General features: G+C 44.2%; 1 protein-coding gene across 1 annotated transcript; it reads left to right on the top strand.

The window, feature by feature from the left end:
• Positions 1 to 22,106: 22,106 nt before the first annotated feature.
• Positions 22,107 to 57,744, top strand: RAD21L1 (RAD21 cohesin complex component like 1). Its single transcript, XM_082272881.1, has 12 exons — positions 22,107 to 22,282; positions 22,379 to 22,508; positions 34,589 to 34,688; positions 41,022 to 41,119; positions 44,622 to 44,786; positions 45,915 to 46,031; positions 47,633 to 47,779; positions 52,508 to 52,737; positions 54,685 to 54,808; positions 55,009 to 55,136; positions 56,258 to 56,335; positions 57,479 to 57,744. The coding sequence occupies exons 1-12, from the start codon at positions 22,139 to 22,141 to the stop codon at positions 57,665 to 57,667; spliced, it is 1,650 nt and encodes a 549-aa protein (XP_082129007.1). The 5' UTR covers positions 22,107 to 22,138; the 3' UTR covers positions 57,668 to 57,744.
• Positions 57,745 to 58,210: the final 466 nt, after the last annotated feature.

Below are 58,210 nucleotides of genomic sequence, written 5' to 3'. Positions count from 1 at the left end.
TTTCTAAGTCAGAGCGACTTGTGTCGCTCCTATTAGAACCGGTCCTGTACTACTCAATGGACCGCGACTTGTCAGGCTGACAAGTCGCCTGACAAGTCGCGCTAGTCTGAATGGGCTCTTAATCAAACTTATTCTATTCGAATTTTGGAGGGTGGGTATATTCTTTCTATTTTATTCTATGCTTTTGTTTTTGTTTTCATTTTATTCTTTTCTTTTCTATTAGACCCCGTTCACACTGGGGCGACCTGTCAGGTTGCCGTAGATCGCCTGCCATAGAGAAGCTGTGGACCCGTTCTGATAGGAGCGACACAAGTCGCACCGCGACCCGTGAGGTCGCCCCGGCAAGTAGCGTCGCCCCAGTGTGAACGGGGTCTTGTATTCAATTATTTTTTTTATTTGAGTTTCTCTCTTTCAATATCTCTTTTATTGTGATTTTCCAAAAACATAATAATACACAAATTACTTTATTTGAGTTTCAGAAAATGGTTATATTGGTATATTTATTCCATTCTATTGTTTTTTTTTCTATTCTTTTCTATTATTTTATTGTTTTTTTTTCTATTCTTTTCTATTATTTTATTGGGTTTTTTTTCTATTCTTTTCTATTATTTTATTGTTTTTTTTGTATTCTTTTCTATTATTGTTTTTTTTTCTATTCTTTTCTATTATTTTATTGTTTTTTTTCTATTCTTTTCTATTATTGTTTTTTTTTTTCTATTCTTTTCTATTATTTTATTGTGTTTTTTTTTCTATTCTATTCTTTTCTATTATTTTATTTTTTATTCAATTTTTTTCCCTTTTTGAAATTCAAATTAGATTCAAAAACTATTCCAATTCGAATTTCGCTTGAAATTTTGTTTAGTTATTTCGGATGTGTTTTAAATCAGTTAAACTTTTGGTGATTCTGATGCATCAGAATTTCCAAATAACGAAAAATTTGTCCAAATTGCAGTTCAGGAACGAAGCAAACCGCGCATGTCTAGCTCACACCAGCGCGTTGCATTTGCCCGGTGTTGAAGAAAAATATGCTGTTAACTAGGGATCGACCAATATCGTTCTTTCATTACCGATATTTTGACCATCGCGTATCGGTATTGCCCAATATTTTTGAACATTTAAACAATTTTATTTTTATCACTTGACAGGTACTCTTGTGGAGGGATCTGGAGGTCTAAAAGACCCCAAACCCCTCCTCTGCACTTAAAAGCATTAAAAACGCCAAGTTTGGCTGTTTTGAATGCTGTCATTTTTTTAATGTGGCGCCGAGTACCCGGAAGTGATGTCATGACATCTCTTCCGGGTTTTTACATGGAGACCCGATCAGAGCCGAATGCGGCTTTGATCGGGTCTTCTCTTTGGCGGCCGTGCAGGTAGGTTGCCCGGGTCTCCTGGTGGGACGGGAGACCCGGGCGAGCCGCGGAAGGCGGCGGGAGGGGGGACGTCCCCTCCCGTTCCTTGTAATGACAGCCGAGCAGCTTCTCAGCCGGATCGGTTGTCATTACAAGACAGCCGACCATCTATGGACGCCGGTACCGGGGTGATGCCTCTAGCTGCAGGCATCACTCCCGTACAGCACTTTCCTGAAATATCGGCAATATCTGTAACCTCCGGGGCCGATTCTGATATATTGGGGAAAGTGCATATCTGCCCCCGATATATCGGATTTGCCGATAATCCATCAATCCCTACTGTGAAATGTGCAAAATTGAAAAAATCAGCGCAACTGATAAGAATAAATAAAATGTAAGTCAGCAGCTATACCAAAACTTTCTCACTAGAAAAGTAATATGACGTGTATATAATGCAGGGGTACAGCGCTAAAGTGAATACGTGCAAAATAAAGTGCGAGAATAATCAAAAAGTGACAATGTGCTTATTACAATATCCGTAATAAATAATACCAAAACTCTCAATAATAAAAATATAATCACTTATAAGTATCTCACAATATCATAGGTGCATATGTGACAGAAAGTACAAAATAAAGTGCATGAGACGTGCTCAAAGAAGGTCCATAAATGTCCACTGGTGCAAACTCAGTATATAAAGTGCTTGATAGACGTCTCCATCCACTATGTGCTCGTGACACCACCTCCAATAGCCACAAGGTGGCCTCTCACCTTAAAATTGAGTAAAGAAAGCAATGTTTCCTTAGTAGAGGTGGGTCCGATAAACTGGAAGACAATCGCAGGACTGCCAGTCATAGTCAATCACAGGGATCACCGGCAGACCTGTGATTGTCTTCCAGTTTATCGGACCCACCTCTACCAAGGAAACATTGCTTTCTTTACTAAATTTTAAGGTGAGAGGCCACCTTGTGGCTATTGGTGGTGGTGTCGCGAGCACATAGTGGATGGAGACGTCTATCAAGCACTTTATATACTGAGTTTGCACCAGTGGACATTTATGGACCTTCTTTGAGCACGTCTCATGCACTTTATTTTGTACTTTCTGTCACATATGCACCTATGATATTGAGATACTTATATGTGATTATATTTTTAATTGAATATTATTGACAGTTTTGGTATTATTTATTACGGGTATTGTAATAAGCACATTGTCACTTTTTGATTATTCTGATCCCTACCGTGAACTACTGTTTAGCACAGCACAAGCGTGTTCAAATACGCCTAAAGGCAATGCCCTGCAAGGCATTAAAAAAAAAAAAAAAAAAAAAAAAAGCAATGCAAACCCTAGCATTACAACACAAAAAGTGCAACGGGCATGCATTAACAGATGCATTGTGGTGTGAATGAGCCCTAAAAATGTTCTTGTCCTGAGAGAATATAAGGTGCTGCCATGCCTGACCACCTCCTGAGCATGCCAGATGCCTGGCTGCGCCTGGTGAGGTTTAGACCTAATAATGCTGCACCTTTCTATTAACTTGAATGGGTTGTTTTCGGCAACCATACTGACTGTTAAATGTGACATGCTGTTGAACCTGTTGCCGCCTGCATAACACAGGTGTGTGGCAGCCAAAGGGTAGGTTTTAATGCCCACACAGCGCACATACAGTATGTGTCACTGGGCGGCCAATGTTTTTGTGTTAAAAGCACCTTCACTACACGCTCCCAACTCAGAGACTGATCTGTCAAGGCCAGTTCTTGGTCTGGACTGACGATTTGTAGCCAGTGAAACCATCTCCTGATCGTGTGACCACTGTGACAGCCAATTACAGTGGTAAAATGATCACCAATCCTTCCCTGGGTGTTCAGATGCCGGGGTGGGTGGGAAGGGGTAAAGGTTTACAGCAGCATGCCCTTGTGTAGGTGGGCAATCGGGGGGTGGTAAAACTGGGGCTCCTCCGCCTCCTTGGGTCACCTTCCGCATCCAAAAACACGCTAAAGAAGCTCATGAGCCGAGTGTGTTTTGTGTTGAGCATTTTTTGTGCAGAAGAGGTAAAACATGCGACTAGTACCAGTGTTTAACCACTTCTGGACCGGAAGGATTTGCTCCCTTAAGAACCAGGCCATTTTTTGCAATTTGGCACTGCGTTACTTTAACGGACAATTGCGCAGTCGTGCGACGCTGTACCCAAATAAAATTGATGTCCTTTTTTTTTTCCCCCACAAATGGAGCTTTCTATTGATAGTATTTAATCACCTGTGCGATTTTTATTTTTTGCGCTATAAACAAAAAAAAGCGACAATTCTGGGGGAAAAAAAAAATTCACATTCTGCTGTATAACATTCCCAAAAAAATTAAAAATCACATTTTTTCATCCTTTTAGGCCAATTTGTATTCTGCTTCTGCTTTTTGGTAAAAAAAAAATCCCAATAGGCGTATTTTGATCGGTTTGCACCAAAGTTATCGCTTCTACAAACTAGGGGAAAGATTTATGTAATTATATATATTTTTACTAGTAATGGTGGTGATCTGCGATTTTTAGCGGGACTGCGACATTGCGGCAGACAGATCGGACCCCTAACTGACATTTTTTACACTTTTGGGGGGACCGGTGACATTACTACAGTAATCAGTGCTAAAAATATGCATTGCTACTGTAAAAATGACACTGGCAAGGAAGGGGTTAACCTAGGGGTAATCAAAGGGTTAAATGTGAACCTAGGGGAGTGTTTTCTAACTGTATGGGGGAGGGAATTGTGCAATGAACATAGAGACCTGTGATCCTATTATAAGAGGATCACAGGCGCTCTGTGATCATTCCAGAGAGAACAACGGTCTGATGTGTTTACAACAGCTGACTGTCGTTCTCTCTCAGCGGGAAGCGATCGCGGGTGCCCGACGCTAATTGGTGCCACTGGTGCCGTGGATTGGCATCCCCGCTGCCTAGGAGCGCTCCCAGGATTCTGCCCACGATCTTGAATCCATTGCAAGTCCCGGGACACCCCAAATGTGGCATGATTTTGCAGCGCGATGAATCACTGTAAAATCGTGCAAACAGAATCGCAGGAGAAGAACTTCTTTTGGACGTCAGGTGTCCCACAATTCAGTTTGTGTGATTTTACAGCGATTTGTCACACGACAATTGCGGCAAAATCGCACTGTGTTTGGGGTGCCATTGCAAGTCACGGGAATTTCACGGGCGTCCCACGATTTACAATGATTCAGGATCGCCGCGATTCTGCCCGGAATCTAGAATGCCAGTATGTGAGCCGAGCTTTAAGGCAGGAGAGATGTGCATTTTTTTTTTTTTGTTTACAATTTTCTGAAGTTCCACAACATTTATTATAGTATTGTTTATCATTTCCTGTGTTTGATCTTTGTATGTAAACATGACCTAGCACCTCATCACATCCTCTCACTTCACATCTGTCATTCAACAGCCAGGTAGACTACATGGGGAACTAGTTTCTCCATTCCCCATCAGACTCTACTACAAACTCCAATCCAAACCATGTGCCTGTCATTGTAACGGGCACAGTGGCCAAGGAGGGAGGGACCACTGAGGAAGGCGTGTCCAGTATGGGCCCAGCTCCAACAGGTACATGAATCAGACACACAGCACTGACCATTTCACTGGAGCTCCCTGGTGGCCTTCCAAAGGGTGTCTGTGAGACCCTTTATGATCTCTCTCCCATCTTCTCCTTTATGCTGGGTATAATTCTCAGTATCTGCTCTCATTCTGTATGTATGGACTCTGCACAGTACCACTTCTCTTCTCTTGTATGCTGGGTGTAATTCTCAGTATCTGTTTTTATTCTGTATGTATGGACTACACATTACCACTTCTCTCCTCCTGTATGCTGGGTGTAATTCTCAGTATCTGTTCTTATTCTGTATCTATGGACTCTGCACAGTACCACTTCTCTTCTCTTGTATGCTGGGTGTAATTCTCAGTATCTCTTCTCATTCTGTATCTATGGTCTCTGCACAGTACCACTTCTCTTCTCCTGTATGCTGGGTGTAATTCTAAGTGTCTGTTCTTATTCTGTATGTATGGACTACACATTACCACTTCTCTTCTCCTGTATGCTGGATATAATTCTCAGTATCTGTTCTCATTCTGTATGTATGGACTCTGCACAGTACCACTTCTCTTGTCCTGTATGCTGGGTGTAATTCTCAGTATCTGTCTTTATTCTGTATGTATGGACTGTGCACAGTACCACTTCTCTTCTCCTTTATGCTGGATATAATTCTCAGTATCTGTTCTTATTCTGTATGTATGGACTCTGCACAGTACCACTTCTCTTCTCCTGTATGCTGGGTGTCATTCTCAGCATCTGTTATGTCATCGGGGACAATGCATGGTACCACTTCTCTCGTGTGTCTCTCTCTTTCTTTCTTTTTTTTACTGCTTGTGTATAACCCTTTACCAGATGCCAACTGACCCACGTACATTTACTGTGGCAGGGTGGCACCTCTGTGCAGAATAAAGTACCTGTACGTTATTCTGCACTTTTGGGTCTGGGGCGCCGCCGTTGACCCTCTCCTTCTGTGATTGGACACAGCAGGAGCCAATCAGCACCTGCCGATCGTTCAGGAGACAGGCAGAATGGTAATCTGCCTATGTAAACAAGGCAGATTGCTGTTCTGTGATAAGGGAATGCTGTGATCCTGTGTTTCTGCTAAGCAGGAACACGGATCTCTGCCTCCCTACAGTAAAAACACCTACCACACAGATAGAAAGCACTCCCTAGGCACACAGTTAACCCCCCTGATGTTAACTCCTTCCCTGCCAGTGTCATTATCACAGTGACCGGGCATATTATTTAGCACTGATCACTGGATTAGTGTCACTGGTCCCCAAAAAGTGTCCAAAATTTCAATTAGGTGTCCAATTTGTCTGCCACAATATCGCAGTTCCGCTATAAGTCGCTGATCGCTGCCATTACTAGTAAAAAAAAAAAAAATTATACAATATGTGCAGCCTTAATTATTAATATTACTCATGATTTAAATGATGTAAAATATATACACACTGTACAAGCTAAATCAGGTTAATTAGGAAACTCTTATGAAAAGTGTTGTGCGAAATTAGTGTCATAGATATCACAATTGGGTATCAGTGATAACGGTTACCTCCACATACATTTTGAATACGCCAGTGTTAGTAATAATACGTTTGTAACAAAACAAAAAATTGTCCTCAAAATGTGATACTGAATAACACCACAAATCAAAATGAGTGAGCCATATCAACACATAAAGTGTAGAAAATTGTGCAGTCCATGAAATTAGAAAGTCCAAATAAGTGTGTGAAACATCAGCCTCCAAATCTTGATCCCAATGGATACAGGATAAATCCGAGACCCATGGCCAAAAATCACCGCCATGAAGAATTTCACCACCACCAACAAAAGGGGGGGGGGGGGCAGTTACCGGAATGAGTGGACCCAATTGGCATATGCCTAATGGATCTAGAAGAGCAATGGTGTATAAACACCTAATGGATTGGGGGGGGGGGGGTGTTATCTCTCCACCACTTGCCACACAACTCTCCTTGATCGATCAAAGGGAAGCTTGACCACCTTCAACTGAACGACTCAGTAGGGTGTCACCGGCATCACAGTTAAGCCTGGATCCTTTCTTCTCTTGTAATGCTCAATAGATATAACATCTAAAGAGGGAAAAGAAGAAACCTCCTCATACTGTGGTTTTATACGATAAGAGGGGTTTATTAAGACCCCGTTCACACTGGGGCGACCTGGTCGCCTGACAGGTCCCCGTAGGTCGCCTGCCATAGAGTAGCTGTGGACCCGTTCTAATAGGAGCGACACAAGTCGCTCCGACTTAGAAAAAGGGTCCGGAGCTTTTTTGGGGCAACCTGGAGCGACCTGCATTGACTTCAATGATATGAAGTCCGTGCCGGCCGCTCCGAGGTCGCGGTGCGAGCTGCGCACCGCGACCTGTGAGGTTGCCCCGGCAAGAAGCGTTGCCCCAGTGTGAACGGGGTCTTAAGGTTAAGAACACTTCCATATCCGTAGATAAAAAGAGCTTTCAATTATTGGTAAACAGCATGAGTACGCAATGGCATGAACAAGACGCGACCTGATGCGTTTTGTCTACTTAGTCATCATCTGGGGTGTGAGGCGGGTACAGTCATTGCATTTAACCACTTCTGGACCGGAATAAATCGAAATGAGTGTATTTTGATTGGTTTGCGCAAAAGTTATCGCGTCTACAAACGAGGGGAAAGATTTATGTCTTTTTTTTTTTTTTTACTAGTAATGGCGGCAATCTGCGATTATTAGTGGGACTGCGACATTGCGGCGGACAGATCGGACCCCTAACTGACATTTTTTACACTTCTGGGGGAACCAGTGACATTACTACAGTAATCAGTGCTAAAAAATATGCACTGTTACTGTAATAAGGACATTGGCAGGGAAGGGGATAACCTAGGGGTGATTAAAGTAAGTATGAGCCTAGGGGAGTGTTTACTAAATGTATGGGGGCAGGGACTTGTAAAATGATCATAGAGTGGAAAAAATACAAAAATTGCAGCGCTAAACCAAAATATAAACATGTGACCATGTGTGAATAAATAAACATACATATATATATATCAAATAAATCATATATATAACCAAACGTGACTAATATTGACGATATGTGTTGCCACATATAATAACTGAAAAAAGTTCATTAAGAAAGTCCCAGGTGGTGGTATAAACTAAATGTGCATCCAAATTCAAAGGTAATAGTGAACCGTGCCAAGGGACCCCACACCAAGGATCAAAAGATTGCGCTCCCCGGAGGGTATGGACCCAAAATACTTTATAGTATATGGGCCATACGGGCTGATATTGCTGTATACTTCCACGATAAGGTTGGAACACCGGATGATCAGGAAGGTAGCCAAAGTGTCACAAATGGAAGCCGTGGATCTCTCACAGTCATACATGGAGGAAGCCAGACAAAACCAACATAGTATAAAACTTTAATAGTATATAAAAGCCAAAGAAACACTTACAAGCATCCAATGGACATATAGGTATTTGATACAGAAACTGATGGCATGAATAAAGTTACTGACGCGTTTCCTCTAAGCAGACATAATCATGTCAGGAACGTTATTCATGTTTTGGTAAAAAAAAATCGCAATAAGCGTATTTTGATTGGTTTGCGCAAAAGTTATTGTGTTTACTAACTACAGGAAAGATTTATGTCATTTTTATTGTTTGTTTTTTTTTTTTTTTTTTTAATAGTAATGGGGCAATCTGTGATTTTTTTTTTTTTTTTTTTTTTTTTGCGGGACTGTGACATTGCGGCGGACAGATCGGACCCCTACCTGACATTTTTTACACTTTTGGGGGTACCAGTGACATTACTACAGTAATCAGTGCTAAAAATATGCACTGTTACTGTAATAATGCCATTGGCAGGGAAGGGGTTAACCCTGTGGGTGATCAAGGGGTTAAATGTAAGCCTAGGGGAGTGATTCTAACTGTGGGGGTTGGGCTTTTGAAATGATTATAGAGACATGCGATCCTATATAGCAGGATCACATAGTCTCTGTGATCATGTCAGGGAGAATGGCGGACAGCTGTGTTTTACATCAGCCATCCATCCTTCTCTGTCAGCGGGGAGAGATCACCGGTGTCAAGCGGCCATCGGAGCCGCCTGGCACCAGCACTGGCTTCCCCACTGACGATCGGGGGCGGGAGTGCACTTGCCCCCTAGTGGCCTTCCAGGCAGATGACGCCTATTTAAAGTGATTTTGCCTGGGAGAGCCACACTGCCGACGTAAAAAGGCAGGGCAGCGTCGGCAAGTGGTTAATAGCAGAAAGTAGAAAATGTTTTTTCTGCTTATAGCGCAACCAAAAACTCAGAGGTGATCAAATACCACCAAAAGAAAACTCCATTTGTGGGGGGGGGGGGAGACATACATTTTAAAAGGGTACAATGTTGCACGACCGCGCAATTGTCAGTTAAAGTAATGCAGTGCCGTATTGCAAAAAATGGACTCGTCATGAAGGGGGGTAAATCTTCCAGAGATTAAGTGGTTTAACAACTGACACAGTTTTTACTGCAGTGTTTGCCTTTGCTTTGTTGTCACCCTATAAACTGTTCTACCAACTTGACATCTTTGTACAAGCATGAATATCCTCCGTTTGCTTGTTCAGGGTCAGTGATTCAGAAAGTATTGGATTCGGGGACACCCAAGCAATGTTATTTTATGAAGACAGGCTACAGCTTAAAGGCAAACACATTGATGTCATAAGAAAGCAAAGTTCCCAGGATGCTTTAGTGCTGTGAAAGAGCCTTGAAGGGGCGCCAGTTTGACAGTCCTGAGAGGATAACTGAATGGAAGATAGAATGGATTGTGATTTGGGAGCGTTAAAGAAAGCTCTTAGAACGCAGTCCCAGGTGTAAGACTATCAACGTCTGTAATGTTTCAGAGCCTTAATGGCTTCCCACTGTTCCCTCTGAAGGAAGGGGATCATATATAGAAGAATTAATTGGTTAGTCAATCTAATTTGGACAAAAAATACTTTTACATGTTTAGGGGAATTGCTCAGTGATAAATGATTGGCTGCCCAGTCGCAGTGGATGCGCACTGTTTGCATGCAGGCTGCCCAGTTTAGCAGTGGCCGTGTGTATAATGAATATGCTGAAAAACAGAATATTCAAATGACTCAGTAGGAGGAAATTCTGCCAGATGGAGCACAGCTTGAAGCATATTTAAAAAAGTATTGCTTGCATATTTCTCGTATGAAGGTCAGTGCAACGATTCTAGTCACAGGGCCATAGCAGGGCCCACGGCTTTCCATCCAACACATCACAAACAAGCTGATATAAAAGAAGCTATAAAAGGGAGTATACATTGTATGAATGGGGTACAAAATAGGGCCAGACCGAAGATATACAGAAGAAGAAGCCACCTTTTGGCTTCACCACGAAGGACAAGACCTGTAATTTATACTGCTGAAGTAACCAAAGAAAACATATACAATGAGGCTGGCCTAACTTTTCATATGCACCACATCCAAAACAACAGAAAACACTAGAATCTTTTTTTTTTGTTAAGTTCTACAGTGATCAACACAAAAATCTTTCATAGTCCCATTGGTTTTATTAATACATATTCATATCAAAGCGGAGCTTCACCCCAAATATATCGTGTTGCCCCTAACTGCTCCCTATCTCACAACTGGGCACTGTTATTATTTTTTAACTAATGTCATGTAATTGTGCTGCAAAGCCATGCTCCTGACGTCATCATGTCTTAAAACGCATTGGGCGGAGTCGGGCATGACATCATCACGTGCATGGGTCTTTGATTGAATTGGGCTGCAGCTACAAATGATATATGCTGGCTTCTTGATGTTTTTAATGTGAATGCACTACTTATTATTGACATAAAGCCGCACTTCTTGCCTAGGTGCAAGCGCAAATGGCTGCCAGGGAAGTCCCAAAATTTTACCTATCTTTGCTCATGCATGAAAAATAACCTGCACATGTGCTGAAGGGCTGTGCCAGGACCTGATGGCCAGACGAACCCTTTGTTGCATCTGCACATTAGCCATAATGGCGGCGTCAAAGGGGGGATGTAGCCAGTACAGAGTGGGGCTGAAGCACCGCTTTAAGGAGGTTATATCCATATGACCAATAAAATGTTACATTCTGTTTTTGTGCTGCAACCTAAATTCAAAACAAAAGATATGTTATCAGCACACCAAGGATCTCCAGAAAAAAAAAAGGATCCAACGACTAAGCTGGATGCATTCATGTGATTGCATTCGTCCAAAAAAATGTTGGACCTTTTTTTTTTCAGCTCCTTGGTGTGCTGATGATATCTTTTTGTTTCGTGTGTTTCTGGTCGCTACAGCACCCTCTTACCCGACAGCCATTTTCAGGAACTTGTCAGATGGCAATATTTCTCTGGCCCAACCCAAGACCAGGTTACATGAACTCAAACAGACGAGTTCCCCTAAAGCCCACCATACATCTTAGTTCTCCTAAATCATATTCATTTCAACGTATGGAAATGGGCAGCACTCTGGTGGGTTTTACACACTGATGAATTAAGTACTTAAAGACGTAGCTTACAACCAACAGGATGCCTGTGTTTCATCTACCATGTGGTTGCAGTAGCGCAGTATAAGGTCTTAACATGGTTTCAGCTGGCAAGATCTTCTTATAATTATATAATGGGAAATGGCTGGTTCCTCCAAGAAATTCCCATATTATGGTGATGTAACTTATATGGTTGGTAACTCTAACATCTTTATCGTTGCTGCAGAGCTTATGTTAATTCACATTAGCGTGTGTCTATAGTTGCATGATTTTCAGTATGACTTTTGGTGTGATTTTTGATCAAACTTTACATTCCATAGATCAAAGTTGCATCAAAAGCCGCAGAAAAGTAGTGCAGGCACCTAAGTCACACTAATTTGAACGGGTGCCATTAAAAAGAATGGGGTGCTACTTGTCCAATTTTGCATGACAAATCGCTCAAGCGTGAAGGGAGCATCCAGACTTCCCCTGCCACCATGGATCCAGGGTGTCTGCATGCTCCTTGGTATTAAAGGAAAGTGTCACAATGTTGAAATAAGATTATGATAAATACGATTTAGGACAATTAAAATGTATGGTAGACTTTAGGGGCATTCTTATGCATACGTTCATGTAACCTGGTTTTTGGTTGGATAATGTTTTATTGACTATGTAACATTTTATTGATTGGTCAGGTGGATGTGACCTCCCTAAAACAGAATGAAACTGTCACAATATGACAGACCTACCTGTCAGAGCCCTCCAGCTCCCACACGCTGGTCTTTGGTGCTTCCATCTTTGTACCGTCTTCCTTACAGGTTCTGTCAGTTTTTCCGCTTGAATGGCCGGGTCGTGATATTGTCAGTCTTGTGCATGTGCACAGGAGATGCATCATCATGGCACAGAGCGGCAGCCATAAATGTACAATGAGTTGCACATGCATGGCTCAATGTATACTACAGCTGAGTGGCAGGGGGAAGCATTCATGACAGAAGAGACCGATGTCTGCAATTTTTTTAAATTGAGAGTTTTAAACCACTTGAATAGAAGATTGCATCAATAAAACCAATGATTTTATGAAAGAGATCTGTGGTCATCATTGTAGCACCTGCATAGTCACATTAAAAAGTTCCTCATGCATTTTTTTTTTTTTTATCCTGCTGAAGTAGCTCATGGAGTGGGGGTTCACTTTGGCCTTTTCCCCTAGGGCAGGGGTGTCCAACTCCCATTTCATCGTGGGCAGCATCAGCAGTATGGTTGCCCTCAAATGGCAATGTTGACAATGGCCAGTTGTATCTGGGTTGTGCAATGTACAGAGTGCAGGGGCATGCTATGTACAGAGTGTGGTTACGGTGGTGCTGTATGCATAGAGTGGGTGCACTATGTACAGAGTGCAGAGCTCAGGTGGGCGCTATTTACAGAATGCAGGGTTCGGGAGTATGTTATGTACTACAGTAAGTGCAGAGGTGTGCTGTGTACAGAGTGCAGGGTTCTGGAGTATGTTACGTACTAAGTGCAGAGCTCAGAGGTGCGCTGTGTACAGAGTGCAGGGTTCAGGAGTGTGTTGCGTACAGAGTTCACAGCTCAGGGGATGTGCAATGTACGGTGTACAGAGCTCAGGGGTGCGCCATGTACAGAGTGCGGAGCTCAGGGGTGCGCCATGTACAGAGTGCGGAGCTCAGGGGTGCGCCATGTACAGAGTACGCAGATCAGGGGTGCGCCATGTACAGAGTGCGGAGATCAGGGGTGCGCCATGTACAGAGTGCGGAGCTCAGGGGTGCGCCATGTACAGAGTGCGGAGCTCAGGGGTGCGCCATGTACAGAGTGCGGAGCTCAGGGGTGCGCCATGTACAGAGTGCGCAGATCAGGGGTGCGCCATGTACAGAGTGCGGAGCTCAGGGGTGCGCCATGTACAGAGTGCGGAGCTCAGGGGTGCGCCATGTACAGAGTGCGGAGCTCAGGGGTGCGCCATGTACAGAGTGCGGAGCTCAGGGGTGCGCCATGTACAGAGTGCGCAGATCAGGGGTGCGCCATGTACAGAGTGCGGAGCTCAGGGGTGCGCCATGTACAGAGTGCGAGGTTCAGGGGGATGCTGTGTACAGAGTGCAACCCCAGCTCCCCCCAAAGCTTCTTAACATCTCCACACCTACCTTGCCGACTCTTAATACCTTCCTGTGTAGGTTGCTTTGCCTTGCCTTGCAAGGATATTATTCTCTCTCTCTCAGATTCTGAAGATCTGTCCCCGTCATGCCCCACCATGAGTGCATGCAGGCATCAGTTAATTCCAGGAGCCACTGAGAGCAAAAGCTTCTGTGTTTACAAGTGACAGTCGGGAGGAGGAGCAGAGGGTGAGAGTCAGAGGTGGTGGAATGGAGTTCTGCCACATTCCGGCTGCAGAACTGGGTGAGAGGGCCACATGACCAGGCCTGGAGGGCAACATTTGACCCTCAGGCCTTGCGTTTGACATATGTCCCCCAGGGTGTTAAAGAGCCTTGTCCTGGTACTGGTACAAACAATAAATGTACATAATTTTATTGACAAATTTAGGGCCCCATCACTTATTGCCAATAATATTGCACATACTCTTCACTAAAGTTACGGCTTGTATGTTGTCTGTATCCTAATGGGGTTGCTACCCAAAAAGGAAAATGTGCGCTTACTTCTATTGAATACATCTATTCTAATACATCTATTGAAATCTACAGAAGAACACCCAGTTCTGGGGTTTGTTGGCCTCCAGAGGGTATCCTTTGATGTGTGCTGGCATAGAGTTTATCATAGAGAATCTCATTAATGGAAATGGTGTCAGCCTAAAAATCAAGATGCAGTAGCGTACTAACTAAATAGTTATCTGATAAAGATGTATGCATTTAAAGTAGAACTAAAACCTAAGACCTCATTCACATAGTCCAATCGGCCGTGGCGTGGCAAATATCTCATGATAAACTGTGGCTGGGGGCCCAGGTGTGCGTGAACAAAGTGCAAAGTAATGACAAGCTGACAGTAGCTGTCCACTGATGTAATTGTGCAAGGAGAGATTACCTGCAGTTAGGGACAGATGGTCATCGCTGGACACAAGCTACGTGCTTCTATTGGTGATCATCTGTCCCTAAACACAGATAATTGCTCCCTGGGCTCTGTTTTTTTCAGGCTGGGCTCTCGTTTTTTAGAAGATACTTGCCATACTACCAGCAATTCAGCCATGTGAATGAGGCCTAACTGGTTAGCTAAAGCACCACCACAGATAACATAAACAGCTGTCTTATTTTATTTAAAGTGGTTGTAAACCTCAGACATGAAATATGAACAAAGCATATCCCTCTATAGCAGCCTTTCTCAACCTTTCCAACACAGAGGAACCCTTCAAATAAATTTCTTGTCTCGGGGAACCCCTGCTAAATATGAAAAATCTACAACTTATGACACATTAGTGTGACAGTCAGTGGAAAGAATGCTCCTTACTCTTGTCATCATTGGGAAGAATTACCCCCCTTACAGAGAGCTAAAAGGAACAATGGTGTCATTGGGAACTTATCTGAGAGGCAGAAATTGCCCATTGCTCAAGGAACCCCCAGCAACCTCAGGAGGAACCCTGGTTAAGAAACCCTGTTCTATAGTGTGTACTTGTCTCATTCCAGAGCACTAAGTGTAATTTCTGTCTGCTGTCTGCATGAGTCACTTCTGAAAGTTTTTCTGACACCAAGATAAAAAAGGTGACCAGTGAGGGACCTCCAGCACACAGCCTGTGATTGACAGCCTCAGCTCTGTTCCTGTGCGGAGGGGAGTGTGTCCATTCCCTCCAATCAGCTCTCAGAGTTCTCCTCACTGAGCTCTGCAGAGTGTAACTTCAGCTCCTTGCCCCCTGCTTTCTGATGCTCAGACAAGCTGTTTAAATTCTTAACTTTGAAGGGCTGTAGAGATAAGAGGGCTGCAGATAAACTGGTACAACTTATTTAGTAGGATTTGTTTCATCTGTGTATCACCTGAGGACAGTCACTTCACTTGGTATATGTAAGGGTTTACAACCACTTTAAAATAAAGTTTTCACCATTTTTTTTTTTACTGTTGCTGATTTCCTTCAGCATTTTTCAGCCACTTCTTGTCTACTTGCATTCACTCCAGCATTGGCTGTACATCATTGCTCTGTGAACCATGCCTGCACACTAAACATTGCTTGTAGTGTGGGAATATTATGGTGCCTCAGGCCAAAGGGGTGGGACTTTACGGGCAAGTGATAATGTACATCGGTTTATATAAAACGGATACATTTATTTACATTGAGTATACATAAATCAAAAAAACACATATATTGTGTTGATAGGTGCTTGGGTTAAAGGCCCAAAGGTGAAAAGGGTAGAAAGGAGATTCAAATGAATCTGTGACAGGTGTGAGTATGGTAATATTAATATGGATGTTATCTCTGTTTTTCCTGCAGATGGTTTAGGAAAACAAGTTCACAGAGGTCATCCAATTCACTGACGCGTTTCGGCTGTTTTAACGCCTTTTTCAAAGATTTTGTCACCCAGTCTGTAATTGTAACAATAACAGATCAGTTATTGAATATATATACAGTGTTGGGTCATAGAAAGTGACAGTAGTACCTTTAACCACTTGCCAACTGCCTAACGCAGATCTACGTCGGCAGTCAGCCCCTCACAGGCAAAGCGACGTAGGTCTACGTCGCTAGCCTGTGAGGGTCTAGGGAGCGAGCGCGCGCCCCCGCGCGGTCACGCACCACCCCACGCGTGTGACCGGCGGACCCGATGTCCGCCGGTCACTCGGCGTTTGGCGGGGGAGAGGGAGAAAGTCAGGCGGCTTGTGTAAACAAGCTGCCTGTCATTCTCCCCGGTGTATGAAGGATGATCATACGGTTCTACTATGTAGAACCGTCAATCACTCTTCATACATCTGAAGCCACAGCCAATCACAGTAGAAAGCACGCCCCTAGGGACACACACAGCCCCTCCCTCTCAAATAAAGTTAACCCCTTCACTACCAGTGTATTTTTACAGTAACAGTGCATATATATAGCACTGATTACTGTAGAAATGTCACTGGTAACCCCAAAAGTGTCAAAAATGTCAGTCAAGGGTCCGATCTGTCCGCCGCAATGTCGCAGTACTGCAAAAAAAATCGCAGATCGCCGCCATTACGCGTTAAAAAAAAAAACAACAAAAATGACAAAAATCTTTCCCTTTGTTAGTAAACGCGCAAACCAATCAAAATACGCTTTTTGCGATTTTTTTTTTTTTTTTTTTTTTTTTTTTTTTTTTACCAAACATAGGTAGCATAAAACAAATTGGCCGAAAATGTTAAAAAATTTTGATTTTTACATTTTTTTGGGGGGGAATGTCATATAAAAAAAATGTGAAAAATATTGCTATTTTTGCAAAATTGACGCTCTTTTTTTGTTTATAGCGCATGATCAAAAAATCGCACAGGTGATCAAATACCACCAAAAGAAAGCTCTGTTTGTGGGAAAAAAAGGACGCCAAATTCGTTTAGGTACAGCGTCGCACGACAGCGCAATTGTCCGTTAAAGTCACGCAGTGCCGAATCGCAAAATACCCCCTGGTCAGGAAGGGGGTAAAATCTTCCGGGGCTTAAGTGGTTAAATATACATACATAAGTTTGCCTTTTTTCATGTAAGCTTCCCTGTGTCCTTATAGAATCGCAGCAGGAACCAAGGTGAGTGTGGCCTGGAATGGTATATATACAGGAGTTATGTATGGTGGAAAGGAATGGAAGTGGTCAGAAGTCTTTTTTATATGAAGTATAAATGAGAGTTGAACTTACAACTGGTGCTGCAAAAATTGCAGTCACATAACGGCTCCAGGGTAGTGGGAGATTCTTCGATTGCTTCCCCCTGCACTGGATACTCTGTATAGGTACAAAGATCATATGATTGTTGTTGGTGATTCAGTGATTTAATTGCTTGGTTAAATGAGCATATTTTATTTTTTATTTGGTTCCTGCTGCCATTCTATAAGGACACATGGAAGCTTACATGAAAAAAAGCAAACTTATGTATGTATATTTAAGGTACTACTGTCACTTTCTATGACCCAACACTGTATATATATTCAATAACTGATCTGTTATTGTTACAATTACAGACTGGGTGACAAAATCTTTGAAAAAGGCGTTAAAACAGCGTCAGAAATTTGGATGACCTCTGTGAACTTGTTTTCCTAAACCATCTGCAGGAAAAACGGAGCTAACAAAACGGAGCTAACATCCATATTAATGTTACCAAACTCACACCTGTCACAGATTCATTTGAATCTCCTTACTATCCACACTATATATATATATATATATATATATATATATATATATATAGTCTTTGTTGCTTGGATATTTAAAGTCTTACTAAACCCACAACAGTAAAATCAGTGTGTATATGCAGTAAAGGATGCTTGTTATACTCACTGTGGAACCTAAGGGGTTAATCTTCCGCATTGTGTAATAAGGCTGTTCGTTCCTGTCTTCTCTGATCCTCTCCTCCTTCGACTGTCCCCAATCCAGATGTTGCAGAACTACATATCCCATCATGCCTCTGCCTGTGGGAGTCATGCTTGTAACTGTCAGACTTGAAATGCCTCATGGGACTTGTAGTTCTGCAACAGCTGGAGCTGTTGCAGCTGTGGGTGAGAGTCACTATGCGCATGCCCAGTTTGGTGTGTATTGCTGGAGATTTTTTTAGGGAGGGTGCATGTGGTCAGCATAGGACCAATCAGTACTGTCCAGACAGAGGGTCAGGGCTCCTGCATCCTCATAGGACAGTTAGAGGAGAATGAAGACTCCTCCTACAAGCTTTAACCAGACACTGATCGAAGTCACAGGACTGCTATACTGTATACTCCCGATGAGAAAAGATATTTAGTAGTTTATATTTACTAAAATAATTGAGATGACCAGATCTAGTTATTGCAGGCTCCTGGGTTTAGTAACCCTTGAATTATGGGTATCTAAAGCTATATCTCAGATAATGAGTCTTTTGTGGCTATAGTTATTTAAAGCTTTAGTACAAAATTTTAAATCATATATTTCCAAATAGTTTTTTTTTTTAATTTGTAACCTACTCCTATTAATTTAAACTCTGAACTCCTATTAATCTGAATAATCTTGACGTTTGTAACGTCATCCCCACACATTTACTTCCCTGATTTCTGTGACATGTATTTACTATGCCCTGTGAGAAGGGAATGCTGTGTCACACATTTCATAGAGCCTGCCTTCTGAACCACAGAGGTTCTGGGAGAAGTTTCAGGAGGCGGAGTCAGTACAGGTATCGAAACTTGTAGGGAGCAAGGTACTATGGGACAAGGAAGCCAATCAGACAGACAGACATAACAAACAACAGGAAAAATATATTTTTCACATAAGCTTATATTTGGACTTTTTTGTATTGGTATTACAATGCTGATGTTATAAAATTAAAGTGTACTGTATGCTGTGATCTAAGCTTTTCTTTTGTTATCCTTTCCTGCTCCAATCCACTTCGTTTCGGGCCCCCCGCCAGTGCTCCTGGCTCCGCCCCCTGGAGCAGTGGCTCCAGAGAAAGCTGCTTGCCCAGGGGGCCCTGCTGCATGCTCACTCCCGAGCCACTGCTCTATGCGTCCATAAGAAACATAGAGCTGCGGTCCAGCCCTGCCTCCCTGCTCTCTCCTCCTTGGCTTACTGGCTGTGATTGACAGCAGTGGGAGCCAATAGGCTTCTGCTGCTGTCCCAGCCAATGAAGAGGGAGAGTCCCGGGACAGCCGAAGCTACTGTGAACATTGCTGGATTAGAGGGAGTTCAGTTAAGGATTGGGGGGGGGGGGGGCTGCACACAGAAGGTTTTTACCTTTGTGCATAGAATGTATGAAGGTAAAAAAACCTTCAGCTTCTAGAGCCACTTTAACCACTTGCCGACTGCCGCACGACTATTTACGTCGGCAGTCAGCCACTCACAGGCAAAGTGACGTAGATCTACGTCGCTAGCCTGTGAGGGTCTAGGGAGCGAGCGCGCGCCCCCCGCTCCCGCGTGGTCACGGATCCCCCCGCGCGTGTGACATCGGGTCCGCCGGTCACTCGGCGATCATCGCTGCAGAGGGAGAAAGTCAGGCGGCTGATGTAAACAAAGCCGCCTGTCATTCTCCCCTGTGTAGAAACAGTGATCAGACGGTTCTACTATGTAGGACCGTTGATCATTGTTCCTACAGCTCAAGCCACAGCCAATCACAGTTAGAATCACGCCCCTAGGGACACACACAGCCCCTCCCTCTCAAAAAAAGTTAACCCCTTCACTGCCAGTGTCATTTTACAGTAACAGTGCATATGTATAGCACTGATTACTGTAGAAATGTCACTGGTAACCCCAAAAGTGTCAAAAATGTCAGTCAAGGGTCCGATCTGTCCGCTGCAATGTCGCAGTACCGCAAAAAAAATTGCAGATCGCCGCCATTACGCGTTAAAAAAAAAAAACAACAAAAATGACAAAAATCTTTCCCTTTGTTAGTAAACGCGATAACTTTTGCGCAAACCAATCAAAATACGCTTTTTGCGATTTTTTTTACAAAACATATGTAGCAGAAAACAAATTGGCCGAAAATGTTAAAAGATTTTGATTTTTACATTTTTTTTGGGGGGGGAATTTCATATAAAAAAATGTGAAAAATATTGTTATTTTTGCAAAATTGACGCTCTCTTTTTGTGTTTATAGCGCATGATCAAAAAATCGCACAGGTGATCAAATACCACCAAAAGAAATCTCTGTTTGTGGGAAAAAAAAGGACGCCAAATTCGTTTAGGTACAGCGTCGCACGACCGCGCAATTGTCCGTTAAAGTCACGCAGTGCCGAATCGCAAAATAGGCCCTGGTCAGGAAGGGGGGTAAAATCTTCCGGGGCTTAAGTGGTTAAAGCTCTTCATAGATTCTGAACTGAACATTGGTTCTTCTTCCTATAAAGTTTTCAGCATTTTTCTCAAGTCTAGTTTTTCACTGAAAGATAATCCTGGAATACTGAGGGGTTGATTGACGTAGGCTCAATTCACACTTGTGCAACTTGTCGCAGCCCATTCTTTTGAATGGCACCAATTTAAAGTAGCAGGGACTTTGAAAAGGCGCCTGCACTACTTTGATATGACTTTTGATGCAACTTTGATCCAGAGAATGTTGATTTTGATCAAAGTCGCAATCCAAAGTCACACTGGAAATCGTGCCACTTTGGAGTCACACAAGTGTGTAGACTGATGACATTTCCCCTGCCAGGTAGCTTGGTTTACATATTGTGGAGTACTGTATGTGTATTTTGTCCATAGTTCATTCTTTCAGGACAGAGAGTTTTTTTGTGTTTAGGAAAAAAAAAACTGGCTACAAAATGATATACCACCTAGTATGGTCCTCTAATCTGGCAAACAGTCTGCTATGAGTGTGGGCCGTGCAAGAGCTGAAGGGCTGCCAGTAATGATGCCATTAATCATTTTGATCCTTTGTAAGTTGCATCTTCTGCTTGACCAGGGTTGGACTGACAACTTATGGGGCCCCCGGGCAATCAGAGATCATGGGGCCCCCTGTGTCCACACTCAAGCCACACAAAGCCGCCCCTACAAATTGCAGCTCAGCCACATAGAGTGGGCATTTAAATATCTACCACAGCATAGCCTGCATGGAAGTTCCTGGCTTCTTTCTGTAGTGTGTAGCCTCTCATGGGGCACCCTACTGACCCTGGGCCCTCGGGCAGTGCCCTAATCCCCAAATGGTCAGTCCGCCCCTGTGCTTGACTATACCATGGCTGGTACTGTATTTGTTTTAGCTGCACTTGTATCTTTATGGGTTTCTGCTCTTGACACTAATACCCTTTGATTTGTCCTTCATCTAAATGAGACCCTGTCTTCTCCAATATGACCGCTAGAGCCCGCAATAGTGGACGCTACCATTCCATGATGTAATTTATCTTTCTCACTTTAGTGTCCAGTTCTAGTTAGTAGGTTGAGCAAATTCTCGCACAAGAATATTCTCACTTTTGTGTTGGCTATAATAAAAGATTGCATACATCCACAGGAAAACTTAGGACAAGGAAAAAATAACCAGTACAAGGGCATGTTCTGTTCATTTAGGATTTCTAGGCTTTAAAGTGAGAACTCTAGATGTCCGATGATGTACTGATCACCTTTATTGAATTTAGCTGTTCTGCACTCACACTGTGCTCTAAGGAATTGTTCCCCAACACATGTACGTCATCACTTCTGCCAACCAGACCACATTGATCCTCCATGCCCATTGATCTATGGAGAGTTCTGCGTTTATGCATGGTTTGTGTTTACACTGTAGAATACCATACTGGACAATAAGTAAACCATGCCCTGGGCCATCTCTTCCAAGCGGTCGCTGGCACAGTACACCTAATGGTTCAGAATACTCGCACTACAAAAATAACCGTGATGTGTGCTTGACATCATTCTATAATCTGTAAGGTGTCACTAGAGGTGGATGGACCCCTATTGCAAAATAGGGAGCATTGTCTATGGTAGGCTAGTTATTATTCTTTACACGCCAGCTAAACACAGACCCCACACCACGAGCAGCTGCAATAGGTACTACTTCTCATAGCAGGTTCTAGTTATTACCTATAACAGTCACTCACTATAAATAAAGTATTGTTAGTAAACAAAAGAAAATTTCCAATGAATAACAATCAGTATCATGTATTGCAGCTTTTAGATGTCTGTGAGTTTTTTAAAAAATGTTTTACACACATGTTCTTCTGGACAAGCATGGGATCCTGGCCAAGATCTGGATAGCAGCTCACTGGCATAAGAAATTGACCAAGAGTAATATATTTGAATGCAACCTTGAAACGGCCATCAAAAATATCCTGTCTGCAAAGGTATGTTCCCAGATAGTTTCTTTGGTTTTCGGTGTTGATATAGCTGTGAAGTGAGCTGGGAAGAGACTGTCAATGCCTTAAATATTTGTCTTGTAGATGGGGATGTCCTTGAGAATATCAGGACATTTACTTCTTGGAGTAGTGCGAGTATTCAACCGAAAGGCAAAATATCTGCTGGCCGACTGCAATGAATCTCTGCTCAAAATGAAGCTAGCCTTCCGTCCAGGTATCTAGAAGTCTCTAGTGATAAAATGGGGTAGTTGTAAAGAATGTGATTTTATGTGAAACAGGTAAAGACTAACAACACCTTACAGGTCTGCAAGTCACTTGCAAGTTGAATAATGTGTTGCCTAAAGCGCAACAAAAAAAACTTGGGCCCCTGCAGGTAATGTCCTATTGTGGTAGCATGCATCAGCATCACATACTAGCACATTATGACAGACTTGCCTTAAAACTAAGCCCTCCAGGGGAGCGCTGTCAGGGCTGTGGTAGAGCTGTCTCAAAGGACGGTATGGCGTTGATTGAAAGTGCATTGCGCGTGCGCTGGTGACATCACTGACTGTTACTAAAGTATATTTCTCTTTGGTACATTGAGAGACACAGCTCCTGATCTTCTTAACCATTGGGTTATACTGCCCCCTTGCAGGAGTAGGACACTAGGCAGAAAACAAAGTCTGGCTATGCCTATGGGTAGTCACAGGGGTTATACTCCCTCTCTCTGCTTTAGGTACTCAGTTTTTTTTTTTTCTGCCTAGTCAGGAGTAAGGACCTAGTTCCTTGCTGGGATCTCAGGTACTGGTAAATTTGTTCTTTTTTAGATAGAATGTTTCTCCTGTTTTTTTTTCCTGTGAGAACTACAATCAGCTGCCGGACTGGGCGATGGGCTGGGTAATCTAGGTCCAGTGGTCACCCCAGTCTGGCCAGCGAGTGCGCGCAGACCTCAGCTCCATGCTGGGTCGGCCGCAGCATAGCCCTTACTGGACGGGGGCTGGCCTGCGAGTTAAACTCCTCGCAAGGTCGCATACGTTCCTCCTGGCCGACAGCCCCCCATTTCGATGGCGAGGAGGTTCTGCCTTGAGCAGTGCCTGCCTGGTTCCTGGTATTGAGTTTTTTGTGGTGCACGTGGGCCCCTCCTTGGGATGGTCAGACCTCTGGGCTCCCTTCCTTCCCGTCAGGCACCCCCCTTCATGTGTCCCCCCATCCTGCCCCCCCCTCCACTTATGCTGGGGCTGTATAGGTCTGGTCCACATCCTGGGGCAGGGCCCTATGCTAGCGATGGGTGCGGGGGGGGGCACCGGCAACCGGACGATCGGCTGTGTGGTGGGGGGGTTGTACCTGGTGGGGGCTCCTGCCAGGGCCCCCTGTCCTTGAGGCCTAGGGATCCCTCCTGGGTCCCTGGGAGCCTAATGGTGCCGCCATTTTCTTGTAGCCTATCTGCTCAATGCACAGCAGCCGTGTGTGTGTGTGTGTGTAGTCTGGTGGCCATTATGCGATGGTTTGCCATTGAAAATAGAGGCGGCCATGACAGTGGAGCCCTCTGGGCAGCAATTTCAGCGTTGGGAGCCCCTCCTCATCCCCTGGTGCTGACTCCTGGATTCTTTATTTCCTAAACGCCGCTCATGCAGTGCAGATTCCCCTGGTGGCTGGGGTGCCTTGTTTCTGCAGGGTGTTGAGTCTGGTGGGGTCCTCTCCCTCTCTGCTGCGTATTGACTGGTGCTCTGTGACTGGCAACCGGGTGGTACTGCCAGAGCGGTAGGGATTGTCCCTCAGCAGTGTTTTACACTTTTGTGGGGTCCCCCTGGTGACTTATGGAGTCTTTGGAGCACATCTCCCCACCTGACTCCCTCTCTGGTGGTCTCCATCCATTGATGCACAGACGGCAGTCCTGGAGTCCCTTGTGTCCCGGGTGGAGGTGGCTTTTGGGCGGCGGGCTGGCATAAAAACACCCCCCCAACTTCCCCTGCCTCATCAGTCTCCTCAGATCCTGAATCTGATTTTGGCCGCTGCTGCTGGGTCTGCGACTATGCGCCCTGAATCCTCAGATAGTGAGGATGATTCCTCCGCTTCTGCAACCGCGCACGAAGAGGCGCTGGTGGACGCACTGATTGTTTTTGTGCTTGGGACTTAAAGTTGGAGGACGCAGCTGCGATGGAGGCGCAGGTTCCCTTTGGCACTCACAAGCCATCCAGAGCGGCAAAGGAGTTCTCTTTTCCCTCCTATTTTGACAGAATTGTCACTGAAGAGTGGGGACGACCAAAGCGTGCCCTTTGGGTCCCTAAGCGAGTTGCTAGACAATACCCCTGTGAGGAGTCCCTTCTTAAGGAGTGGACTTTTCCATTGGTGGTGGACCCTCCGGTTTCCAGATTTAAAAAAGGCAACCATGATTCCGGTTGAAGGGTCCCCGGGCCTTTTAAGGACCCAGCTGACAGGAAGACTGAGGCTGTGGCCCGCAATATGTACACCCTAGCTGGTTCGGCACTGAGGCCGATATTCACCATTGCCCTGGTGTCGCAGACTCTGACCGAATGGGCTAGGCTTTTACACCGTAACCTGGAGGGGAAGTAGCTCCCCCCTGCCTTTGCTGAGCTGGCGAACCGGCTGCTCCAAGGGCTGCAGTTTATCTGTGATGCCTCTTTGGATGCGGCTCCCTTAGTGGCTCAACTCTCTGTTTCAGCAGTGGTCTTTCAGCACGTCTTTTGGCACAAATGCTGGTCTGTGGACCAGATTTCTAAAATGGCCTTGACTGATCTTTCCTTTTAAGGAGATCGCCTGTTTGGTACTACCCTGGAGGACATCATTAAAGGTTCCATAAGGGGGAAGAGTACTTTTCTTCCACAGGCTATTAAGGGCAAGGACCCTCGTCGTAGTCGTGGGCCCTCTTTCTCGGCTCCTAAGAAGTTATTTCATCCTTCAGGGTCGACTGACAAGGGATCGGAGCCCTTCAAGGCATCCTCTGGAGGATCCAAGTGACCTTGGTCTGGCAAGTCAATTGCGGGCTTCTCTAGACCCGCGGTCAAGGCCCCTTCAGCAGGAAGGTGCGCTCTCACCCGTATCTGAGGTGGGGGGACATCTTTGCTGCTTCCCAGACCCGTGAACTCCCCTGGTACAAGTCAGGTGGGTCCACGAGGACATTCGGTCCGGCTACAAGATCGAGTTTAGTTCTTACCCTCCGGTAAGGTTCTTCCTTCTGGCGTGTGAATGTCCCCGGTCTGCTTGCAGGCTTTTTTTGGGAGGTGCAAGACCTTTTTTACTTTTACAGGTGATAGTCCCGGTTCCAACTTCGGAACATTTTCAGGAGTTTTACTAAAACCTGTTTACAGACCCCAAGAAGGAAGGCAAGGTGCGTCCAATTCTGGACCTTAACCGGTTGCCGACCGCTGCACGACTATATACTGCGGCGGTCAGCCCCGGCCAGGCAGAGTGACGTATCGGTACGTCACTCGCCTGTCACTGACTTGCGAGCCTATCGCGGGCGGGCGCGCGCCCGCCGAGGCGCGCGCCCGCCGCGGCTCGTTCACAGGCAAGTCAGTGCGTGTGACCGGCGGACTCGATGTCCGCCAGTCACACTGCGATCGCTCCTGTGAAGGGAGAAAGACAGAGCAGCTTGTGTAAACTGATTACTGCAGTAATGTCACTGGTAACCCCAAAAGTGTCAAAAATGTCAGTCAAGGGTCCGATCTGTCCGCCGCAATGTCGCAGTACCGAAAAAAAATCGCAGATCGCCGCCATTACGCGTTAAAAAAAAAACACCAAAAATGACAAAAATCTTTCTCTTTGTTAGTAAACGCGATAACTTTTGCGCAAACCAATCAAAATACGCTTTTTGCGATTTTTTTTTTTACCAAACATAGGTAGCATAAAACAAATTGGCCGAAAAATGTTAAAAAATTTTGATTTTTACTTTTTTTTTTGGGGAATTTCATATAAAAAAATGTGAAAAATATTGTTATTTTTGCAAAATTTACGCTCTTTTTTTGTTTATAGCGCGTGATCAAAAAATCGCACAGGTGATCAAATACCACCAAAAGAAAGCTCTGTTTGTGGGAAAAAAAGGACGTCAAATTCGTTTAGGTACAGCGTCGCACGACCGCGCAATTGTCCGTTAAAGTCACGCAGTAAAAAATCGCAAAAAGACCCCTGGTCCTTTAGCAGCCAAATCCTCCGGGGCTTAAGTGGTTAAGGCGCTGAACTGCTTTGTGTGGTGGTGGCTTCCCTGCATCAGAGAGGAGCATTATCAGTTTGCGGCGGTACCTTTTTTGGTCTTGCCTCTGCTCCTCTGACTTGCATGCGGGTGCTGGGCCTGATGGTGTCTACCTTCGGGGCGGTTCCATTTGCACAGTTCATCCCTGCATGGATTCTGGCCTAATGGGACAAGAATCCGCAGTCTCTGGACAATCAGACCCAGCTCAGCTGGGGAACAAAAGAATCCCTGATATAGTGGATTCGTTCTTTGGCGCTTCGGCTGGGCAAATCCTTCCTCCCCTTAGCAGTGGACAGTGGTCACCACGGATGCTAGCCTGTCCAGTTGTGGAGGCTTCCTCGGAAAATATTCTGCTCAGGGGATCTGGACACTGGAAGAGTCCAGACGACTGACCAATGGAACTCTAAGCGATCAGACTGTGCCTGGAACATTGGATGGATCGTCTTCAAAGATGTCCCCTGCGTATTCAATCAGACAATACCATGGCCGTAGCTTATGTCCATCACCAGGGGGGGCACAAGAAGTGTCCTGGTGGCTCTGGAGGCAGCCGGCATTCTAAGGTGGGCAAAACAGTTAGTTCCAGCCCTCTCCACCGTACACATTCCTGGGGTGGAAAACCGGCAGACCGATTACCTCAGTTGGCAGGCGTTGGTCCAAGGGCAGTGGTCCCTTCATCCATGGGTGTTTTCATCAGTTGTCTCCGGTGGGGCATCCCCGAGGTGGATCTGTTGGCTTCCCGGCTCAACAGAAAGGTGCAGAGGTTTGTCATGGGTATCTCTGGTGGATGCCACAGATGCGCTGGTGGCCCCATGGGGTCAGTATCATCTGATTTACGCCTTCCCTCCTCTCAAGCTTCTGCCAAGACTTCTACGCAGGATAGAGGCAGAAGGGATTTCTAATTCATCTTAGTGGCCGGACTGGCCTCGCCAGGATTGATACGTCGCTCTGGTGTGGCTGGTCGTCGGGGAGTTAGGCACTTGACACCTCCAGTGCGGTCTCTATTGCCCCCTTAGGACCTCGATTTGGTGCTCTCAGTCCTCCAGAGGCCTCTTTTTGAGAATCTTCAGGAGATTCTCCTGCTTACGCTGTCCCTGAAAGTGGCCTTCACCTCTGCGTGCAGGGAGTCAGAATTGGCGGCGTTATCCTGTCGTTCACATTTACTGTTGGTTCACAGTCCCCTGTCCGCCGTTCCTTCCTTAGGTTGGCTTTGATTTTCATTTGCATGAAGACATTGTTTTGCCTTCACTGTGTCCCAGGTCAACACATCCGAGGGAAATTGCTTTGCATGCCTTGGATGTGGACTTGGCAATTAGGGTGTATTTGGCAGCTACGGAGTCTTTTAGGAAGTCAGACTCACTATTTGTGCTCACGGATGGACCTCGAAAAGGGTTGACTGTTTCCTCTGCGACCATTTCCAGATGGATCAGACAGAGGGTGGTTTAGGTTTATTCTATCCAGGGTCAGGTTCCCCCTTTCCCTGTCAAGGCGCATTCTACTCGGGCGCTTAGTGCCTCCTGGGCTTTTGTCATCAGGCAGGCGTCAGTGACGCCGGTTTGCAAGTCAGCCTCCTGGTTGTCGGTGCACACTTTCACAGAGTTTTATAAAGTGAATGTGTAGGCATCAGCAGATGCTTCCTTTGGTTGCAAGGTTTTTGCAGGCTGCTTTTTAGAGGATCTGATCCTCTTTGAGGGTGTATTGTTTTTTTTCAGATGAGCTCCAGTTGTTTTGGTTAAGCTCCTGTTTATTACCTGATTGTCTATAGTTGGCCTTGGGAATTTCCTTTTTGCTGTTCCCACCCCTCATGTTTAACACTGCTTTGGGACATCCCAATGGTTAAGAAGATCAGGAGCTGTGTCCGTCAATGAACGAAAGAGAAAATGGGATTTTTGACTTGCCGGAAAATCTGGTAAGTCAAATTAATCTTTCGTTCATTGACGGACACAGCTCCATATCTTCCTTGACTCTGGGGGTTATGCTGCTCTCCACAGGAGTATATACTTCCCACTTCCTGCTATAGGACTTCAGTTTTTTCTGCCTATTCAGGAGTAAGGACCTGGTTCCTTGCTGAGATCTGCGGTCCTGGCATTTTTTCCTTTTTTAAATGGAATTTTTTTCTTCTTTTATTGTTTTCTGTTCCTGTAAGAACTACAATCAGCTACTTGACTGGGCGACACATTGGATATCCTAGATCCTTATGGTTTTCCCAGTCCGGACAGCGAGTGCGACCCAACTAATAGCTTTGCACTAGGTTGGCTGCGACATAGCCCCACTAGACAGGGGCTGGCTGGCAAGTCATACACCTTGTAAGGACGCATAGCCCTTGTTGCTATAATGGTCACAGCCAGAGTGGCAGCGTACCTCTGGCCCACAGCACCCCCATTCCAAAATGGCGTAATGGACTGTCAGGAGTGGTGCCTGCTCAGTTTCCCAGGTGGGGTGAGTAGTGCCCCCCTCTCCTAGGGAAATGTTGGGGTGGACACGGGCCCTTCCCTGGGTTGGTAGGCCCCTTTTGTGCCTTTCCTTCCCTCGTGGTTCCCCCCCCCCCCCAGCGCGGTTTCCCTGTACTGGTCGTCCTCACCTACTCCTCCTTCCCCCCTTAGTGCCCCCTCGGGGTGCACAGGCTGTTGTGGGTGTGGGCTGTCCTGGTGATGAGCTGGAGGGAGGCGGAAGAGCGATGCTGGCGACTTTTTTTTAGGGTCCTGCAGTGAGTGGCTGCGCGGGGGTCCCTGTGAGGGCCCCCCTGGTGGACTACAAGTACCTGTATGGGTCCAGGGTGCCGCGCTGGGTAGCACTGCCATTTTCTTGTGGATGGCTGTATTCAGCATCGGCGGCCATGTTTATGTAGTCCCACAGCCATGTTTTTGGAGTTTCCCAATGAAAGTCAATACGGTGGCCTTTTTCTTGAAGCCTGTGGATGTCGCCGGTGATGCAGAGGTTGGCCTCTAGTGGCAGTAACTGCGCTTACTCTTCCTTTTCTGATCGCAGCATGGTATGCAGCTTGGAGCTCTGTATCCAGCTCTGAATAGGTGGTGGTGAGTCCCTGCAGTTATAAAGCTCCCTCTTCTGCTATAGCAGCGCCGCTAGTGCGCTGGGTCTTGTAGTCCCACAGCAGCAGCGGTGTGAGGGTTTTCTTTTTGCATTTTCGATTCAGCCTCCGATTTAACCATGGAGTCCCTGGAGCAGATATCGCCGCCTGACCCACTCTCAGAAGCTGTGGGGCCCTCTGGGTCTCAATCTGCCCTAGCAGCCATGACGGCGATTCTACAGTCACTTGTATCAAAGGTTGATATGGCTTTTCAAAAGAGGTCTAGCAAGAAGCGCCCACCGCCCTCACCTGTATCCTCTGCCTCCTTGGAGTCTGGGGTAGATTTGGCCGTCGCGGACACGAGTCAACTCACTGGGTCTGCGTCCACGCACAATGAGTGCTCTTGACAGTAAGGATGGTTCCTCTTCCACTTTGGGCGCGCATGAAAAGGCTCTTGTGGAGGCACTGATTGTATCAGTGCGGAAAACTTTAAAATTGGAGGACACAGCTGCTGCTGCATATGCTGCGCCGATGCAATTTGGCACCCGTAGGCCATCCAAGGGGACTAAGGTGTTCCCCTTTCCTGAGTCACTAGTCAGTGGGGATCCCGGAAACGCATGGTTGGAATACCGAAGCGTTTCACCAGGAGATATCCTTTTGAAGAGTCTCTTTTGAAGAAGCTGACAGGGACGTCTTCGCTTTTTTCCAAACCCGTGCACCTTGCTCATTCTAGACAAATTGAGTCCACGAGTTGATCCGGTCCGGTTTCAAGATGGAGTTTCTGTCCCTACCTCCGGCAAGGTTCTTTCCTTCCATCTTGCGCCTGTCCCCAGATCGGCTGCAGGGCCTTTATGGGCCGGTGCAGGATCTACTGTCACAGGGAGTAATTGTCCTGGTTCCAGAGTTGGAAAGTTTTCAGGGATTTTATTCAAATCTGTTTACTGTTCCCAGGAAGGAAGGCAAGGTCCATCCAATTTTGGATCTCAAGGCCCTGAATCACTTTGTGCGTGTTCAGAAATTTCAAATGGAGTCCATTCCCACAGTGGTGGCATCCCTTCATCAAGGGGATTTTCTGGCCTCTCTCAATATCAAGGACGCTTTCCTTCATATCCCAATATATGTAGGGGATCAGCGTTTTTTTTTTCGTTTTGTCGTGGGAGAGGAACATTATCAATTTGTGGTGTTACCTTTCGGTCTCACCGCAGCTCCTTGAGTGTTCACAAAAGTGTGTTAGCCTTGATCAGGCAGAGGGGGATCGTGTTACTGGGGTACCTGGACAATCTCCTTCTGCGAGCAGTCTCCGTCTGTCTTAAAAGACGATCTGGACATCACTGTGCGAACTCTGCAAGAGTTTGGCTGGGCGTTGAATTTTCAGAAATCAGCTTTGACTCCGTCCAACCGTTGGTCATCTCTCAGGACGTGCATGCAAGTGCTGGGCTTGATGGTCTCCACCTTCGAGGCGGTTCTGTTTGCTCAGTTTCATACCAGGCCTCTGCAAAAGGAGATTGCCAAATGGTACAAGAATCCTCTATCTCTCAACAATCTGATCCTGTTGAGCCGGGGTTCCCTGGCGCTTCAACAAGAGAAGTCCTTTCTTCCCCTGTACGACAGTGGTTACCACGGACACCAGCCTGTCCGGGTGGGGAGCTGTCGACTCTTGAGCACGGATTCGGCTCAAAGACTTTTTGGACTCGAGAGGAGTCCAGTTTCAGGCGATCAGGCATTGCTTGTCCCTCCCTTACTCTATCCAATATGAAGAAAAAAAAAAACAGTTTTGCCTATAGTTCTACTTTAGGTTCCAAGTCACACCAGTCAGAGCTATCACAGGACTGAGGGCTCTCCTCAATGTAACAGGGTTGGGCCAGTTGCCAAGCACCAGTGCTGTCACATGCTTCTCAATACACTACCTGGTAATTTCTTCACTCCCTGCTATTATTGGCCTTTCAGGAACAAACACGCAAATATCAGCTGCTTGTTCTTAGTAATGTTGCAAGAATAAGGATGATATTCCTAAAGCTTACATCCTTTAAAAACAAGTTGACAGTGACCACTTCCATAATCCTTTCCCCCTTTGAGACATCCCCATCAGAATCTGCAGAGTAATCTAATAAAGCTTGTGCCATGCTCCTCTGATGGGATGTCCTGCTGCAAAAAACAAACACCTTTTCTATGGGCTTGTTAGAGTCCATAAAAAACAAAAGACTCAGAAGATGGAATCATTGCTGACTAAGAGTAGCCAACAGGTAATTCAACCCACTGGTGCCCAACTAAAAACTGTAATATCAGTTTATGAAGGAATTTGCTTTTATTTATTTATTACAGGTACTTCTATAGCACCGTCAGTTTATGCTGCACTTTACATATACATTCACTACATATACATTCACATCAGTCCCTCATGGAGCTTACAATCTAAGGACCCTAACTCACAATTATACATGCACATAGTAGGGCCAATTTAGATAGGAGCCAACTAACCTACAAGCATGTCTTTGCAGTGTGGGAGGAAATTGGAATACCCAGAGGAAAGCCACACACAGGCACAGGGAGAACATGCAAGGTGCAGGCTTTGGTTTGGATTTGAACTGATGACCCTAGTGCTGCTAGCTGGAAGTTCTAACCACTTAGCTACTGTGTTATCCTTTACAGATAGGTATCCATATTTAAAGAGCACATCATATCTCTGGTAATGTTCTAAGTGGAGACATGTTTACTACACCCAACTCTTTTCCTTATGGCCAGGGCGTCATGTTTGTGCATTCTGGCCCCATGAAAATGTTCACCCCCCCCCCCAGCATTCAACAATGGTTTGCACAGAATCAATTACATGTACATTAAACTGATGGAAGACGCCACAAGTTCCATAAAGGGACCTGACTCAAAATGTCATACAACATGATTTTACTGGATAGAGTAATTCTCCACAGACGAATATAAGAACCTTCTTTAACAACCATAAACTTAGGAGCCTCCCGTGCCAGCTTTGTTTTCTGGATCACTACTCCTGACCCTCCCTCTACCCACCCCATACCGCTTTTTTTTTTTTTCTTTTCAACCGCCACTAGCCCCACACTTCATTCTCCCCTCATCTCCAATAATCACTACTGAAGAAAACGCATCAGCTCCCTCCAAAACCATAGTCGCCAATTGCCCATGCTGTTGGTTCCCACCCTCCTAAAACTTTTTTTTATACTAAGATAAATAGCAATATGCAAGACCTGATATCAAAGTTTTGTACATTTTAGTTTTTGGCTTCTAGTATGTTCCTTCTTCAATAGCTTTGCAAAGATAGGCTCCTGAACCACAGCTACCGCCTTTCCTGCCATGTGACAACCTCCTCCATTTACAAAAGCTTTATTGCCTGTGACAGACAGCCCTTGTCAGTTGTCAATGGGGTGTATCTGCCACTAAGAATTTTGAGATTCATAAGGTAAGTGGGTGGCAGTGAGAGGTCTGTAGCAGGGCACAAGGGGTTAAGCACCGGCTACACCTTGCTCCCCATCTGGGGTATAATTTATCTTACCTGGGTTAACCTGTGTGGGTGCTGAGAAAGGAGGCAAGCAGGCTGTGAGGGAACATGTCTGCAGGACTGGAGAAGACCCAGTGAGGTAATTTACTAGCCAGGAGGCTTTATTTGTTTGTTCTTGGACTGTTTCCTACCCCTGCGCGAAAATCCTTTGATTTACTGTACATGCTGACCAATGAACACAAGCAGGTAGCCCTTTAACCTTACATGGGGCTTGGATTACCTCTCTGAGAACTCTCCACTTGAAGCTGACCCCCACATGCCATAAACAGAGCCAACTGTCAAATATTACACAACATACAAAATATTATTATACAGTATTTATATAGCGCCCTTTACAACATGAGGGTAGATCGTACAATACCAATGCAATTTATTACAGTAGGAATCAGAGAACCCTGCTCCTTTTTGAGCTTACAATCTAAAGTTAGAGAATTGCTCTCGCAACATAATCAATGTTAATAATGCAATAGGGATAGCAAACAGTCTCAGAGGACCTAAAGATTAGACATGGGCTCAGGCATGTTCGGAATCCTAGTCCCAATCCACCTGCCTGATCCCACCAGGAAGTTGCACACCGCTAATTACAGGCAGTGGGACATTTCCCAGGCTGTGCAGCTGCGGACCATGTCTCCCTGCCTGTGATTAGCAGTGTCAGCTTCCTAGTGGGATCGGGCAGGTGAGTTGGGACTAAGATCCCGAACACGCCTGAGCCCATCTCTACCCAAGGTCTCAGAAAACAAAAACAACAGTCCACCTACCAATAAATTGACTGTGAGATCATAATAAGGTACCAATAGAGGTAGTTGGCAATTCAGCTTTAAAGAATAGATCACCCTGTAACCGTCATGTCCAAAGATTGGCCTCTAAACTTAGGAGGAGAAGGAGGAAAAAAAAAGGGTAGGAAGTAAAAAAGACGAGACCAGAAAGAGAAAGCCACGAAGGTGAGAAAAAAAAGGTCTCGGGTTGATGTACCAAGATATCTCAAATTGCTAAAAGAAATTTGGTAAAACAAGTTGGATGTGTGGAAGAAATCCAAGGCTGCCAAACTCATTATCTTGGGTGCCTAACAAAATGGCTGCCAATTTCTCGTTGACCATAATTTCATTCATATGGTGTTTTACTGCTTCAAAACTAAGAATTAGGGATTTCCAGTCCTCGCTATGGTCAATTTGGTCATCATAAAAAGATGTGTCGCCAATTGTCATTCTGGTCTAAGCAACTCCTCGTAAGGTTTAAGGTTTTGATGCAGTCCGGTGGGGTTTAAATTCAACAGTTCATGTGCAAATTAGACTCCGAAATCGCACCTGAACCGGACTGAAAAACGCACAGGGCCCTTTTAAAATTTGCATTGCAACCGCCCCGCATATATATGAACCTGCTCCATTGAAAGCCGGTCTGTTTTGCATGGTATGCAAATCAGATGCGGTTCGAAACGTTGCAGTTCTACTGTGTACTAAATGAAGAACAAAACAAACAAAAAAAAGTAATATTGATAAAGGTGCATTTGGCTGGTATCGTGTTGTGTCTAATCTATGTCTGCTTTGTTTCTAGAAATTTTAGATCTCTCCGATGGCAATCAGGAAGCAAAGTATGATGCCATCACTTTTCATGAAGCGTTTTATGATTTTGATGATCAGCTGCCTGATTTAAAGTAAGTTTCAGAAGTTTTTCTTTCTTTCTTTTTTCACTGTCACAGACCTACTCGTAGGGGTGGATTTATTAAAGGCATATAGATTGTGCACTCTGCGTCTTAGGAAGAGCTTAGGAAATAAGGTAAAGCTTTACTTTGCAGAGAATACCCAAACACATGCAAGGAAAAAACCCAGCATTTTTCTATCACATAATTGGATTTAATTAAAAAAAAAATTTTGGGGGGTGTGGCTTGGACATGAGCGGGTGAAGACGCATCTTGGGAGAGCTCCTGCCCGCCTCCCTATATCCCCATCTTCTATTGACCGACTTTTCTAAAAAGAGGAAAACGAAGGGCTCGACTGCCTCTACCCACTCCTTTAAACCAGCGGGGGAAATCCTCCGTTTCTTTCTAAACCCGGGGACTCAACCTCTCACTACCAAGATGGCCGCGCCACGTGGAGCGCTGCAGGGGACCATGATCTCTACTGACCACCCTGGCTCCCCTGCTTCGTCTACCTGCTCGGAAGCTCTGTCAGATGTTCCTGCAGACCTTCAGCCTGATGGTCGCTTGGCTCCCTTTCATCCTCTGACAATCAGGGCAGACACAGAGATCCGCTCTCCTCTCCTGGCACTACCCACCAAAGCGGACATTGAATTGTTGGCTGACAGGATTGAGGAGACTCCTAGAAGGGACTGGCAGGCCCTGCGGGAAGAAGTACAGGCGGTATCTACCTGCCTGTCCGCGGGAGAAGCCGGGTGAGGTCTTTAGAGACAGCACAAGTATCCCAATCGGAGGTTACCCTGGCCATACAATTACAAATTGAGGACAGGAGCCGCCGTAATAACTCCCGGAGGCTGCTGAGGCGGAGGACTTAGCGGAGGCCGCATCAGCGATCTTTCATCTACTGCCAAACTTAGACATTCCAGACAAACCAGAGTTTGATCGCATCCATAGGGCCTTAGGCCCCAAGTCCTTGGACCCTGCCAGGCCTAGGGACGTGATATGCCGTCAGCACCACTACAGGCTGAAAGAGCGGATTCTGCGTAAGGCCTGGGAGGTCGGAGCAGTGGACTACATGGGAGCTGCTGTGAAGGTTCTACCAGATGTCTCCAAGGCAACCCTCATGCGGAGGGCCCTGCTCCGGCCGCTCCTCAACCTGGCCCCCGCCAGAAGGGGTGCACCTACAAGTGGGGGTACCCCTTCTCGGCCGCCTTCCGGAGGGACCGTCAGGGATTTACTCTGCGGTCGCCGCAAGACCTGCCTGCCTTTTTTACTTTCCTGGAAGAGGAACCCATCTCTGTACCGGACTGGCTTGCCGCCCATCCGGACCTGGGGGCTGGCATGGCTCGTCCGCGGCCTTACTGAGGTCTACCCCAGAGGCGCGGCAGGACCCATAGGAGATCACACACCCCGGGACCGGTGGTGGCACGGGAGATCTGAGCACGATGCTTCTGGACTTGGCTGATCCCTTTCTCCCCCCTGTGCTAGGCCCGCACACCTCCCCTGAATCCACCCTTGCCGGATGCTACTGTTGAGGTACCTTTTTTATTTTCTCCCTCTTCGCTACATGCCCGGAGCCCATGCAACCCTGCCCATCTACCGGACATACTGCTGGCTGTCTTCCTGCTCTGCCCAAGCACCTGCGAGTGATGGACGCTACTGCTGCTGGACTGGGCCCTCGCCCCCCCAAGCCTGTCATTAGGGGGGTCCTGATCAAGCACGGGGCTAGATTGAAAAGGGAATTGGGTATTAAACGTAAAAACATCTCAGACCTGTTGATGTATAGAGCGAAAGCATCCCTTCAACGATGCAAACGGGTCTTTTTTGAATCAGGCGATAAGTGCGGTAGGGACTCTGGCGAGGGCGGTGCGGGACCTGCGTTTGGCAACGAATTTTCCACATATCATGTCCCCAAGGGGGCACAAGCTCTCCCTGCCCAAACAGAAAGTACAAGCTTTTGGAGACTTTGGATTTACCGATATTGCCGATATTTTCATTGCGCATGTTGCGCGCACACGTTCTGTCTTCTACACCGCCTCCCACGCCCGAGCGCCCCATACGCGACGTCATTTCACCGCGCACTGCACACATTCTCTGCCTTAAGATCGCCTCCCACGCCTCGGACAGCGCAGCCAGTTGCAGTCCGGTCACGGTGCTCACAGAACCAGCCATCCACCCACAGGCCCTGGCCTTAGCCACCCACCACAGGGTGCCAGCCGCCAGCCATCCGACCCACAACAGAACAGGGTGCCAGGCCAGCATCCAACCACCCACTCCACAACAGGGTTCCAGCGAGCAAACCAGCCACCCAGATGACACCAAGCCAGCCACCCACCACAGTGTTCCAGCAAGCCAGCCACCCACTCCATTGTTCCAGCAAGCCAGCCACCCACTCCATTGTTCCAGCAAGCCAGCCACCCACCACAGTGTTCCAGCAAGCCAGCCACCCACCACAGTGTTCCAGCAAGCCAGCCACCCACAACAGGGTGACACCAAGCCAGCCACCCACCACAGTGATCCTGCAAGCCAGCCACCCACAACAGGGTGACACCAAGCCAGCCACCTACTCCAGTGTTTCTGCAAGCCAGCCACCCACAACAGGGTGACACCAAGCCAGCCACCCACCACAGTATTACAGCAAGCCAGCCACCCACCACAGTGTTCCAGCAAGCCAGCCACCCACCACAGTGTTCCAGCAAGCCAGCCACCCACCACAGTGTTCCAGCAAGCAAGCCACCCACCACAGGGTGACACCAAGCCAGCCACCCACTCCAGTGTTCCTGCAAGCCAGCCACTCACAATAGTGTTCAAGCAAGCCAGCCACCCACAACAGGGTGCCAGCCAGCCAGCCACCCAAACTGCCAGGCGTCAACCACCAACCCACAAGGGTGCCAGCAACTCAGCAAGCCACCCACACTGCTAGGCGTCAGCCACCGACCCACAACAGGGTGACAGCAGCCAGCCACCCCACAACAGGGTGCCAGCAAGCAAGCCACCCACACTGCCAGGCGTAAGCCACCAACCCACAACAAGGTGCCAGCAAGCAACCCACACTGCCTGGCGTGAGCCACCAACCCACAACAGGGTGCCAGCAAGCAACCCACACTGCCAGGCGTCAGCCACCAACCAATAACAGGGTGCCAGCAAGCAACCCACACTGCCAGGCATCAGCCACCAACCCACAACCGGGTGCCAGCAAGGAACCCCCACTGCCAGGCGTCAGTCACTAACCCACAACAGGGTGCCAGCAAGCCATCCACACTGCCAGGTGTCAGCCACCAACCCACGAACAGGCACCAGCAACTTCAGCAAGCCATTTTTGTAATCTTTTTTTTTTGTGTCTTTTCAAATTGAAATGGAGATGGATGAGGAGAGAAAAAGTAAAAGTGTGGTCTGGGACTATTTCTCATCTCAACCTTCTCCAAGAAAAGCAGCAGTGTGCGACGTATGTACAAACAACATAAGCATGGGATTAGTAACTGCAAAAAACAAAAATATGTCAAATCTTTGGGCCCATCTAAGAGTTCATCATATTGAGTTATATCATGCAGCACAGAAAAAAACAAAATGAATATCATACCTCCTCCACTATCCCAGGCAACAATAACCGATATGTTTCTGAAAAAAAAAACAGGTGTCACTGTCTAGATTCAGATGGAAGATCCCAACTGCTGGACAGAGTAATCCCAGAGATGATGGTCACTGACAACCAGCCATTTTACAATTTTGTCTGACTCAGGATTTAAGCGGTTGATGTCCATACTTGAGCCAAGCTACACACTGAAGAGTGAAGTATTATCGAACGGAAATGCTTGGAAAGCTTCCCCAAAAGGTCTTTGATAAAGTAAAGGCTATGCTGCAACCAGAGAATGCTGGCAACGCACTCTCATTCACGAATGACCTGGTCAGGACAAACAGAGTCAGAGTCACTAATGATTCTTACATGCCACTTCATTGACAGCAGATGGACAAAAAGGCAATTGGTGTTGAATTCAAAAGTGATGCAAGGATCCCACACTGGGGAGTACAGAAGAGAAATGTTTCTAGGCATGCTTGAAGACTGGGGAATCAATAAAGACCGAGTGATGCTTGTGCTACTTCGAGACAGTGGAGCAAACATGCGGAAAGGAATGAGGCTTGCTGATATGTCAGACCTCAGTGTCATGTCACACGACACCCTCCATTTTTCAAATGATGGTCTGTCAAGCCAAAGAGCTTTGATTGATATATGTTCTGAGAAAAAAAAATACGTCAACGTTAACATAAGAGAATCTTCTTCATCGTGGTTGAATTGATCAGGACATTTTCAGTGTTTTTATTGGGGCCTCGTGGAGGATTCAATTTCTTCTGAATCTGGAATAATGAGCCTGGATGATGAACTTCATCTTTATTTGAAGGAACTAGTAATTGACAGAAGAAGTCATCCTCTTCAGTGGTGGAAAGAAAATAAGGCACGCTACTAAAGACTTTCTTCCCATGCTAGAAGATACCTCTCTCTCTCTGCTCCTCTGTCTTCCTCTCCTCCTGAGCATGTTTATGAAGTGGCAGTATTATATGAACAAAACAGAAGACCTTTAACAGGTGACCATGGAGATGCTGAAATGTTTTGCTTTCTGAAGTATAATCTTATTCTACTTGCCTGGGAGTATTGAAAAGAGTAGTGTCCACTCCAATCCACTGTCTAGCTTTTGTCTAGCCTTTTTCTAGCAGTTTTGCACTGACTGCAGTAGTTGCAGTGAGTGCCCTACTGCAGAGGTAGTCCACTGTCTCCAATCCACTGTCTAGCTGTTGCCTAGCTTTTTTTCTTGCAGTTTTGCACTGACTGTTGTAGTTGCAGTGAGTGCCCTACTGCAGAGGTAGTCCACACTGACTCCAGTCCAATCCACTGTCTAGCTGTTGCCTAGCTTTTTTTTCTAGCAGTTTTGCACTGACTGCAGTAGTTGCAGTGAGTACCCTACTGCAGAGATAGTCCACTGAGTCACTCCAGTCTAATCCACTGTGTGTGTAGTTGTTGTCTAGCTTTTTTTCTAGCACTTTTGCATTGACTGCACTGCAGTAGTGATTTAAAATTATTGCAGTGAGTGAGTGCATTACTGCAGTAGTTTATTATGCATTAATGCACAATCAGATGATGTGAAACTGATGTCCCTGCAATTGCACTTTTCCTTTGTTTTCATGCAGTTAATGTGTGAAGAACGAGCCCTTAATGTTAAAAGTGTTATTAAATAAAGACTAACATGTTCAGTAACAGATTTGTGTCGAATTTGTGTTTATTTTTTAAAAATTTAAATGTGTGAAAATATCGGCCCATACCGATATGCGATCGCCAAAATATCGGTATCGGCAACGAAAAACCGATATCGGTCGATCACTAGCCTAGAGACCCTTCCTACAGTACGACATTGGAGGTGTCCCAGACACATAAAAGGTAAGCTTGATGCATTTCGTGGGAATACCGCTTCCTCAGGACCTCTTTGACTTTTCTTGTATCTCACACATATGACACAAAGCACCATTAAAAACCATAATTATACAGAATATTATTAGTAATTATAAACCGCATAATTTAACATATTTATAATCAAAAAGGTGTGAGTTCAAATGGTAAGAGAGCAGTAAGTCAAGTATGTAATAAAACAAAGAAGATTCTTTAACATGAATATATCTATCATGCAACACGTGATGGGGGCAATGCTGTTTTCTCAGGTGTAAGGTCCTTTTTTTTTTTTCTTCTTTTCTTGAAGTTTGGAGCTTTGTGTTACAATATACACATAGTGGTTAAAGAATCTTTGTTCTGTACTGTATTTTTAGAAGGTGTTAAAAAAAACAGCCAGCACAATCCTGATATGACGATTATTTCAACAAGCTTTGAAAGGTTTGTTGCATAAATATCAGCAAGTACATTCACATATTGGTACAGATATTAGTCGGTACACCAAACATTTCAGTTTAAGATAAGTATTTTGCATTAAAAATCTCAACATAGCAGCAAAAAAAAAAAATTAATATTAAGTTATTACAGCTGTATGTTGTATGTATAAGCGATCTCTCCGCAATGGCCTCTAAGCTATACAATAGCAACCTAGAAATCGAAGGGTTCATGCATACCGGGTGCTCGCTAAACGCCTTTCTGCTGGCATAGTGTATAGATTGAAAACCATGTTTTCCATTACAAATGGAGAAAAAAAATCTAGCGGTAATGTTAAATTTTATCAGCTTCTTTCCACATGTGACAACAAATTGTTTAATAACATAGCCAGTGACCATTGAGTATGATATTTCCCTCAGATAGTAGCCTGGGTTGTTTATGATTTCAGTTCTGTATGTATTTGTGTTTTGTGTACCTTGCAGTACCATTGATGTTGTTGATCATTTCACATTGAACCAAAGCCGAGCAGAGGACATCACGATGAAGGAGGATATTAGCAATCAAAATATTCAACGTTTTGGTATGGAGTCTATTATGTTCTAAATAACATACATGTCTGTTTGGTAACCCCTGCATTAGATGAATACACGCAGGCAGTATTAGAAAAATGATTGGGAAAAATTGAAAGGCAGTGCTGCTTCAGTAATAGACAAAATGACCCAATGAGTTACTAATCTGTATATATAACAGTACGTTTTTTTTTTTTTTTTTTTTTTTAAATGAATATAAAGGTATATGAACCAACATGAGCTAGATGGCTGGGGGTAGTAAGCTTTGTGTACCAGTATGATGTAGGGAAATCTACTTAGATCAGGGGTCTCCAAATTATGGCCTTCCAATTCTTCAGGAACTACAATTCCTATCATGCCTAGTCATGTCTGTGAATGTCAGCATTTTACAATGCCTCATGGGACGTGTAGTTCGGCAACAGCTGGAGGGCCGTAGTTTGGAGATCCCTGACTTAGACTATCAAGAAGTTGTATTGAAAGCTGAATTTCAGGCAAGCATGTAAAGCCATACATGCATCCATAGGTACATATTTGATGGTTTACCTTCCAAAGGCTTGGTATTTCTGTCTATTCAGTACGGATATTTACAGAGCCCTATCACACAGCCAGCTTGGTGACCTGACTTTTCTATGCTGCAGTTATGCAATATGGCCTAGTCACTTTTCTGCCATCAGCCTGTGATTGGACAGTGAAACAGCGGCAGATTGCTCTCTTCTCCTATTGTTGTTGTTCAGTCGTTTAGTCGTGTACAACTCTTCGTGATCTCATGAACCATAGCTTGCCAGGCTTTTCTGCCCTCCACTGCCCCCCTGAGCTTACTTAACTTCATGTTCATTGTTTAGATGATGCTATCTATCAGGGTTGATTTTCTTCAGGATTGACTGGTTTAATCTTCTTGCTGTCCAAGGGACTTTCAAGGGTCTTCTCCAACACCATAGTTCAAAAGCATAGATTCTTCGACATTCAGCCTTCTTTATGGTCCAACTTTCACAGCCATAGGTTATTACTGGGAATACTATAGCTTTGACTATACGGCACTTTGTCAGTAGGGTGATGTCTCTGCTTTTTAGAAAGTTGTCTAGGTTTGCTATTGCTTTTCTCCCAAGAAGCGTCTCCTAATATCTAGGCTACAGTCACCGTCTGCTGTGATTTTGGAGTCTAGAAAGATGAAATCGGTCACTGGTTCCATTTCTTCTCCTTCTCCTCCTTCTATTTGCTAAAAAGTGATGGGACCGGTTGCCATGATCTTAGTTTCTTCTTAATGTTCAATTTCAGGACATCTTTTGCACACTCCTTTTTCACCTTCATTAAGAGACTCTTTAGTTCTTCACTTTCTGCCATTAGTGTGGTATCGTCTGCATATTTCAGGTTGTTAATATTTCTCCCTGCAATCTTAATTCCGGCTTGTGATTCATCGATCCTGGCATTTCGCATGGTGTACTCTGCATAGCGGTTAAATAAGTATATTTGCACGCAGACACCTAATTGGTTCCTAGTACTGCCCCACCCTCTTTCTGTCTGAATTCTGTTGTGCAGGAAACTACAAAAGGCTGAAACAAAATCAAATTCTAAGGAACGTGGTTGTATTTAAAAATTCATTATATTAGGCATACACAATTGTATGGTCTTGGTGTACTTGGTGTATGGGCGTTCCGCATGTCCGTATATCATCCTATTTTTTTGCGGATGATATACGGATATAATGTATGTCAATGGCATTGCGGATGTCAGCGGATTACTATTCGCTGACATCCGATTTTCATCCTTTCAGTTCTGTTTCGTTTTTTGGAACGGAACAGAACTCTGTTTTTGTTCCGTTTTAAAAAAACAGAAAGGAAGCAAAATCCGCAATGCCCATAGACATACATTATGTCCGTATATCATCTGCAAACGGATGGGATGATATGCGGACATACGGAGCGGATGACACAAGTGTCATCCGCTCCGTGAAAAAAAAAAAGTGCCGGAGCAGATAGCAATGCGGTCCGCTCCGTGTGAAAGAGCCCTTAGTGTGTTTTTTATTCTTTTTTTACAACTGCCTGGAGTTTCACTTTAACACTGTGACTGCCAAGGAGATCATGCAACCTTTTTTCACTGTTGCCAGGCTCCTAAAAAACTGGGACCAGAAAAGTTGTGTCAAAATGAAGAGCGGAGGACGATAAGGAAACCTGTGCAATGAAAAAAACAAACAAAATAAAATGTATTTCCTGGCACACTTACCAGCTAGCCAGCAAGAAAATTTAGTTAAAATTCAGTTAAAAAAACGTTTTTTTGATATGCAAAGTTTGAAAATATAAGTAAAAGCTTCAAGCCACGTCCACATCTGGTGATTTGGGATTGCAGGCAAAATCACAGTGATTCTGCCCACAATTCCAAATCACACTGCAATAGTGGCAAAATGCACCATGCATATTTGGGTGCCATTCTTTTGGGTAACAAGCTTCACACAATGCAGTTTCCCACGATTGCCGCACAATTTATCGTTGCAAAACCGCACCAGTTTTGAGGTGTCAATAAAAATGTATGGCACCCAAACACACGTGGTGCATTTTGCCACCATTGCAGTGCCTGCGATCCCAAGTTGCCAGATGTGCCTAGTCAAGGCACGTAAATTAAGAACAGGTATGTCTGAGGGCTTATGTTTGTATGTCTGTATGTCTTATGTTTATCGATTGATTTTATCATTTTGGATTTTTTGGATCATGTTGGATTATTAAATCTAGTCCACACTTTCACATACACTGCACAATTTGGCACCATATCTCCACTTCCCTTGAGCAGGTAGCGCCATATACCAGCATTGGTTTCTATATGTCTGAGGGCAGCTCATTCCCCCCTAAAGGTGCAGGGACACACAGAAGCCCAACAGAGCACAATGGCAGCTGAAGGCATCCAATGTCTCCCTGCTCCAGTTTGAGCAAGACACACAAAAATGGCGTCTGCCCCAATTTATAACTAGGTTTTAGAGCAGGGTGCACATCAAAAGGTTTTGCATGGAGAAAACAAAACAAAAAAATATTTCTCAGTATTTATCCTTTGCTATAAAGGCTCCAACATGGAGGCAGGCATAGACTTTTTTTTTTAGCTGACTAGCTTGTAAGTGTGCTGAAAAATACATTTTGTTTTGTTTGCTTTATGCAAAGTCATTCCATGTGCACTTTACTTTAAAAGCTAGCTATAAATTGAGGCAGTTGCCATTTTTGTTTAACCTGTTTAGTGAGGTAGCAGGCTGTGGTCAGTTGAGGAGTGGATTGGGGACTTTATACCTGATCTGCTTGGCCTCAGTGCAGGGTAGACATCAGGGGTCTAATACACCCCTGATTCTCCCTAAAGAATGCCAGTCGTGCTCCTCTTTTACCACACGCTATTGCAATGCATAGTTGTTGATGGGCTCTAAATATGATCCATAATTTGTTATATCAGTTTGCTTCTCATTACAGTGAGAATTTGGCCACAGTATATAATTCCAGATGTTTTTTTTCCATATGTCATTCTATACTTTCTATTCAACAGGAAATGTAGATCCCCTGAGACAGGACATTACTATGGATAGTAGTTTTGAAGTAAGCACCAACAGCGTTGTTCCAGAGAGCAGTGTTGTGAGTGTAAATGATGATGGCAAAGGATTTTTTAACCAAGAATTCTTTGGAGATGAAGACACAGCTGCCAGTTTTTTCGGTATGTTAGATCCTTGAATGGGCCTAGCTGTGTGGTTTCATTGATATATGTATAATATACAGCACATCACTTTCCTGTATAATTAGAATCAAAAGATGACTCAGACATTGCTCCAGCCAATCTCCTGACACTTGGAAGGCCTGTTATATGGATTTATTACACTGTTCAATGTGGCATCACTTAGGAACGCCTGGAAGATCCATAAATACCTGAAAAGTTAGGCCCGGAGTACAAAAGAAAAAGTTTAGATAGAGGGCCGGCATTACAGGGGTTAAAGGGGTTTGGGTCCAGGAAGGGGGTTGGTAGTTTTTAAAGAAAAGTGTTGGGGGATTTAACAGGCTGACCATCAAGTTTGGAGCAGAAGTTGTCTCAAGGGGGTGGCCAGCAGGAGGGTCTCTGGAGGTCCTCAGTCAATAGGGACCTGACTCGGTGGAAACTTCCCGCCCTCCCTCCCCTTTCTTATTCTCTTATTGGTGATTCAATTGTCATTTGTGTGGTCATTTTGGGACTTAGTGTGGTTGGGTCATGGCAGCTGGCAGGGTACAAGGTACTTACAGGTCAATAGGGGGCACAAAATGTGCAGTGTAAGGACCCCAGTATTTGTTATTGTGCACCTTTGCTTGGTTGTTGTCAGTAGTTGTGCTGCTGGAGGCCTACTGTTAAGTGACACAGGTACTAGCCTAATTGAGGCCTATTAGAACCTTAGGGACTCCATTCATTCTATGTTATTGTTGACGTTCCTTAAACAATTTTGTTGATAAAGGTCTGCTTTGGCCATAAAACTCCAAGTTGTTGTCTTATTAGGTTAATGAGGGGGGTAAAATGGGTAGAGTGATAGTCCAGCATGTAGGAGACAAGAAATCTTTATTACCCTAGTCATGTATGAAGCAATACTAAGGCCTCAGAATACTGGTGTAGAAAACACACAGCAACAACACACATTGCAATACTGAAATGTATGGCAGCTCTACAGCAACACAAACATGAAAAACTATGAACCTATGAACTATTGTATGTTAGATCTTTCTGTAGTTTCATCTGCTAAAAGGAATTGTTCTTTAACAAAAAAAATGAAACCATGGCTATTGTTTGTATGTGACTCATTAGTGTTCGTTTTCTATTCCTTAGCTGAAAGTCATTTGTTTTCAGAATACAATGACCTATATATAAATGTGAGTAAAGAGGTGACTATGCCACCCAGCTCGCCTGACCAAGAGCAGCAGTTTGAGAGTGATTTTTCTGCACGTATGTATATTCTACTGTTTGTTAAAGAGGTTATCCAATTTCAAATGTATCAAATGTAAATCTTGCCCTTGAAGCCTCTTATTTATTGGCTGTTTTAACCCCTTGGAGCCAGTGCCTCCCAGCCCTTTTACAGGGTTTAGGATGCCGGGAGGCAGGGCGGCATTATGATCATGATCAACTGTCACGGTGGTTACATGGTTGGAATGCTCCCGATCGCAAGGAACGATTGTGAGCCTTCTGTTAGTCGCTAGTAACAGCGGCACAGCTGTATTCCACCAATTCATGCAAATATGCGGCTGCTCGGCGCCAAGGCCAACCCGACGAGAGGCCGCATATTTGCATGGGGCCAGCGCCATATGGGTTCAAGTGTAGCTAGACGCAACACTGTGTACAGCAAGTGTTTTTTATTGTGTATGGTTGTGTTTCTCTTGGGTATTGTACATCGCTTTATACTATGTAAATACCTGTTGTGTATAGTACTAGAATAAAGCTAGTGCTGATCTGCTATATGAATAAGTAGCATGCCTGAATTTTGGGAGACGGCCACAGTTAAAGGCCTTAGGCTTTGATGCAAATCCAAACAAAAACCTTTGATGCAAATCAATTCAAGTAACATTGGATGACCTTGCCAGTAATCACAGGCCTTCTCACTAATAACCTTTTAGGCTGTGGAAGGTCAGTCATTAGCAGAGCGAGTGGGTCTATATGATCAATACATATCAACAATTCAATAGATTCTGTGAAACTTGCTAAACCATGTGCTGCAGCCATGCAGTATTTTTAACCATGGTTGTAGATTATTTAGTTCTAGCAACTTCTGGTTTTGAACCTTTTACGTATATCATTCACAGTGAAGCACATGGTGGCTGCTAGATTTCTGAAAATATCTCAGTCAAAAGATTTGACCCTGTTCTACATAGAAAAGTAAAAAAATTGCGCATTGACCATAGTTATTACTGAACAATTAAGCCGTTGGTAATGGTGCTTAAGCCCCGTACACACGTACCGATCGTCGGCCGACAGATCGGCCGTCTTTTGTCCAGGGCTGTCGGTGTCTGTTGAAAAGTGCAAAAGACTGCACAAGAATTTTGTCTGCCGACTACAGCCGACTGCAGAAGTGATGTCATGTAATGGTTAACTTTCCCTGTGTTTTTTTCTTTTCTGAGCATGCCCAGTCTTGCAAATCTGCGGTCTGTCGGCCGAATTCTGTACTGACTGGCGAACAATCGGCCGCTCTGGTGTCGGCATACAAAAATTGTAATGCTTGCATGACAGATTCTTTTCGGCCGAATGTGCGCTGTCGGCTGTCGTAGACATCATACTAACCTAAGCCTACAATCGGCAGATCGGTCGTCGGCCGAAGCTTTTCGGCCGACGATCGGTACGTGTGTACGGGCCTTTAGATGACCCACATTAGGACTGGAAGATACTGTATTTATTTCCCCCCCTGTTCTTGGAGTTTTTATGGCTGTTCAATGGCCAGCTATGTAAAAATATTCTGTATTGTCTGTTAGAACAACTTTTTTGGTGACTGATTGGTTACTTCCTCTGATTGGACATCCCGTGTCTATTTCTGGTAATGTGCATTGTTTTGTCCACAGCTGATTTAGGTGACACAGACCCAGAAATGCCAACAGCTGATTTTAGTAACACAGACCTGGAAATGCCAATGGAACGTCCTGAAGCTGAAACTAGCAGCCCACTTCAGTCTGAAGTTAGCTTTGTACTGGAACCAGTGGACATTACAGGTACTTAAAATATGGTTCTAAAAAGTAGGCTATGTTAAATAGTATAGTACATAGATTACCAAAAATGATATGGACAACCCTTCAAATAATTAAAGTTCAGGTGTTTAGACCAGTGTTTCTCAACTCCGGTCCTCAGGGCACACTAACAGGCCAGATTTTAAGTATTACCTTGGGGAGATGCAAACTAGAAAACTGCCATCACTGAGCAGCAAATGGTATCACCTGTGATGTATTTCAGTTTTCTTGCAAACCTGGCCTGTTAGTGTGCCCTGAGGACCGGAGTTGAGAAACACTGGTTTAGACAATAGCATGACTGTGCCCCTGTGCACAAAACCAACTCCATAAAGACATTGATGAGTTTGGTGCAGATGTGGTCTGAACAGAGCCCTGATTTCTGCTGAACATCTTTGTGATGAATTGTAAGGCCAATTTTAAGACAGGCTGTGGTTAGGTGCAGCCGGGGGTGACGGTAGAGTCCAGATGCAAAAACAGTAATATTTTGTAACAAAAACTCAGCAATATAACGTATTTGGGAGCACTCACAAGATGTAACAGCAATGTGACCGAGGCTAATAGTCTCAGGTAAGCTGACTGCATCTGTCTCAAGGAGCAGTCTATACCCAAATGGGGACGTTTTCAAGAAAGGATGGCGTGTCCCTGCACTTTCCCTTTAGGACTCAGAAGCCAGGGTCCTAGATAGGCTCTGCCTGACCCAAGATGGCCACCAAAATCACATGAAATGCAAACATTTAATCGCATGCCTTCTCTCTGTGACTGAGGGAACCATAGACTTCCTCCTCCATCTGCATTGCCGCTGTGGATGAGCGTCGCTTGCAGAGGAGAAAATAGACTGCACCTGCCTACAAGGTCTTCTTACACAACATCAGTACCTGACCTCACAAATGCTTGTTGGTTTCAGTGGGAAAAAATTCCCACAAGCACACTCCAAAGTCTTGTGGAAAGCCTTGTTAGAAGAGCAGAACTCTCTCACTGACCAAAAAGAAAGGGGTTGCCCTTTCCACTGACCACCAATGTAGAAGGCATTTCTCCACTGACCCCCATTACTGTGGTTCTTTTCTACTCATTATTATCCATTAACAGTATCTCACAAAAGTAAATACACCGCTCACATTTCTGTAAATATTTTATTCTATCTTTTCATGTGACAACACTGAAAAAATATCACTTTGCTACAATATATAGTAGTGAGTGTACAGCTTGTATAAAAGTGTAAATTTGCTGTCCCCTCAAAATAACTCCACACACAGCCATTAATGTCTAAACTGCTGGCAACAAAAGCGAGTACATCTCTAAGTGAAAATGTCCAAATTGGGCCCAATTAGCCATTTTCCCTCCCCGGTGTCATGTGACTCGTTAGTGTTACAAGGTCTCAGGTGTGAATAATGAGCAGGTGTGTTAAATTTGGTGTTATCGCTCTCACTCTCTCATACTGGTCACTGGAAGGTCAACATGGTACCTCATGGCAAATAACTATGAGGATCTAAAAAATAAGAATTGTTGCTGTACATAAAGATGGCCTAGGCTATAAGAAGAGTGCCAAGACCCTGAAACTGAGCTGCAGCACGGTGGTCAAGACCATACAGCGGTTTAACAGGACAGGTTCCATTTAGAACAGGCCTCGCCATGGTCAACCAAAGAAGTTGAGTGCACGTGCTCAGTGTCATATCCAGAGGTTGTCTTTGGGAAATAGATGTATGAGTGCTGCCAGCATTGCTGCAGAGGTTGAAGGGGTGGGGGGTCAGCCTGTCAGTGCTCAGACCATACACCGCACACTGCATCAAATTGGTCTGCATGGCTGCCATCCCAGAAGGAAGCCTCTTCTAAAGATGATGCACAAGAAAGCCTGCAAACAGTTTGCTGAAGACAAGCAGACTAAGGACATGGATTACTGGAACTATGTCCTGTGGTCTGATGAGACCAAGATAAATGTATTTGGTTCAGATGGTGTCAAACGTGTGTGGCGGCAACCAGGTGAGGAGTACAAAGACAAGTGTGTCTTGCCTACAGTCAAGCATGGTGGTGGAAGTGTTCATGGGGCATCCTCAAATGGAAGGTGGAGGAGCGCAAGGTCTCTAACATCCATCAGCTTCGTGATGTCGTCATGGAGGAGTGGAAGAGGTCTCCAGTGGCAACCTGTGAAGCTCTGGTGAACTCCATGCCCAAGAGGGTTAAGGCAGTGCTGGGAAATAATGGTGGCCACAAAAAATATTGACAATTTGGGCCCAATTTGGACATTGTCACTTAGGGGTGTACTCACTTTTGTTGCCAGCGGTTTAGACATTAATGGCTTTGTGTTGAGCTGTTGTGAGGGGACAGCAAATTTACACTGTTATACAAGCTGTACACTCACTACTTTACATTGTGTCAAAGTGTCATTTCTTCAGTGTTGTCACATGAAAAGATATAATAAAATATTTACAAATATGTGAGGGGTGTACTCACTCTTGTGAAATACTGTATGTTTTTTTTTTTGCAATTTTTACATCTTTATTTAAGGTATCATAAATTATTCTCACGTCTTGTTTTTCACAAAAATGTATTAATATAGACATTCAGGTCAAACAATATACACAGAATATATCCTCTCCCTTTCTTCTCAGATAAACATTATAGTATCATTTCTGTTTCTCAGTCCGGGGATAATGAATACCTGTCACCTTCACCCACATTTTCCATTTACCTCCTATAAACTCACAAAACAAACAAACAGAAAAGAAGAAAAAAAAAACCCCACCCCAATGGCACTGTCTATCCACTTAACCACTTGCCGACCGCCGCACGACTATCTACGTCGGCGGTCAGCCCCTCACAGGCAAACTAACGTAGGGCTACGTTGCTTGCTTGTGAGGGTCTAGGGAGCGAGCGCGCGCCCCCGGAGGCGCGCTCCCGCTCCCGCGTGGTCACGGACCCCCCCGCGCGTGTGACCAGCGGACCCGATGTCCGCCGGCCACTCGGCGATCGGCGGGGGAGAGGGAGAATGTCAGGCAGCTTGTGTAAACAAGCTGCCTGTCATTCTCCTCGCTGCAAAGACACTGATCACATGGATCTACTATGTAGATCCGTTGATCAGTGTCCTTACAGCTGAAGCCACAGCCAATCACAGTAGAAAGCACGCCCCTAGGGACACACACAGCCCCTCCCTCCCAAATAAAGTTAACCCCTTCACTACCAGTGTATTTTTACAGTAACAGTGCATATGTATAGCACTGATTACTGTAGAAATGTCACTGGTAACCCCAAAAGTGTCAAAAATGTCAGTCAAGGGTCCGATCTGTCCGCCGCAATGTCGCAGTACCGCAAAAAAAATCGCAGATCGCCGCCATTACGCGTTAAAAAAAAAACAACAAAAATGACAAAAATCTTTCCCTTTGTTAGTAAACGCGATAACTTTTGCGCAAACCAATCAAAATACGCTTTTTGCGATTTTTTTTTTTACCAAACATAGGTAGCATAAAACAAATTGGCCGAAAATGTTAAAAAATTTTGATTTTTACATTTTTTTTGGGGGGAATTTCATATAAAAAAATGTGAAAAATATTGTTATTTTTGCAAAATTGACGCTCTTTTTTTGTTTATAGCGCGTGATCAAAAAATCGCACAGGTGATCAAATACCACCAAAAGAAAGCTCTGTTTGTGGGAAAAAAAGGACGCCAAATTCGTTTAGGTACAGCGTCGCACGACCGCGCAATTGTCCGTTAAAGTCACGCAGTGCCGAATCGCAAAATACCCCCTGGTCGGAATGGGGGTAAAATCTTCCGGGGCTTAAGTGGTTAAAGCTCTTATCCCATAAGATTCCTTCCCTCTTCCGAGAGAATAAACATGTTCCTTCCTTCCCAGGTTTGATTATATCTCTCTCTACACTGCCTTGCTGTTAGTATCAGATCTTCCATCTTATTTATTTCTTCTACCTTATTTATCCAGTCTTTTACTTTTGAGAAATACTGTATGTTTTAATTTTGTGATTGGTACTAAAAATTAATGTAACATATAAAGCAGAAGGTGTTAAACTCACAAACCTACATTCCCTTATCAAATAATCTAGCTATGTCACATACTTTATTATTGTGTGTATGTATGTGTGTGTATATGTATGTATGTATGTGTGTATATATATATATATATATATATATATATATGTATGTATGTATGTATGTGTGTGTGTGTATATGTATATATATAATATATATATATATATATAATATGCACCAAGAAAAACCCAGGACCCGCTGCACCAGTGTAGGGTCTGACAATGGGTCCAAGGATTTCATTCCGATACCTAATGGCAGTCAGGGTGCCATTGTCTAGCTTGTACAGGTCTGTGTGTCTATCCATGGATATGCCTCCCAGACCATCTATGAAGGCTATGGGAAAGGAAGTGAAGGTAAATATCCCCAATGGGAGGAGGATGGCAAAAATAAACCTTACAGGGGTTATAACCCTCCCTTACAGGGGTTATAACCCTTGCCTTCAGTTCTACTTTACTTACACTTACACTGGTAACTGAGAAAAGCAGGGGGCTATGGTCACCAGGGATATGCCAACCTGTTGAGGTTGCTTTACTAAGGAACAGGATTGAAAAGCAAGAGAATTAATGCATTAAGGCCCCTGTAAAACACATCAAATATTATTTTAATAAAATGTGACATTACAATAAGACAACTAACATTCTAGTTGAATGGTTTCTAAAGATTTATTCCTATTTTCAGAAATTGAAAAGAGAAAGAGAACAAGAAAAAAAAGAAGGCTTACGGTGGATGATTTAAAGCAGATTTCGAGCAACTTCTTCCGTCAGCAACTAGAAGACACTTCAGATACCCTGACCACCTCAGATATTGCTCCCACCACACGCTGCATGATGGAGTGGAAGAAAACTGGAAGGGTTCCGTGGCTGCTGTCCGAGCCAGCTCAGCCAATAATCAGTGCTGACCTTCAATTGGTAAGCAGTCTGTAAATTTTATAATCCCCCAACTGTGACTTCAGAGATCTCTTAAAGAACTTTTTCATTTTAGATTTCTTTAATAATATACAATACTGCAATCGTATATGATTTAGTCATTTGTACAGCTTTATAAATATTTTCACTCAAAAAAATAAAACTAAACATTATAGATTTAGTCTATCTTACCAGTTGATTTTGCAGTGGAGTAGAATAATTATCCAGTATGTCTAATGGTCCAGTCATCTCAATCTTCAGTGTTTATTACATTGCTATTCTGCTATTCGCTGGCCAAAGTGAGACTACCATAACCCTGTAATAAGAAGGTTTATACTTACACCTGGGTAAATCATCCTTGTCTTCATGACCCCTGGGTGCTCACACTCCCCCGCGGGACACATTGGTTCATTTTGTCAACCCCTACATTTCTAAAGGACACAGCAGTGTTGTAGTGGTCGGTGAGAGGGACCGCATAATCCAGTGGAGGGGACATTATTCGACTTACCCATAAGGAGCTGAGATCAGTGGCTATCATGAAGATAGTGAAAATGTAACCCATCAGGCATGCAGGTATAAACATTCTTCTTTTACAGAAATATTCTAGTATCACTTCGGACAGCTGGCGACAGGGTCTGTTGAAAGCTAATTTCTGGGCACACAGCGATACACAACTGAAATATAATGTTAACTTGCAAAAGATTTGAAATTTTGTTCAATCAGCCTTGTGATTTTGGGTGTTTCTGATAGACAACCTAGCCAAGTCAGCAATTAATAAATAAAGCCTAATTGAGCAACCACCCTTCCTATTACTGGGCAATGATGGAGCAACAGCACACTGATGAGGGCATGTGTATGTTTCACCTCACTGTGTAAAACAAAAGTGTCCTGATGGTTTTGCACAAAGCAAAACAGCCCCAATCCTCCTCTTCTAGGGGTCCCCCGCTGATGCTCCTGGCTCCCCCCCTTTCAATTGCCCCATAGCAAGCTGCTCGCTATGGGGGCACTCGTGCGGGCTCGCTCTCGAGCGAGGCTATATGTGTCCATTGAGCATTCAGCCCCGCTCTCTCATCACAGCATTTGATTTACAGCAACAGGAACCAGTGGCTTCCGCTGCTGCATCCATGTCCAGTGAGGAGGGACAGAGTGAAGAGAGATGCTGCTCTCAGGCACTGTGCTGGATCGAGCTCATGCTCCGGTAAGTATAAGAGGGGAGTTGGGAGCTTAGTACAAAAGGTTTTTTCACTTTAATACTTAGAATGCATGAAGGTTAAAAAAAAAAAAAACCCTTTAGAACCACTTTAATACAGCTTTAAGGGTCAACAGTGTTGTTATCCTGTTACAGAAAGTGGAAAATCAACAGCTCTCCTGTTGGGGTCAACAGGTAGTAAAACAAGTGTGATTTGACAGGTCCAAATCGCATGACAAGTTGCAACCTATTGTCGCCAATGGAACTGTTCAAATCTGTGCAACACTGACTTTGCATTGCGGCGCCAATTTAAAAAAGTAGGTCCTGCACTACTTTTGCCGATTTGAGGTGTGACTTGCATGAAATCGCATACGTCAGCCAAGTCCCACCTGAAGTCGCATTGACATGCGGCTTTAAAATTTCAAGTGAAGTGCGATTTTCAAGTGAAGTCACACAAATTCAAAGTCAGATTTGCTGTGACCGGGGGCTAAGAAAAACAAATGCTGTTTTAATGGTAATGATAGACGGCATCCTATATATTGTTTTTCTTTTGCCTCTCGGTCCAACTCAAATTTTATAACAAATATATCACAGGAAAGTCAAAAATCCCATTTAGATTGTATATTTAATGTCTCTCTTTACTGCAGACTTTTGCATGTATACTAATATAATTCTGTTTAGCTGTTTACATTTTAGATTGTATATTTAATGTTTCTCTTTACTGCAGACTTTTGCATTTATACTAATATAATTCTGTTTAGCTGTTTACACAAAACCATAGATCAGTTTTTCCAAATAAGAAGCAGTCGCCTGCTAGCAAAAAAGCACAAGAAACACCAGCACAACCTGAAGTTGAAACATATCAGCAAGATCAAGAAGAGCAGGGTAAGAATATTATGAACAAACTGCTTTATAGTGTAAGTGATGAATGTGTGGGTAGATTGGGTAGAGGATTTCACTGTATCCTGCAGCAAGGAAATTCAGATTGGAGCTGGATTCTGTTGTTCTTGGAAGAAAATGTTTCTTGCTTAATATCCGTTCCTCATTTGCAAGACATTGATTGCCTATTCTTCTAGTCATTCCAGATCTACCACAGCCTGAGGCTGCTTCAGTGACAGATGTCAGCTCCCACTACACTGAAGAGCCCTTAGAAATGCCTGAATTGGCATGCATTGACCAGACAGTTGACCATGGGAGCAGCCTGGTACAAGAGGTGAGGTAATTCTTTGGTAAAAAGGAGATGTTTCTTTTGTTTCACATTCAGCGTGTACATCTGAATTCAGTCTGTATCATCTGTTGAAGTACAGGGGGTTGTCTGTGTTACTAAGGTATGCTCTTTTTCTAAAGTAATGAATGACAGCAAATACTGTACTACAGTTTATACATATCAATTTCATAAACCAAACTTTGTTATTCACCTTTTAAAATACATCTGCCTCTTGCATATTTTGACACTTATCCGTGTTGGGAGCCGAAATACAGTCTGTTGCACCTCCCCATTGGCCAGTAAGGCTACTAAGCAGAATGATAAGCCAATAAAAAGCCTCTGAAGGGGATAGACTAGTTCTGTTAGGAAGTGACAATGGATACGTGACACTATCTCAGGTAGTGCCCATTCCATTTATTATCAATTTATTCCTTTTTTTCCCCTTCTCCTTTTTTCTATAATAATACTTTGGTATAATCGAGATCTATTATTATTTTTAGATACACTATTTATCTCTAAGCTCCTGATGAGTGGAGGGAGGTCCACGAAATACGTAGAGCCTACATTTACTCAGTTATATATTCAAGTGTTTTAAGTTTCCAGACCATGTATCTATAGAGAAATTGGTGTGATATGTAACCTACTATTTTTATAGATTTTATTGTATATGTAATAAGTGTATTTATCCTTATTTGCAATAATTGTGATTTATAAATATGGTTTAATAAAATTGTACAATTGATATTATGTCAGCTTTCTATGGGTCCCCTCTGGGTTTTTGCATGATATTCTCATTTGGAAACTTATATGCCTGGCTGCACTCATTTAAGGTCCCGCATTTCTTCTCCTTTTACAATACAAATTTAGGGATGGAGGCAACCAGACATACATCAAGACTTTTTTATGTGGCAGATCTCTTCCCCCTTTTTTCTTAGGAAGTGACAAGATTTGCATTTGAGTGCAGCCTGAAATTCAGGGCCCCATGGGTGCTGAAGCATATAAAGTCAAGGGTGCTAATGCCTACTTCACATTTGGGGGCCAGCTAACTAGTTGAGCAGCAAGACTGGGTTCCTTGAAAAACAAAATATTGAATTTGCATTATTTGCTTATAAATATCATATCCCCAGGAGCCAACTGAGAGCATTGAAGACACTGATGAGCACCGATGGACCAAAAGAACACAGAAGATGCTGAACTGCTTAAAAGTAAAAATCAAGTTTTTCTTTTTTTATATTCCAAAAAAAAAGTATTGTACCAGAAAAGTAAGAATCAGGTTTTTTTTTTTTTATATTCCAAAAAAGAATTGTACCAGAAAAGAAAGAACCCGGTTTATTTTTTATATCCAAATAAAAATATTGTACCAGAAAAGTAAGAATCAAATTTTATCACAAGAGTAAAAATGAACGTTAGGTTTAAAGGTAAATTAAAAAAAAACTAAGTGTAGTTTCTGAGTTGGTGAAAGCCAGCGTATGTTACCTCTCCCCTGCTGCTGACAATCATCTGTTTTCCACATGCAAAAATGTAGATTTGAGTCATTTTGTGCTGCATTAAAGCCCATAACTTCGATATGATTTAATTCAGGTCAAAACTGCATTGAGCCAACAAGGTTTAGGTATATCAGACTACTTTCTGAAACTTGGAAAACATTTAGTAAGGTCATAGAGAATTGTCTACATATGAGTTAAAATGACCACTTATGGTCTCTATCTGAAGCCTCTGTGAGAGGGTGACCACAAAGGAGCACAAATGTGAGACAAGTACAGAGCATTTTATAATAATAATAATAACATAACATAGTGCCACCTGCTTCTTCGATCTAAATGGTCTTCAAACTGCGGCCTAGGGGCCAGATGAGGCCCTTTGCTTGCCTCTATCCAGCCCTTGCAGCACTATTCATCCCACTAACACGAGATGCTGCTTTGACATCAACAATGGGGCATAATTAGAAGGTGTTTAGTGTATTTATATTGGACTTTCTGTTTGTTTTTGCATAAGAGTGATTTAAGAAGGTATTTGGATAATTAATTTCTAGAAGGCTTATAATTATATTGACATTTGATTTGTACGACTGTTGGTATTGTAAAAGAAACGTCTAAAAACGAATAAAAATTATTGTGGGAAAAAAAATAAGATGGAACACTGTTTACTTCCACTGATGTATGAAAAAAAAAATTAAAGTCTACAGGACTGTAAACTGGCCCTTTGTTTAGGAGGTTTGGAGACCCCTGATCTAAATGAAGGTAAACTCCCAAGACGGCAGATTTCTTCAATATGTGACTACTAACAATCTTGCCAGTATGTTTGTCCTATTTGCTTTTTTCCTGCCTGATCTTCGGTTTCTTCCACAGAAAATGAACCAGTCTGGAATCACCTCATTTAGTTTACATAAAATGTGTGAGAGCGATAAGAAGAAGCAGGCATCTGCTAAGTTCTACAGCCTCTTGGTGCTAAAGAATCAGAACGCTGTCAGGATGGCACAGAACACTCCATTTAGTGATATCATTGTCACCCCGGGCCCCAGATTCCACAGCCACTGACTTACGTTTCTGTAACTATATGCTTCTTGCTTTGTAATATGCATGTTTTCCTTGTGGTTCTATATGTTGTCAGTATTATTATTATTTAACATTTTGTTGGTTCCTCTGCAACACCTTAGATTCGTTTTCATTTTGTGTTATCAATATTCGTTTTCATTTTGTGTTATCAATATTCGTTAAAGTGTCTCTTAAGCAATGGTTTCGTCTCTGAGTGTTTTTATTTTTTTTATTTAATATTGTGAGTTAACGGGATGGGTATTGCAAAAGTGTAGTTCACCTAGTATTGGGCAAAGGTTGCCATCATCTCTTCACATATTGTAGCATCACGTATTTCCCAAGGCAACCAAAAATATTCAAACTCTTAGACCCCGTTCACACTAGGGCGAGCTCACAGGTCGCGGTGCGCAGCTCGCACCGCGACCTCGGAGCGGCCGGCACGGACTTCATATCTTTGAAGTCAATGCAGGTCGCTCCAGGTCGCCCCAAAGAAGCTCCGGACCCTTTTTCTAAGTCTGAGCGACTTGTGTCGCTCCTATTAGAACG

Source organism: Pelophylax lessonae (genome assembly GCF_965119305.1).
Source record: "Pelophylax lessonae genome assembly, chromosome: 11".
Classification (NCBI taxonomy): domain Eukaryota; kingdom Metazoa; phylum Chordata; class Amphibia; order Anura; family Ranidae; genus Pelophylax; species Pelophylax lessonae.
This window is presented reverse-complemented; position numbering and strand designations above follow the sequence as displayed.

What these genes read in the sequence shown, in the direction of transcription:
- RAD21L1 (XM_082272881.1), top strand. Translation starts at nt 22,139, where the DNA reads ATGTTTTACACACATGTTCTTCTGGACAAGCATGGGATCCTGGCCAAG. An exon ending in GATCAGCTGCCTGATTTAAA is followed by an intron (nt 34,689 to 41,021) that starts GTAAGTTTCAGA and finishes TGTACCTTGCAG; the next exon opens with TACCATTGATGTTGTTGATC. An exon ending in TCAGTGCTGACCTTCAATTG is followed by an intron (nt 52,738 to 54,684) that starts GTAAGCAGTCTG and finishes AATTCTGTTTAG; the next exon opens with CTGTTTACACAAAACCATAG.